Source organism: Lycium barbarum, chromosome 11 (assembly GCF_019175385.1).
Source record: "Lycium barbarum isolate Lr01 chromosome 11, ASM1917538v2, whole genome shotgun sequence".
NCBI classification, from domain to species: Eukaryota; Viridiplantae; Streptophyta; class Magnoliopsida; order Solanales; family Solanaceae; genus Lycium; species Lycium barbarum.
This window is the reverse complement of record NC_083347.1, coordinates 28,289,779-28,361,867: the sequence shown is the minus strand read 5'-3', so window position 1 is coordinate 28,361,867 and position 72,089 is coordinate 28,289,779. Positions and strand designations below refer to the sequence as shown.

At 35.5% G+C, this 72,089-nt stretch overlaps 1 long non-coding RNA gene across 1 annotated transcript in view; it reads left to right on the top strand.

Annotated features, from left to right (window-relative positions):
• Window positions 1–71,338: 71,338 nt before the first annotated feature.
• The window catches only part of LOC132618601 (uncharacterized), a 2,414-nt gene continuing 1,663 nt past the window's right edge, over window positions 71,339–72,089 (top strand). Inside the window, exon 1 of the long non-coding RNA XR_009574207.1 lies at window positions 71,339–71,505. This is a non-coding gene — a long non-coding RNA (uncharacterized LOC132618601). The remainder of the gene's footprint in view (window positions 71,506–72,089) is intronic.

Sequence of the window (72,089 nt, the reverse complement as noted above, 5' to 3'; positions counted from 1 at the left end):
GTACTCAGGCATACCATTGTTAATTTTTATGGTAAGTTAGGTATCATTGAGGAGCAGGTTCGTGATACGCCTACGACTTAAGAGAACTTGCTGCTTTCGAGACTATTTCGTGAGTCCACATGATTGTTCGTGGGACACCATTCTATCTTTACATTTTTTTTCGTATTTTAGTTTCGGGCTGCGTCCCGATATTTTTAGACACTCTTTATTATCTTAGAAGCCCCATAGATAGTATACATTCTTGTGGGTAGTTATCGAGTTGTTTAACTCTTGGGCACGTGATACGTTTGATTTAGTTTTATAAAATTAAAGATATTTGCTAATTTAATACATACCTTATGGTTCGTTTGAATTTATTATTATAAACTGTTGGAGGTGATTGTTGAACCTGGCGGGTTCAAGTGTTATTATTGCATCTTTTAGGTTCTTTCGATGTTGTTCATGACGTCGGATGCCGGTCACGTCTAGGGTGGGTTTTAGGGCGTGACAAGCTTGGTATCAGAGCCTAGGTTTAAATGTGTCCTAGGAGTTGTCTGTGTCTATGGAGCTGTGTCTAGTGGAGGCTTCCTTGTGCAGCCTAATCACCTGCATGATCGAAAGACTACCAGGGCATTTATAGGTGTTTCTCATTCTTCTTTATTCTAGATTGTGCTATAGAGCTTGAACTTCCTTCAGTATCGTTCTGATGTGTTTGTTACTCGTGTCCTGTGGAGATGGCTTTAACTCGTTCTGCAGTTTCACCCCTAGTGAACGATGGTGCTAGGAAGTGCGCGCTGGTTGTGAAGAACACTTTGATGGATGGTACAGAGTCACTTGGAATTTTATAGTAGGTGTTGGTGGTGATTGTAGGGTGTGATTGTTGATGTTGCGAGGTAAGTATTCTAACTATATGTTCACTTAAAGTGCATTTGTTGATCGGTTCGATCTTGACTCTTTCTCATATAACTCAGTATCTGGCCCTTGATTTTGGTGTGGAACTCAAGCGTTTGTTAAAACCCTATACTATGAATACCCCTACTAAGTATTCTCATTATTGCTTCTAAAATCTTTAGAGATTGTGTAGTTGTAGTTAAGGGTCATGAGGCTGTGACTGAGGTGTTTGAATTAGAGAGAGCAAACATTGATATGATTTTTAGGGATAGACTAGCTTTCCGAGTGTTATGAAACTCCAGATTGTCAATCAGAAATAGTTAGGCTTGAATTTACTAATGGACCCGTTATAGAGTGAGAAAGTGATATTGTTAAAACCTCGGGGTAGACTTATGTTGCATCTTAAGACTTGCGAGATGAACTCGAAAGGGGCATAGTTCTATCTAGTTGTTGTAGGGATACTCAAGTCGTGTTACCTTGAATTATTCCCTACTACATATATGTATTGAACCTTTCAGATGTGTTTTCCTGTGAAAGTTTAGAGTGAAGTCTAAATCTCACAATTGCGTTTAGGCTTGAATAATGCATTCGTTATATGGTTAGTCGTATGTTATCTCTGAGGATGTTTCACCTTGCTAGAAGAACTCTTTAAATTCTGAAATTTGAGGTTTAGTAAAGAATCCTGGCCATGACTTTCATTCGGGGACAAATGATCTTAAGGGGGGGATAATGTAACATCCCGTAAATCTGAGTTAGGTGTGAATGTATGAAAACTAGTATTAAGTTAATATATTAGCTATATTAATCCATTCGGGATGAATGTGGGTGATAAGAAGTCATTTTGAAGTCAACCCAAACAATGAATTTCGTAAGAGTTCTCAAACTCATCTAAATTTTAGTAGCTTTGACTTCTAAGCCAGTTTGGTGAAAATAGGTTGGGAATTTGGGAAAAATTCCTCAATCAAAGTTGTAGGTCTTCGAAATACCTTTACAACGGTAGGTTGTCCAGCTCTAACAGAGCTATGTGCTAGGAGTTATGCCCATTTACTGAGCATCATCTGCGCAGTGCGAAAATTAGGCGTGCACGGCGCCCCAAGTAAAATTTCCAGTAAACTCAAAATGTTGACGCTATCGAAATGGATATACTGTGTACGCCGCCCTGGACGATGCACCAGGCCATTTTATGCCTGAAGCGATTTTTCCCGAATTTTTTAAAAGCCTAACTTCGTTATATTCATTCCCACTTCGTTTTGGCCGACTTCCTGAGAGAAAACAACCCTAAAACATCCCCAAAACATATAAGGTATGTTCTTGATCAATTCCCATCATTTCAACATCAATCTAGCATCAAATTAACACTATTTCATCTTCCACAAAACCTAGATTCTGGAAACCCAAGAAAGAGAGGAAGAAAGGGACGTTTGGAGACATTGAGAGTCCTTCAATAAGGTATTATTCTTAACTTTTCAGATGTTATTGAAAGGGCTTGGACTAGTGTAGGTTATCCTATGGGATAAGAATCTATGATTGATTCATGAAGTGTTCAAGAACACATTCTAGACATGAAAACCCTAGTTTTTTTTTCTATAAAGGGGGTATATGAGTAGAATTAGATTAAAGCTCTAACATTTCTCATCTAAAACCATTGTAGTGTGATTATTGAATCTTGGAAAGTGCGTTTGAGCAGGATTTGAGGTATGTCTAGATTTTCCCAAAAATCTTTCTTGAAGTATGTCTATATTTCAAAATTCGTCTTTTCAAGAATATCTACTTTTGAAGTACGTTTATATTGTGAAAGCATGATTTGTATTTGAGAATCCTTCCTTGATTGTTTGTATAAGCTATAACTCTTGTTTGGTGGAAGTTCTTTTGGAATTAAAGATGATTTTTTAGACAAGGTCATGCATCTGTAGGGTCAAGCCCGCATCGAACCTTATACGAACTACACCACTTTGTGAAACTCATTTTTCCCATTATTAGATGATTGAACTCTGTGAAACTCATTTTTCCCATTATTGGATGATTGAACTCATTTTTCTAAAGGTTGGACCTTAAGTTTATTTTGCTGTTGAATGGATTTCTTGAACTTGAAAATTGAATAAGATATTTGAATCAGATTCTAAATCAGTTATAACTTAAAATGCCTCTATTTTGAGATGATGATTTGAGAAGTGAGATTTGGCTCTAAGCCATGATTGATGATTCGGTAATATGCCATGATTTGTATTTTGTTTGTGTTTGGGCCTGTATGGGCAAGCTGTGCTAGTCCAGAGGACGATTAGCCGTGATGGATCCTAACGTATCGATATGAGTATTGCTGTGCCAGTCCAGAGGACGATTGACCTCCGTTGCTTCCTATCCTGGAGTATCTATGGCTGTGCTAGTCCAGAGGACGTTTACCCTCCGTATCTTCCTAGACCGGAGTATCTATAGCTGTGCTAGTCCAGAGGACGATTAGCCTCCGTCGCTTCCTAGCCTGGAGTATCTATTGCTATGCTAGTCTAGAGGACGATTAGCCTCCGTGGTTTCCTAATCCGGAGTATCAATTAATTGATCAGCTTGTGACTGGCTTGTTTCGTACTTTGATTAGTCTGTGAGTGGCTTGTTTCGTATCTTGTTGCCTGTGAGTGGCTTGCTGTGATAATGAATTTGTAAGTGAAATACTCGGACTGGTAAATGGTAAAGAGTTAAGTTAATGTGTCCTTCGTTGTTGAATTCTGTGATGACTCTTCAATGTATCTGACTTACTTTATTCCTGGGTTTGGAACTGCTATTTTCATTGATATCATTTTATAAATTTTATTCATCATATCTTGTTTTGTTAACTATTGCCCCTTAGACACTCATTGTGTACCCAGTACTCAGGCATACCATTGTTGTTTTTTGATGGTATGTTAGGTATCATTGAGGAGCAGGTTCGTGATACGCCTACTACTTAAGAGAACTTGCTGCTTTCGAGACTATTTGGTGAGCCCACATGATTTTTCATGGGGAACCATTCTATCTTTACATTTTTTTTCGTATTTTAGTTTCGGACTGCGTCCCGATATTTTTAGACACTCTTTATTATCTTTGAAGCCCCATAGATAGTATACATTCTTGTGGGTAGTTATCGATTTGTTTAACTCTTGGGCACGTGATACGTTTGATTTAGTTTTATATTATTAAAGACTTCCGCTAATACATAGCTCATGATTCGTTTGAATTTATTTTTATAAACTGTTGGAGGTGATTATTGAACCTGGCGGGTTCAAGTGTTATTATTGCATCTTTTAGGTTCTTCCGATGTTGTTCATGACGTCGGATGCTGGTCACATCTAGGGAGGGTTTTGGGGCGTGACAAGCTTGGTATCAGAGCCTAGGTTTAAATGTGTCCTAGGAGTTGTCTGTTTCTATGGAGCTGTGTCTAGTGGTGTCTTCCTTGTGCAGCCTGATCACCTGTATGATCAAAAGACTACTAGGGAATTTATAGGTGTTTCTCATTCTTCTTTATTCTAGATTGTGCTATAGAGCTTGAACTTCCTTTAGGATTGTTCTGATGTGTTTGTTACTCGTGCCTTGTGTTTGTTACTTCTTCTACTAGCAAAAAGTCGTCAAACGAAGAAAACGTGCCTCTCCTATTTCCTTTCTATTGCTACTAATACGAATAACTTTTTCCAGAGTAAGTTTTACTATATTTTGTGTATGTAATAATTTTGGCACCCCTATTTCTGTGGATTTTTTGTATACAATGATTTTGGCACTCCTATTTCTGTGGATATGAATTTCAGTACTTCTATATTCCATTATCTCGCTTTATTTTGAAAATAATCTTTTACACCACAAGACATGTTAGGATATTACGAGGAGAAAAGCTAGTAATATTACAAAATGCCGTGGAATAATTTGAGCTAATATGATTCTGCTTTTCAACTCATTATTTTGACTGTAAAGTTCTGACACCTTGATGCTTAAGACTCGATTAATTTTATATTCCTTTTACTATTAAATTCACTAAAAGGTGGTGGAATGTCGGAGAAAACAATAGTAATAAAGGTGGAATCTGAAGTAAATTTTTTGGCATCTCTCTTAGCAGTAGGTTAAGTAACTGCAAAACTATGAACTATAACATCTAATACTATTAGTTATTTGAGGCCTCACAACAAAGTGAATCTGAATTTATACTTTGTGTGGCAAATGGGTGGAAAGTAGGGGTAAGGGGGAAACATTTGAAGAAAACAATTCGCTAATAGGGGTTGGCTCGCCCATAACCACAACCACCTTCTCACTGGCCCCCACTCCTCCTCTTCTACTTGAAAAAATAGTCAAACGAAGAAAAGGCGTCTCTCCTATTTCCTTTCTAATGCAACTAATACAAATAGCTTTTTCCAGAATAAGTTTTTATTATATTTTGTGTATATAATAATTTTGCAACTCCAATTTCTGTGGATTTTGTGTATATAATTATTTTAGCACTCCTATTTCTGTGGATATGAATTTCGATATTTCTATATTACATTCTCTCGCTTTATTTGGAAAATAGTCTTTCATACCATAAGACATGTTAGGACGCTACGAGGAGAAAAGCTAGTAATATTACACTATGCCGTGGAATAATTTGGGCTAATATGATTATACTTTTCGACTCATTAGTTTGACTGTAAAATTCTAACACCGTGATGCGTAAGACTTCATTAGTCTTATATTTCTTTTACTATTAAATTCACTAAAAGGTGATGGAAGGTCAAAGAAAACAATAGTAATAAAGGTGGAATCCGAAGTAATTTTTTTTGCACGTCTCTTAGTATTAGGTTAAGTAACTGCAAAGCTATGAACTATAACATCTAATACTATTAGTTATGTGAGGCCTCACAACAAAGTGAATCTGAATTTATACTTTGATTGGCAAATGGGTGGAGAGTAGGGGCAAGGGGGGAACATTTGGGGAAAAAAATTTGCTAATGGGGGGTGGCCCCCCCACAAGCACTGCCACCTCCTCACTGGCCCCCACTCCTCCTCTTCTACTTGCAAAAAATAGTCAAACGAAGAAAAGACGTCTCTCCTATTTCCTTTCTACTACTACTAATACCAATAACTTTTTCCAGAATAAGTTTTTTCTATATTTTGTGTATATAATAATTTTGCCACTCCAATTTCTGTGAATTTTGTGCATATGATAATTTTATCACTCGTATTTTTGTCGATATGAATTTTGGTATTTCAAAACTCAATATTCTCAATTTATTTCGAAAATAATCTTTTATACCATAAGACATGTTAGGACGTTGCGAGGAGAAAAGCTAGTAATATTACACTATGCCGTGGAATAATATGGGCTAATATGATTGTACTTTTCAACTCATTATTTTGATTGTAAATTTCTGACACCGTGATGCTTAAGACTCAATTAGTTTCATATTTCTTTTACTATTAAATTCACTAAAAGATGGTGGAATGTTGAAGAAAACAATAGTAATAAAGGAAGAACCCGAAGTAATTTTTTTGGCACGTCTCTTAGCAATAGGTTAAGTAACTGCAAAGCAATGAACTATAACATCTAATACTATTAGTTATTTGAGGCGTCACAACAAAGTGAATCTGAGTTTATACTTTGAGTGGCAAATGGATGAAAAGCAGGGGTGAGGGGGGCAACATTTGAAGAAAACAATTTTCTAATAAGGGGTGGCCCACCCACAGGCACAACCACCTCCTAACAGACACCACTCCTCCTCTTCTACTAGGAAAAAATAGCCTAATAAAGAAACGACGCCTCTCCTATTTCCTTTCTACTACTACTAATACCAATAAGTGTTTACTATATTGTGTATATTATAATTTTCCACTCCTTTTTCTGTGGATTTTGTGTATATGATAATTTTACCACTCCTATTTCTGTGGATATGAATTTCGGTATTTCTATATTCCATTTTCTCGATTTATTAGGAAAATAATCTTTTATACCCGAAGACATGTTAGGATGTTACGAGGAGAAAAGCTAGTAATATTACTCTATGCCGTGGAATAATTTGAGCAAATCTGATTCTACTTTTCAACTCATTATTTTTATTGTAAATTTCTGACACCGTGATGCTTAAGACTCAATTAGTTTTATGATTCTTTTACTATTAAATTCACTAAAAGGTGGTGGAATGTCGAAGAAAACAATAGTAATAAAGGTGAAGTCCGAATTAAATTTTTTGGCACGTCTCTTAGTAGTAGGTTAAGTAACTGCAAAGCAATGAACTATAATATTTAATTCTACTAGTTATGTGAGGCCTCACAACAAACTGAATCTGAATTTATACTTTGAGTGGCAAATGGGTGTAGAGCAGGGGTAAGGGGGCAACATTTGAGGGAAAAAAATCGCTGAAGGGGGAGTGGCCCCCCCACAAGCACTGCCACCTCCTCACTCGCCCCCACTCCTCCTAATCTTCTGCAAAACATAGCCAAATGAAGAAAAGGCGTCTCCCCTATTTCCTTTCTACTCTTACTAATACCAATAACTTTTTCCAGAATAAGTTTTTTCTATATTTTGTGTATATAATAATTTTACTACTCCTATTTCTGTGAATTTTGTGCATATGATAATTTTACTACTCCTATTTTTGTGGATATGAATTTTGGTATTTCAATATTCCATTTTCTCGTTTTATTTGGAAAATAATCTTTTATACCGTAAGACATGTTAGGACGTTGCGAGGAGAAAAGCTAGTAATATTACACTATGCCGTGGAATAATATGGGCTAATATGATTCTACTTTTCAACTCATTATTTTGATTGTAAATTTCTGACACCGTGATGCTTAACACTCAATTAGTTTTATATTTCTTTTACTATTAAATTCACTAAAAGGTGGTGGAATGTCGAAGAAAACAATAGCAATAAAGGTGGACTCCGATGTAAATGTTTTGGCCCGTCTCTTAGTAGTAGGTTAAATAACTGCAAAGCAATGAACTATAACATATAATTCTACTATTTGTGTGAGGCCTCACCACAAAGTGAATCTGAATTTATACTTTGTATGGCAAATGGGTGTAGAGCAGGGGTAAGGGGGCAACATTTGAGGAAAAAAATTCGCTAATGGGGAGTGGCCCCCCCACAAGCACTGCCACCTCCTCACTGGCCCCTACTCCTCCTGAACTTCTGCAAAACATAGCCAAACGAAGAAAAGGCGTCTCTCCTATTTCCTTTCTACTACTACTAATACCAATAACTTTTTCCAAAATAAGTTTTTTCTATATTTTGTGTATATAATAATTTTGCCACTCCTATTTCTGTGAATTTTGTGCATATGATAATTTTACGTCTCCTATTTTTGTGGATATGAATTTTGGTATTTCAATATTCCATTTTATCGCTTTATTTGGAAAATAATCTTTTATACCGTAAGACATGTTAGGACGTTGCGAGGAGAAAAGCTAGTAATATTACACTACGCCGTGGAATAATATGTGCTAATATGATTATACTTTTCAGCCCATTATTTTGATGGTAAATTTCAAACACCGTGATGCTTAAGACTAAACTAGTTTCATATTTCTTTTACTATTAAATTCACTAAAAGATGGTGGAATGTCGAAGAAAACAATAGTAATAAAGGTGGAATCCGAAGTAAATTTTTTGGCACGTCTCTTAGTAGTAGATTAAGTAACTGCAAAGCAATGAACTATAACATCGAATTCTACAAGTTATGTGAGGCCTCACAACAAAGTGAATCTGAATTTATACTTCGAGTGGCAAATGGGTGGAGAGCAGGGGTAAGGGGGCAACATTTCAAGAAAACAATTTCTAATAGGGGGTTGCCCACCCACGGGCACAACCACCTCCTAACAGTCCTCCACTCCTCCTTTTCTACTAGCAAAAAATAGCCAAATAAAGAAACGACGTCTCTCCTATTTCCTTTCTACTGCTACTAATAACAATAAGTTTTGCCAGAATAAGTTTTTTCTATATTTTGTGTATATAATAATTTTGCCACTCCTATTTGTATGAATTTTATGTATATGATAATTTTACCACTCCTATTTTTGTGGATATGAATTTTAGTATTTCAATATTCAATTTTCTCGCTTTATTTGGAAAATAATCTTTTATACCATAAGACATGTTAGGACGTTGCGAGGAGAAAAGCTAGTAATATTACACTATGTCGTGGAATAATATGGCTAATATGATTCTGCTTTTCAACTCATTATTTTGATTGTAAATTTCTGACACCGTGATGCTTAAGACTCAATTAGTTTTATATTTCTTTACTATTAAATTCACAAAAAGGTGGTGGAATGTCGAAGAAAAAAATAGTAATAAAGGTGGAATCCGATGTAAATTTTTTGGCACGTCTCTTAGTAGTAGGTTAAGTAACTGCAAAGCAATGAACTATAACATCTAATTCTACTAGTTGTATGAGGCCTCACAACAAAGTGAATATGAATTTATACTTTGAATGGCAAATGGGTGGAGAGCAGGGATAAGGGGACAACATTTGAGGAAACAAATTCGCTAATGGGGGGTGGCCCCCCCACAAGAACTGCCACATCCTCACTGGCCCCCACTCCTCATGATCTTCTACATGCAAAAAATAGCCAAATTTAGAACAGGCATCTCTCCCATTTCTTTTCTACTACTACTAATACCAATAACTTTTTCCAGAATAAGTTTTTTCTATATTTTGTGTATATAATAATTTTACTACTCCTATTTCTGTGAATTTTGTGCATATGATAATTTTACTACTCCTATTTTTGTGGATATGAATTTTGGTATTTCAATATTCCATTTTCTCGTTTTATTTGGAAAATAATCTTTTATACCGTAAGACATGTTAGGACGTTGCGAGGAGAAAAGCTAGTAATATTACACTATGCCGTGGAATAATATGGGCTAATATGATTCTACTTTTCAACTCATTATTTTGATTGTAAATTTCTGACACCGTGATGCTTAACACTCAATTAGTTTTATATTTCTTTTACTATTAAATTCACTAAAAGGTGGTGGAATGTCGAAGAAAACAATAGCAATAAAGGTGGACTCCGATGTAAATGTTTTGGCCTGTCTCTTAGTAGTAGGTTAAATAACTGCAAAGCAATGAACTATAACATATAATTCTACTATTTGTGTGAGGCCTCACCACAAAGTGAATCTGAATTTATACTTTGTATGGCAAATGGGTGTAGAGCAGGGGTAAGGGGGCAACATTTGAGGAAAAAAATTCGCTAATGGGGAGTGGCCCCCCCACAAGCACTGCCACCTCCTCACTGGCCCCTACTCCTCCTGAACTTCTGCAAAACATAGCCAAACGAAGAAAAGGCGTCTCTCCTATTTCCTTTCTACTACTACTAATACCAATAACTTTTTCCAAAATAAGTTTTTTCTATATTTTGTGTATATAATAATTTTGCCACTCCTATTTCTGTGAATTTTGTGCGTATGATAATTTTACGTCTCCTATTTTTGTGGATATGAATTTTGGTATTTCAATATTCCATTTTATCGCTTTATTTGGAAAATAATCTTTTATACCGTAAGACATGTTAGGACGTTGCGAGGAGAAAAGCTAGTAATATTACACTACGCCGTGGAATAATATGTGCTAATATGATTATACTTTTCAGCCCATTATTTTGATGGTAAATTTCAAACACCGTGATGCTTAAGACTAAACTAGTTTCATATTTCTTTTACTATTAAATTCACTAAAAGATGGTGGAATGTCGAAGAAAACAATAGTAATAAAGGTGGAATCCGAAGTAAATTTTTTGGCACGTCTCTTAGTAGTAGATTAAGTAACTGCAAAGCAATGAACTATAACATCGAATTCTACAAGTTATGTGAGGCCTCACAACAAAGTGAATCTGAATTTATACTTCGAGTGGCAAATGGGTGGAGAGCAGGGGTAAGGGGGCAACATTTCAAGAAAACAATTTCTAATAGGGGGTTGCCCACCCACGGGCACAACCACCTCCTAACAGTCCTCCACTCCTCCTTTTCTACTAGCAAAAAATAGCCAAATAAAGAAACGACGTCTCTCCTATTTCCTTTCTACTGCTACTAATAACAATAAGTTTTGCCAGAATAAGTTTTTTCTATATTTTGTGTATATAATAATTTTGCCACTCCTATTTGTATGAATTTTATGTATATGATAATTTTACCACTCCTATTTTTGTGGATATGAATTTTAGTATTTCAATATTCAATTTTCTCGCTTTATTTGGAAAATAATCTTTTATACCATAAGACATGTTAGGACGTTGCGAGGAGAAAAGCTAGTAATATTACACTATGCCGTGGAATAATATGGCTAATATGATTCTGCTTTTCAACTCATTATTTTGATTGTAAATTTCTGACACCGTGATGCTTAAGACTCAATTAGTTTTATATTTCTTTACTATTAAATTCACAAAAAGGTGGTGGAATGTCGAAGAAAAAAATAGTAATAAAGGTGGAATCCGATGTAAATTTTTTGGCACGTCTCTTAGTAGTAGGTTAAGTAACTGCAAAGCAATGAACTATAACATCTAATTCTACTAGTTGTATGAGGCCTCACAACAAAGTGAATATGAATTTATACTTTGAATGGCAAATGGGTGGAGAGCAGGGATAAGGGGACAACATTTGAGGAAACAAATTCGCTAATGGGGGGTGGCCCCCCCACAAGAACTGCCACATCCTCACTGGCCCCCACTCCTCATGATCTTCTACATGCAAAAAATAGCCAAATTTAGAACAGGCATCTCTCCCATTTCTTTTCTACTACTACTAATACCAATAACTTTTTCCAGAATAAGTTTTTTCTATATTTTGCGTATATAATAATTTTGCCACTCCTATTTCAGTGAATTTTGTGTATATGATAATTTTACCACTCCTATTTTTGTGGATATGAATTTTGGTATTTCAATATTCAATTTTCTCGCTTTATTTGGAAAATAATCTTTTATACCATAAGACATGTTAGGACGTTGCGAGGAGAAAAGCTAGTAATATTACACTATGCCGTGGAATAATATGGGCTAATATGATTGTACTTTTCAACTCATTATTTTGATTGTAAATTTCTGACACCGTAATGCTTAAGACTCAATTAGTTTCATATTTCTTTTACTATTAAATTCACTAAAAGATGTGGAATGTCGAAGAAAACAATAGTAATAAAGTTGGAATCCGAAGTAAATTTTTTTGCTCGTCTCTTAGCAATAGGTTAAGTAACTGCAAAGCAATGAATTATAACATCTAATACTACTAGTTATGGGTGGTGTCACAACAAAGTGAATCCGAGTTTATACTTTGAGTGGCAAATGGATGGAAAGCAGGGGTGAGGGGGCAACATTTGAAGAATACAATTTTCTAATAAGGGGTGGCCCACCCACAAGCATAACCACCTCGTAACAGTCCCCCACTCCTCTTCTACTAGAAACAAAATAACCAAATAAAGAAACGACGCCTCTCCTATTTCCTTTCTACTGCTACTAATACCAATAAGTTTTTACTATATTGTGTTTATTATCATTTTGCCACTCCTATTTCTTTGGATTTTGTGTATATGATAATTTTACCACTCCTATTTCTGTGGATATGAATTTCGGTATTTCTATATTCCATTTTCTCGCTTTATTTGGAAAATAATCTTTTATACCCGAAGACATGTTAGGACGTTACGAGGAGAAAAGCTTGTAATATTACAATATGCCGTGGAATAATTTGAGCAAATATGATTCTACTTTTCAACTCATTATTTTGATTGTAAATTTCAGACACCGTGATGCTTAAGACTCAATTAGTTTTATATTTCTTTTACTATTAAATTCACTAAAAGGTGGTGGAATGTGGAAGAAAAAAATAGTAATAAAGGTGGAATCCGAAGTAAACTTTTTGGCACATCTCTTAGTAGTAGGTTAAGTAATAGCAAAGCAATGAACTATAATATTTTATTCTACTAGTTATGTGAGGCCTCACAACAAAGTGAATCTGAATTTATACTTTGAGTGGCAAATGTGTGGAGAGTAGGGGTAAGGGGGCTGCATTTGAGGAAATAAATTCGCTAATGGGGGGTGGCCCCGCCCCTACAAGCACTGCCACCTCCTCACGGGCCCCCACTCCTCCTGATCGTCTACTTGCAAAAAATAGCCAAATGAAGAAAAGGCGTCTCTCCTATTTCCTTTCTACTACTACTAATACAAATAACTTTTTCCAAAATAAGTTTTTTCTATATTTTGTGTATATAATAATTTTGCCACTCAAATTTCTCTGAGTTTTTGTATATGATAATTTTACCACTCCAATTTTTGTGGATATGAATTTTTATATTTCAATATTCAATTTTTCGCTTTATTTGTAAAATAATCTTTTATACCGTAAGACATGTTAGGACGTTGCGAGGAGAAAAGCTAGTAATATTACACTATGCCGTTGAATAATATGGGCTAATATGATTATACTTTTCAACTCCTTATTTTGATTGTAAATTTCTGAAACCGTGATTCTTAAGACTCAACTAGTTTCATATTTCTTTTACTACTAAATTCACTAAAAGATGGTGGAATATCGAAGAAAACAATAGTAATAAAGGTGGAATCCGAAGTAAATTTTTTGGCACGTCTCTTAGTAGTAGATTAAGTAACTGCAAAGCAATGAACTATAACATCAAATTCTACAAGTTATGTGAGGCCTCACAACAAAGTGAAACTGAATTTATACTTTGAGTGGCAAATGGGTGGAGAGCAGGGGTAAGGGGGCAACATTTGAAGAAAACAATTTTCTAGTACGGGGTTGCCCACCCACAGGCACAACCACCTCCTAACAGTCCTCCACTCCTCCTTTTCTACTAGCAAAAAATAGCCAAATAAAGAAATGACGCCTCTCCTATTTCCTTTCTACTGCTACTAATACCAATAAGTTTTTACTATATTGTGTTTATTATCATTTTGCCACTCCTATTTCTTTGGATTTTGTGTATATGATAATTTTACCACTCCTATTTCTGTGGATATGAATTTTGGTATTTCTATATTCCATTTTCTCGCTTTATTTGGAGAATAATATTTTATACCCTAAGACATGTTAGGACGTTACGAGGAGAAAAGCTAGTAATATTACACTATACTGTGGAATAATTTGAGCAAATATGATTCTACTTTTCAACTCATTATTTTGATTGTAAATTTCTGACACCGCGATGCTCAAGACTTAATTAGTTTTATAATTCTTTTACTATTAAATTCACTAAAAGGTGGTGGAATGTCGAAGAAAAAAATAGTAATAAAGGTGGAATCCGAAGTAAATTTTTTGGCACGTCTCTTAGTAGTAGGTTAATAACAGCAAAGCAATGAACTATAATATTTAATTCTACTAGTTATGTGAGGCCTCACAACAAAGTGAATCTGAATTTATACTTTGAGTGGCAAATGGGTGGAGAGTAGGGGTAATGGGGCTGCATTTGAGGGGGAAAACTCGCTAATCGGGGGTGGCCCTGCCCCCACAAGCACTGCCACCTCCTCACCGGCCCCCACTCCTTCTGATCTTCTACTTGCAAAAAATAGCCAAATGAAGAAAAGGCGTGTCACCTATTTCCTTTCTACTACTACTAATACCAATAACTTTTTCCAGAATAAGTTTTTTCTATATTTTGTGTATATAATAATTTTGCCACTCCAATTTCTGTGAGTTTTGTGTATATGATAATTTTACCACTCCAATTTTTGTGGATATGAATTTTTATATTTCAATATTCAATTTTTCGCTTTATTTGTAAAATAATCTTTTATACCGTAAGACATGTTAGGACGTTGCGAGGAGAAAAGCTAGTAATATTACACTATGCCGTTGAATAATATGGGCTAATATGATTATACTTTTCAACTCCTTATTTTGATTGTAAATTTCTGAAACCGTGATTCTTAAGACTCAACTAGTTTCATATTTCTTTTACTACTAAATTCACTAAAAGATGGTGGAATATCGAAGAAAACAATAGTAATAAAGGTGGAATCCGAAGTAAATTTTTTGGCACGTCTCTTAGTAGTAGATTAAGTAACTGCAAAGCAATGAACTATAACATAAAATTCTACAAGTTATGTGAGGCCTCACAACAAAGTGAAACTGAATTTATACTTTGAGTGGAAAATGGGTGGAGAGCAGGGGTAAGGGGGCAACATTTGAAGAAAACAATTTTCTAGTACGGGGTTGCCCACCCACAGGCACAACCACCTCCTAACAGTCCTCCACTCCTCCTTTTCTACTAGCACAAAATAGCCAAATAAAGAAATGACGCCTCTCCTATTTCCTTTCTACTGCTACTAATACCAATAAGTTTTTACTATATTGTGTTTATTATCATTTTGCCACTCCTATTTCTTTGGATTTTGTGTATATGATAATTTTACCACTCCTATTTCTGTGGATATGAATTTTGGTATTTCTATATTCCATTTTCTCGCTTTATTTGGAGAATAATATTTTATACCCTAAGACATGTTAGGACGTTACGAGGAGAAAAGCTAGTAATATTACACTATACTGTGGAATAATTTGAGCAAATATGATTCTACTTTTCAACTCATTATTTTGATTGTAAATTTCTGACACCGCGATGCTCAAGACTCAATTAGTTTTATAATTCTTTTACTATTAAATTCACTAAAAGGTGGTGGAATGTCGAAGAAAAAAATAGTAATAAAGGTGGAATCCGAAGTAAATTTTTTGGCACGTCTCTTAGTAGTAGGTTAATAACAGCAAAGCAATGAACTATAATATTTAATTCTACTAGTTATGTGAGGCCTCACAACAAAGTGAATCTGAATTTATACTTTGAGTGGCAAATGGGTGGAGAGTAGGGGTAATGGGGCTGCATTTGAGGGGGAAAACTCGCTAATCGGGGTTGGCCCTGCCCCCACAAGCACTGCCACCTCCTCACCGGCCCCCACTCCTTCTGATCTTCTATTTGCAAAAAATAGCCAAATGAAGAAAAGGCGTGTCTCCTATTTCCTTTCTACTACTACTAATACCAATAACTTTTTCCAGAATAAGTTTTTTCTATATTTTGTGTATATAATAATTTTGCCACTCCAATTTCTGTGAGTTTTGTGTATATGATAATTTTACCACTCCTATTTTTGTGGATATGAATTTTGATATTTCAATATTCAATTTTTCGCTTTATTTGGAAAATAATCTTTTATACCGTAAGACATGTTAGGACGTTGCGAGGAGAAAAGCTAGTAATATTACACTATGCCGTGGAATAATATGGGCTAATATGATTATACTTTTCAACTCATTATTTTGATTGTCAATTTCTGACACCGTGATTCTTAAGACTCAACTAGTTTCATATTTCTTTTACTATTAAATTCACTAAAAGATGATGGAATGTCGAAGAAAACAATTGTAATAAAGGTGGAATCCGAAGTAAATATTTTGGCACGTCTCTTAGTAGTAGATTAAGTAACTGCAAAGCAATGAACTATAACATCAAATTCTACAAGTTATGCGAGGCCTCACAACAAAGTGAAACTGAATTTATACTTTGAGTGGCAAATGGGAGGAGAGCAGGGGTAAGGGGGCAACATTTCAAGAAAACAATTTTCTAGTAGGGGGTTGCCCACCCACAGGCACAACCACCTCCTAACAGTCCTCCACTCCTCCTTTTCTCCTAGCAAAAAATAGCCAAATAAAGAAATGACGCCTCTCCTATTTCCTTTCTACTGCTGCTAATACCAATACGTTTTTACTATATTGTGTTTATTATCATTTTGCCACTCCTATTTCTTTGGATTTTGTGTATATGATAATTTTACCACTCCTATTTCTGTGGATATGAATTTCGGTATTTCTTTATTCCATTTTCTCGCTTTATTTGGAAAATAATATTTTTATACCCTAAGACATGTTAGGACGTTACGAGGAGAAAAGCTAGTAATATTACACTATACTGTGGAATAATTTGAGCAAATATGATTCTAGTTTTCAACTCATTATTTTGATTGTAAATTTCTGACACCGTGATGCTCAAGACTCAATTAGTTTTATAATTCTTTTACTATTAAATTCACTAAAAGGTGGTGGAATGTCGAAGAAAAAAATAGTTATAAAGGTGGAATCCGAAGTAAATTTTTTGGCACGTCTCTTAGTAGTAGGTTAATAACAGCAAATCAATGAACTATAATATTTAATTCTACTAGTTATGTGAGGCCTTACAACAAAGTGAATCTGAATTTATACTTTGAGTGGCAAATGGGTGGAGAGTAGGGGTATTGGGGCAACATTTGAGGGAAAAAATCGCTAATGGGGGGTGGGCCCCCACAAGCACAGTCGCCTCCTCCCTGGCCCCCACTCCTCCTCTTCTACTTGCTTAAAATAGCCAAACGAAGAAAAGACGCCTCTCCTATTTCCTTTCTACTGCTACTAATACCAATAACTTTTTCCAGAATAAGTTTTTACTATATTTTGTGTATATTATAATTTTGCCACTCCAATTTCTGTGGATTTTGTGTATATGATAATTTTACCACTCCTATTTATGAGGATATGAATTTCGGTATTTCAATATTCCATTATCTCGCTTTAATTGGAAAATAATCTTTTATGCCCTAAGACATGGTAGGACATTACGAGGAGAAATGTAAGAAATATTACACTATGCCGTGGAATAATTTGAGCTAATATGATTATACTTTTCAGCTCATTATTTTGATTGTAAATTTTTGACATTGTGATGCTTAAGACTCAATTAGTTTTATATTTATTTTGCACTTAAATTCACTAAAAGGTGATGGAAAGTCAAAGACAACAATAGTAATAAAGGTGGAATCTAAAGCAAATTTTTTGGCAGGTCTCTTAGTAGTAGGTTATGTAACTGCAAAGCAATGGACTATAACATCTAATATGACTAGTTATATGAGGCCTCAGAACAAAGTAAATTTGAATTTATACTTTGAGTGGCATATGGATGGAAAGTTGGGGTAAGGGTGCAACATTTGAAGAAAGAAATTCGCTAATAGGGGGTGACAGGGGGTGGCCCGCACACAAGCACAACCGCCTCCTCCCTGGCCCCCACTCCTCCTCTTCTACTAGCAAAAAATAGCCAAACGGAGAAAAGGCGTTTCTCCTATTTCCTTTCTACTGCTACTAATACCAATAAATTTTGCCAGAATAGGTTTTTACTAAGTTTTGGGTATTTAATAATTTTCCCACTCCTATTTATGTGGATTTTGTGTATATAATAATTTTGCCACTCCTATTTCTGAGGATATGAATTTCGGTATTTCAATATTCCATTTTCTCGCTTTAATTGGAAAATAATCTTTTATGCCCTAAGACATGTTAGGACGTTACAAAGAGAAAAGCTAGTAATATTACACTATGCCGTGGAATAATTTGAGCTAATATGATTATACTTTTCAGCTCATTATTTTGATTGTAAATTTTGACACTGTGATGCTTAAAACTCGATTAGTTTTATATTTATTTTACTATTAAATTCACTAAAAGGTGGTGGAAAGTCAAAGACAACAATAGTAATAAAGGTGGAATGTGAAGTAATAGGTTATGTAACTGCAAAGCATTGGCCTATAACTTTTAATGCTACTAGTTATGTAAGGCCTCACAACAAAGTGAATCTGAATTTATATTTTGAGTGGCATATGGGTAGAAAGTAGGGGTAAGAGGGAAACATTTGAAGAAAGAAATTCGCTAGTAGGGGTTGGCCCTCCCTCATGCACAACCGCCTCCTCCCTAGCCCCCACTGCTCCTCTTCTACTAGCAAATAGACAAACGGAGAAAGGGCGTTTCTCCTACTTCCTTTCTATTGCTACTAATATCAATAAATTTTGCCAGAATAAGTTTTTACTAAGTTTTGTGTATTTAATAATTTTCCCACTCCTATTTATGTGGATTTTGAGTATATAATAATTTACCACTCCTATTTCGATGGATACGAATTTTGGGATTTCAATATTCCATTTTCTCGCTTTAATTGGAAAATAATCTTTTATACCATAAGACACCTTAGGATGTTGTGTGGAGTAAAGCTAGTAATATTACACTATGCCGTGGAATAATTTGAGCTAATATGATTATATTTTTCTACTCATTATGCTTAAGACTCTATTAGTTTTATATTTCTTTTACTATTACATTCACTAAAAGGTGGAGGAATGTTGAAGAAGACAATAGTAATAAATGTGGAATCGGAAGTAATTTTTTTTGGCATGTCTCTTACTAGCAGGTTATGTAACTGAAATGCAATGGCCTATAACATCTAATACTACTAGTTAAGTGAGGTCTCACCACAAAATGAATTTGTATTTATACTTTGAGTGGCAAATGGGTGGAAAGTAGGGCTAAGGGGCAACATTTGCTAAAAATAGCCAACGAATAGCCACCTTCTCACTGCCCCCCACTCCTCCTCTTCTACTTGCTAAAAATAGCCAACGAATAAAAGGCGTCTCTCCTATTTCCTTTTGATTGCTACCAATACCAACAACTTTTTCCAGAATACGTTTTTACTATATTTTGTGTATATAATAATTTTGCCACTCCTATTTCTGTCGATTTTGTGTATATAATAATTTTACCCCTCCTATTTCTGTGGATATGAATTTCGGTATTTCTGTATTCCATTTTTTCCCTTTATTTGGAAATTAATCTTTTATACCATAAGACATGTTTAGACGTTACGAGGAGAAAAGCTAGTATTACTACACTACGCCGTGGAATAATTTGAGCGAATATGATTCTACTATTCACCTCATTATTTTGACTGTAAAGTTCTGACACCGTGATGCTTAAGACCCGATTAGGTTTAAATTTCTTTTACTATTAGATTCACTAAAAGGTAGTGGAATGTCGAAGAAAACACTCGTAATAAAGGTTGAATCCGAAGTAAATTTTTTGGTACTGTCTTAGTAATAGGTTAAGTAAATGCAAAGCAATGGACTATAACATCTAATACTGCTAGCAATGTGAGGCCTCACAACAAAGTGAATCTGAATTTATACTTTGAGTGGAAAATGGGTGGAAAGTAAGGGTAAGGGGGGAACATTTGATGAAAACAATTCGCTAATAGGGTGTGGACTGCCCACAAGCACAACCGCCTCCACATTGGCCCCCACACCTTCGCTTTGACTAGCAAAAAATAGTCAAACGGAGAAAAGGCTTTTCTCCTATTTCCTTTATACTGCTACTAATACCAATAAATTTTGCCAAAATAAGTTTTTACTAAGTTTTGTGTATTTAATAATTTTTACACTCATATTTCTGTGGATTTTGTGTATATAATAATTTTACCATTCCTATTTCTATGGATATGAATTTCGGTATTTCAAAATTCCATTTTCTCGCTTTATTTGGAAAATAATCTTTTATACCATAAGGCATGTTAGGACGTTACAAGGAGAAAATCTTGTAGTATTACACTATGCCGTGGAATAATATGGGCTAATATGATTATAATTTTAAACTCATTATTTTGACCATAAAGTTGTGACACCATGCTGTACCCTATAGTTTAAGAGCAATTAAGTCATACAGATTGCTCTCTTCTCTCTCCTCCCATGCAAACCCTAGCTTGAAACCCTAACAATACTATGGCCACTCCGGCCACTGGCCAGCCGCCGCATCTGGTGGTTGGTCAGGCTTTCTCTTCTCAAGATTTCCCTCCCCTCTCCCTCCTTCCTCCTTCCTCCTCTCACTTCGTCCAGCAATGCTCAATAGTTACAAAAAGCAATCCCTACGTCCACAACACAAAATTATCGTCAAACCTTAATGCATGAAACTGGTAAAGATCCCATGCACACGTGTGAATCCATTCCTATGAAGATGGTTGAGATTATAGATGGTAAACACGTTGTAAGATGGTCCTCGTCTGAAGTACTACGAATGGAAAGGATTGAAAACCTGTAACATGCCATTGTTGGTAAGTTTTCGTATGGATTGCCTGAACTAGAAGAGTTGCGATCTATTATACCTCATCAGTGTGGAGTAAAGGGTAACGTTCGTGTAGGCTTTTTGAGAGATAGGCATGTCTTGATAAGATGTGATCTGAGGGAAGACTTTATTAATCTATCTTCAAAGAGCTTCTTTTGGTTGAAGGCAAAAGATGGGCATTCTTATCAAATGAGGCCATTAATATATGATTCTAAATTCAGTGTGGAAAAGGAAACTTCAATTGCTATGGCTTGGATTTCGTTTCCAAACCTTCTTCCTACTTTTTTTGTCAAGGAATCATTGTTTACATTGGCTTCTACTGTGGGTAAGCCAATCCAGCTAGATGCTGCTACTATCAACAAGACCAGGCCAAACTGTGCAAGAGTGAAAGTGTAGGTTGATTTTCTTACAGATTTTCCTAAGTCTGTGTGGATGGAGATTGAAGATGATGTTACAAAGGATATCAGGTTGATTAAAGTTAATATTCAATATGACTACTTACCAAAGTATTGCACAAAGTGCTGTTTACAAAGTCATTCTAATGATGAATGTTGGGTGCTACATCCAGATCTGTTGGAAAAGGAGGTAATAGATAATGGGGAAGGGTCTCAGAACAAAGGAAAGGCTGCAGTTGTAGTAGATGAGCCTGGAACAAGTAAACAAGGGCAAATCCAACAAGAAAGATATAGAAGAAATAGGGGGTGGAAAAAACATGTGCAACAATATTTACCAAAGGTATTATCCACTGGTACAGTGGTAACTTATCCTGGAAACAAAGGGCAGTTTAAGAACAAAGTGAATCCAACTGGGAGGGATGATGAAAACAAGGAAGTTATGGTATCAAACAAATTTGAGGTATTGAAATAAGGAGTAGAGGATGTTGATATTAGTAGGCTCAGTAATAGTCAAGATGAGCATGTCACTGAAGAAGATATCTCTATAGAACAAGGGGTTGCAGCTGACTGTATAGATGACAAGGAGAAGCATAGCAAGGAGTGTACTGGTGTAGATGCTGCAAACTTGGGTCTGGATGAACATCAGGCTCCAAATGGAACCAAATATCTAGAAAAGGGTGAAGTTGATGAGAATGAAACTGCTAAGGTCCAAAAAAGTGAAGCTGATAATCACAGTGGAGTAGCTATAGATAGTCCACAGCTGGATGGTAAAGCAGATTCTTTGGAGGTTGAAGAGGTTTATGGTTCAAAGAAGTCTGATAACTGTCAGGACCATGAGAATACTGAATTATCTGCAGATGATCAAAAGGTTGAAATGGTGCAGAAAAGAGATGATGAAGATAATCACCAACTAGGAGTTGAAAATAGTGGTAGTAGGGATGCAGATACAGATGCTCAGCAAAGAATTGATAGTAACAGGAGTCACAATGTAAATGAGGCCTCTGAAAGTTCTTTGGAAAATCAGATGTCTGAATGTACTCAAGAAGGTGATCTGTATTTGAATGAGGGTTGTATTGAAAAGATGCAAGATATGAATGTCTCCATGGATCAGGAGGAGTCTACTCAAGCAGTAATTCTGAAGGATATTACTGATGAGGAGGTACATAGCTCTAACTGTAACTTGCAACTGATTGGCTATTATCCTAAGAAAGTTGCTGATGCTGAACAAATGAATTTAGCCTTGGCCATTATTCCTGATATTAGAGATATGCAGCCTCTGAATGTTGCTGTAAGGGTATCACCTAACAAAGCTTTACATGATGTAATCTCTCACAAGTTACAGGAGGAACATGATAAGTTGAATTTGATCACCAATAAGAAGGAAGATGCTGAGGGTGATGCTATTGATATGAAACTACAGCAGATGTGTGTAGAGGCAGGAGTATCTCCAAAATCACAAAGCAAAGGTCCAAAGAAAGGAAGAAAGCAAAACTCAGAGGTTCCTCAAACTGTGAGGTATTCAACAAGGAGTAACTTTAAGAAATCTGCTAAATGATTGTTAAAACTTTATTCTGGAACATAAGATCAGTAAAGTCCCAACAAGCATTTCATAGAGTTCAAATGTTAAACTAGCATCACAAGTTCTTTTTGGTATCTCTGATGGAACCTTTTCAGCATCAGAGGCAAATTCAGAAATATAGAAGGAAACTTGGAATGCCTTATGCTAATTCCAATTGTAATGGAAAAATCTGGTTCTTTGTGCAAGACAATGTTGATGTTGATGTTCTAATGGATACTGAGCAGTCTATTACTGTAAAGCTGCAGTTTCAAGATTTTAATAAAGAAATGGTGGTTACAATGGTGTATGCTAAATGTTCAGAAGTGGAGAGAATGCAGTTGTGGGATAGTTTATACCTCTTGGCTAGTAATATGACAGCTCTTGGCTGGTTGGTGGAGATTTTAATGTTATACTGAATGAAGTAGATAAATAGGAGGTCTACCAGTTTTACCACAAGAATATGAAGACTTTGCCTTTTGTCTGAATTCCTGTGAGTTGCATGAGATGCCTTTCAAAGGGAGTCCTTTCACCTGGTGGAATGGTAGGGCTGCTAATGACTGCATATTTAAGAGATTGGACAGGATTGTACATAATGATACATTTCAGAATTGGTTTGGACACTTAGAAGTGGAACATTTGTCAAGGACTGGTTCTGACCATGCACCATTACTTGTATCATGTGGAGATCAAGTGGAAAAGTTTATCAAACCATTCAGATTTCTCAAATTCTGGGTGGAACATGATACTTTTCTTGATTTTGTTAAGCAGCAATGGGAAACAGCCTTAACTGATGATGTATTCCTGTCATTTAAGCTAAAAATGAAGAAACTGAAAACAGCTTTAAGTACATAGAGTAAGAATACTTTTGGGGACAGTTTTAAACAACTTGTTATCAAAGAGGAAATAGTTAAGATTAAAGAGCAGTTGTTTGAAGAAAGTCCATCAGAAGAAAATAGAATGGTCATGCAAAGGGCACAAGCAGAACTTAAGTTGTATCTTCACTATGAGGAGAAATTCTGGAGGCAAAAAGCCAGGATGGATTGTTTTTCTGAAGGTGATAAGAATACCAGATATTTCCATAGTCTGGTAAAAGGAAGAAGAAAAATAATCCAGATTAGGAGGATTAAAGATGATGCTGGTAATTGGATTGAGGATGTTGATAGTGTTGCTGCTCAAGCTGTCAACTTTTTCCATAAGAAATTTACTCATGAGGGGGTTAGTGAAGATTCTCCAATTTTTAATCATATTCAAGAGATGATCTGAGAGGAGGATAATATACTACTTGCTGCTCAACCTACTATGGAGGAAGTAAAGAGGGTTGTATTTGAATTAAATGGGGACAGTGCTTGTGGCCCTGATGGATTTTCTAGTATATTTTATCAGAAGTGTTAGGAGGTGATAAAGGCTGATGTATATTGTGTTGTTAAAGCTTTGTTTGAAGGACAGACTCTTCCCAAGTCCATCACTCACACTAATCTGGTTTTGTTACCAAAGAAAAATGTTGTTGAGGCATTTTCTGATATGAGACCTATAAGTCTTAGCAACTTTATCAATAGGGTCATATCAAGAGTAGTTCATGACAGACTTGACAAGATACTTACAATGGTGATCTCTCCAAATCAGTCTGGTTTTGTTAAAGGCAGGAACATAATTGAGAATGTGTTGTTGATACAAGAAATTGTAACTGATATAAGGAAGAGAGGAAAACCAGCAAATGTTGTGATCAAGTTAGATATGGCAAAAGCATATGATAGGGTCTCATGGTTGTACCTTTGTAAAGTGATAGGAAATATGGGATTTTCTCCATTTTTCATTGACCTTATATGGAGGCTGTTGGCAAATAATTGGTATTCTGTTCTCCTAAATGGCCAGGCACATGGTTTCTTCCATTCTACAAGGGGAGTCAAGCAAGGGGATCCACTTTCTCCTGCTCTTTTCATTATTGCTGCAGAAGGTCTTTCAAGGGCACTAATTTCTTTGTTTGATCAGCCTGGTTTTGTTGGATATGGGAAGCCAAAATGGAGTGCTGATTTGAATCACCTGGCATATGCAGATGATACAATCATATTTTCTTTAGCAGATAACCAGTCTTTACAGATGATCATGAATACTCTACACGAGTATGAGAAGGTATCTGGATAGCTGATAAACAAGAGCAAAAGTTCATTTTATATGTTCAGCAAAGTATTACATGAGGTTAATCAGCAGGTTGCAACTGTTACAGGATTTGTGAGAGGACAATTTCCATTTACATATCTTGGAGTACCAATTACTCAGGCCAGAAAAAGGAAAGTGGATTATACTGAATTATTGAAGAAAGTCAAAGACAGGTTACAAACTTGGAAAGGCAAGTTATTGTCTTATGGAGGAAAAGCAGTGTTGATTACAAGTGTCCTTCAAAGTATTCCAATTCATGTTTTATCTGCTATAAGGCCTCCTAAATGTGTTATAAAGGAACTACACAGGATCTTAGCCAGGTTCTTTTGGAATAATAAGGAGGAAGGCAGATGCAGACACTGGGCAGCTTGGCTTAACATGTGCATTCCCAAACATGAAGGAGGTTTGGGTTTCAGGTTTATTCATGACACATCCAAAGATTTATGTGCTAAACTATGGTGGAAGTTTAGAACTACTAGTTCTCTCTGGGATAATTTCATGTGGAATAAATACTGCAAAAAACAAATTCCTCAGGTGGTTCAATGGAAGGGAGGGTCACAAGTCTGGAAGATGATGTTGGAAGCAAGGGAAAGTATTGAACAGGAAATCTGGTGGGAACCAAAGATTGGAAGTTCAAACATTTGGTTTGACAATTGGACTAAGCTAGGTACTCTTAGTTATGTGGTTCCCCAGTCCTGGCACATCAATGAGCATGCTGAAGATGTTTCTGAACTTATGACAGATGGAGGATGGAATGTCAACAAACTCATACAGATGTTTCCTGAAGATATTGTGCAACATATATTACAGGAAATTGACATTAAATGTGCATCAAATGAATGGGATAGACCTTGGTGGATGATGACAAGTACAGGCAAGTTTACAGTAAGTAGTGCATGTGCAACACCCCGTATCTTGGAACTAAGGTTAGACTCATATCATTAGAGTTTTAGTGGAAAAAAAACTGAAGATTTGAACGTTTTGCGAAAATGGTTGATAGGCCTACTTCGGGCAGTGATAACTTCTTGATTAGTTGGGAATTTGGGAAAGTACCCTTAATGAAAGTTGTAGTATGTAGAATACCTTTCTAACGATATAAGGACCAAGACAATCAGAGATCGGACCAAGGAGATATGATCGTCTCAATATGGCTAATAGTAAGGCACTTAAAATTCGATAGAATCGGCTAAATTTTCGATACGTCTGTCTTCCAGTCAAATTTGGTGAAAATCCATTGGGAAATTGAGGAAACTTAAAACATGAAAGTTGTATCCATTTGAAATATATTTCCAACGGTATATTGTGGAGCCCAAACAGAGCTCTGTACAAGAAGTTATGTCCATTTTACCGAACACTGTGCAGAACCGACACCCGTAGCTCTTTCAGGCGCGTGGGGCGCGTGCGATGGTCCCGCATCGCGGGCCAATCGCGCAAGTCTGAGTATTTAGCTGCAGAACATTGCGCGATGGTCGCGCATCGCGGACCCATCGCGAATCGGGTCAGATTCGGGTCAAAAAGTCGGGTTACACGTTTTTAGTTATATCTAAGGTTTGGGGTTTATTTCCCCAGCACCCCATTCACGAAAAAATTACCCTAAAGTCAATAAGAACAAGTACCAAGCCTCAAGAACCATACAACGTAAGTGTTATCATGATTCTAGGTTGAATTCAAGTCCCTAATCTCTTTCTAACTTGAGTAAACCCTTCTAATCAATAGATTTGTGAGTGGAACATTATTGTTGGGCATGGAAACCCTAGAACTTGAATTCAAGAGGATTGAACGTCAAAAAGGTAATGTTTCTACACTTTAATCATTCATAATAGTTAATTGATGAGTTCTTGGGAGAATAGTAAATGGGTTTAGTAAAGAGAATTGCATGAACTATAGTAGGGTTTTGAATTGTTGACTTGAGATTGTTATAATGATATGGGTGATGGAGAATGATGGTAATTACATCTAATTGAGATTGTAGAATCACCTAGAAGTAATAGACTGAGAATTGGGTGAAGAAACACCATTAATGGAGATTGTGGAGCTTTATGCCCACTAAGTGTTTGATAAAATGCTTAGATGACCAAAGCATGAATATTATTGCTAATATAGAATCCCTTTGGCTTGTATTGATATAGATCAAAGTTGAAAGGGGTGACGAACATTGTATTATGCTCAAAGGCTGGAATTAAGGTATGTGAGGCTAACTATCTACGTTAGGGAATGTTCATGATTCTCCCTACGCCTCATTCTTCATACTTGTCAGTAATTTGACTCAGAATACAGTTTAGCCCTAGTTTTATGATATGTTGTAGAACTGTTATCTTCTAGGGTTGCTGTTATAGAATTCGTTCATGGTTATCAATTTGAATATCATGAACTCAGCACGTAATCTTTATAGACTTATGTATTGTTACCACATGAGTCTCAGTCTAGAAATTCAGTATGCTCAGAAACAGTCAGTGTTTTCAATTCAGTCCAGCATGTCTATTTCAGTTCAGCATTGGTTTATTGTTGTTATGGTCTCAGTCCTTATTAATTAACCATAATGATACATATGTGATTTTTCCCGAGGGCACAACACAGTCTTGTGTATACGTATACATGGCCGAGGCCATTGACTGACGCACTACTAGGCCGAGGCCATAGCGTGCATTTACTATTGGGCCGAGGCCCCACATATATAAACACAGATAATACAGATAATTCCGATACAGTGCAGGGAGTATTCATATCTCTACTTCCTTGCTATTACAGTTACAGTTATCAGTTTCAGTTTCAGTATTTTATTGCTTCAGTTGCTTTACATACCAATACAATTCAAATGTGCTGATGTCCCTTTTTATTGCTTGGGGGCCTGCATCTCGCGATGCAGGCAACGATATACAGGTTGATGACTCAGCTATTTAGGAGTGCACGTATCAGCTACTGGTGAGCCCCAAATTCCTTCGGGGCGTTGTCAGCTAATTCAGTTTATAGACAATTTTATTATTCAGTACTCTTAGAGGCTTCATAGACACAGTTCAGACAGTCAGATATTTGTTATGTTAGCCTTGTAGACAGTTATACTCAGTCGTTCAGTTGTTTTGGTTTAGCCATGTTGGCTACTTTCAGATATATTTCAGATTGTCTAAGTATTTCCGCATTATGATTTCAGTCAGACCTTTAGTATATCAGCATGTGTTTAATTGTTTCCACATTCAGTTATGTTTTGATATCACATGTTGATTCAGTCAGCCAGTTGGTTCGCTCGGTCACATGCAGTGAGGCATCGGGTGCCGTGTTACGTCCAGGCCCAGGTTCGGGGCGTGACAAAGCTTGGTATCAGAGCCCCAGGTTCAAGTGTCTTAGGGAGTCTATGAAGCCGTGTCCAGTGGGGTCTCTTTTATATGTGTGAGGGCCCTACACATATAAACAGTTGACCACCAAGACATTCAGGATTGTCTCATTTCTTTCTATTCTAGATCGTGCCATGTCTTAGAGTAATAAGTAACATTCTCTTCCAATCAAATTACGTACGTTTCGAATGCGCAGGCGACGAGCAGATAATTCAAGGTCCAAGTAAGTATGTTTACCCATAGGGGGTACAATTGTGCAGTACTTACTGGTAACGAATGAGACTTCAAGTGCTATTGAAAGTAGAATATAATATAAGTTGCCGAGATGGGGTGTAGTAGAATGAATGGTAGGTTGAATGATAATGATGTTCTTGAGAAAGGAGAATGGGATACAATAGGGAGAGGATATCAGAGAAATTAGAAAAGGAGCTAAGTCTACAGGAAACATAAATCATGAAGGATCTCAAGGAGGTGGTGGCAGACAGTTTTCTACCGGAGGTCATCAGGACCCACTTCATCTGCAGCTAGTGCACTTGTCTTGAGGTCTAGATATGATCAAAAAGGTCAGTTTAGCTAGAAATAGATTTTAAGAGCACCAGCCTCTCAGTGACATACCCGTGTGAGCCACAGAAGTTTTTAGAATCTCATGTGTAACAGGTGTTATATGAGACACCAAAGGGGTGTACCGTTTGTGCCTTGATATGTGTTTCGGTGGCCCCTCTTAATTCTCAAGCCCAGTCAGGTTGTAATACAGCTAAGCCTGGTATTTTAGTTCTCAGTGAAGACTGCTTAGATGTTTCAACAGGTAGTCAGAACAAACAGGCATCCCCAGTTATCACCACAGATGAGATTTTCGTACGAACTATGTCTGTTAATAAAAGAGGTATGTATGAAATAAGAACCATGAGCAGATGATATTAAATTTTCGGGAATGATTTTAGTTTGTTTAAGTTAGTCAGATCAGAGTTAGAGAGTACGATGGTTGTAAGTTACCATAAGAAGTAATTATTATTATGAGATAAGAAGATGTGATAGTTCTCGATTAAGCTATATGAGTAAGTGTTTATCCCTGATGTGTATAGTCTGATACGATTTTGAAGTGTATAGAAAGTTTGGGTTTAGTTGTTCCAATCTTTCGTATAAGATAGATGACAGTTTGTTAAGTGTGATCCATAGTTCAGAAAAGATAGTATATAACCATAGAATAGCATCAGATGATGAAGGAGAGTTAGAAATAACTTAGGTTATTCAGAGCAAAATAAGAAAATATGAAGCTAGCAGGTGATTAACAGAAAAATAGTAAGTAAGTTTTGAGTAGATACAATGCATTAGCAATTTCAGCAGAACTAGTAGAAGTATGATTTGATTTCCTTAGTTAGATGAACATCTTAAGTGGGTGACAGTTCGGATACATCTGAATGTGTGTTAGAAACCAAGGGATTAAGTTAAGCTCGGAGTAGAGTGATTAGTGGAAGAAAAAAATCAGCTAAGCTGTAAGAGAGCAAACTACAGAAGAATAACCTTTAAGAGTTGTCAAAAAAGGGTTGTCCTAAGATTTACAGTGTGAGCAGAGTTAAGTCGTTAAGATGGAGTATGCCGGTTATGAATACAGTAGCAACCCGTTCATGTAAGTAATTTAGTTTTTCCCAATGAGAAATTGCTCAGAAAAAAAAAAGAAAAAAAAAATCGTCAGTGTTGTAGAATACAAAGGAATTACAGAAGATAAGAAATGTTAATTGGATCCCATCAAAAGAGAAGAATTTGTAAGTATAAGACGTTAGCCTTAGTCTAAGGGGGAGATGCATAAATCGCCAGTAAGTCCAGTGAGATAATTGAAGTATGAGATATGAAGAACCTCAGTTCAGTTAAGTTGGCATAATGAGATAGTCTCCATAAGGAATATGCCTCAACGTAGAGGAAACCCAAAGTGAGTAGAATGATCGTCGAACGAATCGTGTCAAGTTCAATTACTATCGATTAGGCGATCACATAAAAGCTATAAGATCATGCCCAGTTGTATGTCACAAGGGTAGTGCCATTGCATGAGACTCTAATATTTAGGGTGCTAGTCATAGACTTAGCGCACAACAGTACTATGAGTATTTTAGAAACTATCTCAAAAAAAAAATCAAGTATGGGAAATACAGCTCATGATTTAGGCAGACAAGAGAACTATGGTGAAAGAAGTTCGCCGCTTATCTAAACTAGGAATTTGACTTTCAGACTCCGAAGCGGGTGGAGTTATTGGCCAGAACATGGCATTCCTTCTTAGTCATTAAAGTTAGAGAGAAGCAGTTTGGTGATTCCTACTTGTTACAGATGAAAGAGGGGATTCACGAATATAAAGCCTTAGCTTTTGAACAAATGGGAGATAACGGTACCTTGAGATACCGAGGCAGATTATGCGTTTTAGATGTAAATGGACTCAGAGAGATAATTATGTCAGAAGCTCACCATTCTAGGTCAACCTCGTTCAGACAGGAGGCATGATTTAATTTGGGTGATTGTGGACAGACTTATGAAGGCAGCGCACTTCTTGCCAGTTAAGACCACAGATTGAACAGAAGATTATGCCAAGTCATATGTTTATGAAATTGCCAGATTGTATGGGACCCTAGTGTCCATTATTTCAGATTATGGTGCTCAGTTCACAGCAAACTTCTAGAGATCATTTCAGAAAGGATTGGGTACGAGGGTTAACCTCAGCACAACTTTTCATCCGCAGACCGATGATCAGACAGATACACTATTCAGATCTAATGTTATAATATTCATGTCAGCTTAGTACTCAGATGTCAGTCCAATACTCATGTATCCATGCCAGTCCAGTATTCAGTTAGTGTGCTAGTTCTATATTCAGTTAATCCAGTATTCAGTCAGCTCAGTATTCAGTTAGTTCAGTAGACATTCAGTTTAGTATCTCAGCAATTTAGTAATCTTGTATTCATTCAATTCAGTAAGCTTGTGTCCTTGATTTCAAGGTAATTGGGATGGCACCGTTTGAAACCCTTTTTGAGTGAAGGTGTAGATCACCGATTGATTAGTTTAAAGTTGGGGAAGCAGAGTTGTTAGGGCCAGACTTGGTCTATTAGGCTATGGAGAAAGTCAAGTTGATTTAGAAGCGTTTGAAACGGCTCAGAATTTCCAGAAGTTTTACACAAAATGTGAGACAGAGAGATTTAGAGTTTGAACTTAATGACTGGGTATTTCTTAAGCTCTCACCTAGGAAGAGTGGCATGAGATTTGGTAAGAAGGGGAAGCATAGTCCCGCCATATTGGACCATACAGAATCCAATGAAAGGTTGGTCAATTGGCTTATGAGCTTGAGTTTCCACATGACTTGATTATTATGCATCTAGTGTTTCAAGTGTCCATGTTGAGAAAGTGTGTGGGAGACCCGTCATTGATTGTCCCGATTGATAGCATAACAGTCAATGATAATTTGACTTATGAAAGAGTCCCAGTGAAAATCCTTAATCACCATGTTTGCAAGTTGAGGATTGAGGAGGTATCCTCAGTGAAGGTTTTGTGGCGAAGTCAGAAAGTTGAAGAGGCTACATGGGAAACAGAAGAAGACATAAAGTCCATCTATCCCTATCTCTTTGAAGAATCAGCAGAAACCGGTGAAGGTATTATACCTTCCCCTCTCAGATCTTTCCTTCTACAGTTTCTACATTATCCGTATTCGGCCTGTTAGACAGTCAGCTTAGTAGTTGTTCAGTTCAACAGATAATTCAGTTCAGACCCTTTTCAGTTCAGTTTTCATATGCTCATATCAGTGAGTGTGCACATATCTCGACAGCACTCTTTATCAGAATCCATCATTCGACGACGAATGATCCCAAGGGGGATATAATGTAACACCCCGTATCTTGGAACTAAGGTTAGACTCATATCATTAGAGTTTTAGTGGAAAAAAAACTGAAGATTTGAACGTTTTGCGAAAATGGTTGATAGGCCTACTTCGGGCAGTGATAACTCCTTGATTAGTTGGGAATTTGGGAAAGTACCCTTAATGAAATTTGTAGTATGTAGAAATACCTTTCTAACGATATAAGGACCAAGACAATCAGAGATCGGAGCAAGGAGATATGATCGTCTCAATATGGCTAATAGTAAGACACTTAAAATTCGATAGAATCGGCTAAATTTTCGATACGTCTGTCTTCCAGTACAATTTGGTGAAAATACGTTGGGAAATTGAGGAAACTTAAAACATGAAAGTTGTATCCCTTTGAAATATATTTCCAACGGTATATTGTGGAGCCCAAACAGAGCTCTGTACAAGAAGTTATGTCCATTTTACCGAACACTATGCAAAACCGACACCCGTAGCTCTTTCAGGCGCGTGGGGGCGCATTCGATGGCCCCGCATCACGGGCCAATCGCGCAAGTCTGAGTATTTAGCTGTAGAACATTGTGCGATGGTCGCGCATCGCGGACCCATCGCGAATCGGGTCAGATTCGGGTCAAAAAGTCGGGTTACGCGTTTTTAGTTATATCTAAGGTTTGGGGTTTATTTCCCCAGCACCCCTTTCACGAAAAAATTACCCTAAAGTCAATAAGAACAAGTACCAAGGCTCAAGAACCATACAACGTAAGTGTTATCATGATTCTAGGTTGAATTCAAGTCCCTAATCTCTTTCTAACTTGAGTAAACCCTTCTAATCAATAGATTTGTGAGTGGAACATTATTATTGGGCGTGGAAACCCTAGAACTTGAATTCAAGAGGATTGAACGTCAAAAAGGTAATGTTTCTACACTCTAATCATTCATAATAGTTAATTGATGAGTTCTTGGGAGAATAGTAAATGGGTTTAGTAAAGAGAATTGCATGAACTATAGTAGGGTTTTGAATTGTTGACTTGAGATTGTTATAATGATATGGGTGATGGAGAATGATGTTAATTACATCTAATTGAGATTGTAGAATCACCTAGAAGTAATAGACTGAGAATTGGGTGAAGAAACACCATTAATGGAGATTGTGGAGCTTTATGCCCACTAAGTGTTTGATAAAATGCTTAGATGACCAAAGCATGAATATTATTGCTAATATAGAATCTCTTTGGCTTGTATTGATATAGATCAAAGTTGAAAGGGGTGACGAACATTGTATTATGCTCAAAGGCTGGAATTAAGGTATGTGAGGCTAACTATCTACGTTAGGGAATGTTCATGATTCTCCCTACGCCTCATTCTTCATACTTGTCAGTAATTTGACTCAGAATACAGTTTAGCCCTAGTTTTATGATATGTTGTAGAACTGTTATCTTCTAGGGTTGCAGTTACAGAATTCGTTCATGGTTATCAATTTGAATATCATGAACTCAGCACGTAATCTTTATAGACTTATGTATTGTTACCACATGAGTCTCAGTCTAGAAATTCAGTATGCTCAGAAACAGTCAGTGTTTTCAATTCAGTCCAGCATGTCTATTTCAGTTCAGCATTGGTTTATTGTTGTTATGGTCTCAGTCCTTATTAATTAACCATAATGATACATATGTGATTTTTCCCGAGGGCACAACACAGTCTTGTGTATACGTATACATGGCCGAGGCCATTGACTGACGCACTACTAGGCCGAGGCCATAGCGTGCATTTACTATTGGGCCGAGGCCCCACATATATAAACACAGATAATACAGATAATTCAGATACAGTGCAGGGAGTATTCATATCTCTACTTCCTTGCTATTACAGTTACAGTTATCAGTTTCAGTTTCAGTATTTTATTGCTTCAGTTGCTTTACATACCAATACAATTCAAATGTGCTGATGTCCCTTTTTATTGCTTGGGGGCCTGCATCTCGCGATGCAGGCAATGATATACAGGTTGACGACTCAGCTATTTAGGAGTGCACGTATCAGCTACTGGTGAGCCCCAAATTCCTTCGGGGCGTTGTCAGCTAATTCAGTTTATAGACAATTTTATTATTCAGTACTCTTAGAGGCTTCATAGACACAGTTCAGACAGTCAGATATTTGTTATGTTAGCCTTGTAGACAGTTATACTCAGTCGTTCAGTTGTTTTGGTTTAGCCATGTTGGCTACTTTCAGATATATTTCAGATTGTCTAAGTATTTCCGCATTATGATTTCAGTCAGACCTTTAGTATATCAGCATGTGTTTAATTGTTTCCACATTCAGTTATGTTTTGATATCACATGTTGATTCAGTCAGCCTGTTGGTTCGCTCGGTCACATGCAGTCAGGCACCGGGTGCCGTGTTACGTCCAAGCCCAGGTTCGGGGCGTGACAGCATGGCAGTTGCTGAGACAAAAAGCTAATGTAACAGTGCCATTTCAGAATATATGGATCAAAGGTGTACCTTTTAAGATTTCATTCTTCATATGGAGATTGTGGAAGTTTAAAGTCCCAATTGATGAAGTGGTGGCAAGTATTGACATTCCATTAGTTTCAAAGTGTTGTTGTTGTCATAATGCTCAGATAGAGACTATAAACCATCTGTTCCTGTGTGGAGATTTGGCTGCAAAGGTATGGAGATACTTCAATATGGGGGCTGGATTGAGTATGAATTGTGTTCAGGTCAAACATGCTATAAGGAGTTGGTGGGAGGCAAAATGCCATTTCAAAATGAAGACAATATACAAAGCAGTGCCTGCTTTTATTGTATAGCAAATATGGAAGTGGAGAAACAATAGGCTTCATTATGGTATTATGAATCTGAATAGAGTGCTATATGACATAAATATGAACATTCATATATTATGTAAATTTCAGTTTCCTGGGCTGAATATTCCAACTATATGGCATCAGATTGTTCAGTTCTTTAAAGGATATAAGCCTACTGTTATATGCAAAATTATTACATGGAGAAGACCTACATCTGGAGTTTACAAGTGTAATACAGATGGAGCTGCTAAAGGAAATCCAGGTCCAAGTTCTGCTGCCTTTTGTATAAGAAATGAAGAGGGAGATTTGGTGTATGCAACTTCTAAAATGTTGACAGATGGAACAAATATTGTGGCTGAGGCTGAAGCTATTAGAATGGTACTGAGGCACTGTGTACAAAAGCATCTTTTTCCATTGATCATAGAGACTGATTCCATGACCATGAAGATGATTTTGAATGCTGAATGGAAGGTCCCTTGGAGCATCTCAATGTTGGTGGATGATATAAGGAGGATGATGGATGATCAAATAGTATCTGTGGAGCATATACATAGAGAAGGAAATGGGCTTGCTGATTTTTTAGCTAACTTGGTTTTTGTTTTTGCAGGTTCAGTTCAGTTTCATAACTTTGAGGAATTACCCAGCCAAGCTAAGAGGATTCTGAATATGGAGAAGAGAGAAATTCCAAACTTGAGAATAAGAACCCTTCAAGACAAAGCACCAGATTGACATCAGAGCTGCAGCTATTACTGAGTACATTTTGCCAACTGTTTGTGAGTACTTGCAGCATTTGTATTAGGGTGGTATCAGTGTGCTTGGCATGTTCATTCCTTAGTATAAATGGTGTGATACTCAACATATAAGTAGCAGAATGTACTAATTATGGTTCATATATCATACAAACCTGATTTCATGCAAAAGATTATGCTATGGACAACTTGAACATTGAAAGGAAAAGTACAGATTTTGAAAGATCACCAGGCTAATAAGCAAGATATGCAGTAAAATCATATTCAAATGTTGTATGAACTAGCATGGTCAGATACAGAAGACATATTAAGATGTCCTTGATATGGTTCTACACATATCCAAGCTAGGATTCATGCACTTTGACAATGGTACAAAGTTAGGAGTGGTGCTTTCTCCATACAGATTTTTGTTTGAACAACAAGATCACAGCTATATTTAAGTGGTCTGAAGAATGATTCAACTGATTTGAAATATGCCACCTGTGAGACTTTGAAGGTGTGATAGATGTTATCAAGTCAAGGCCCTTTGATTAATAGTTGTTTAGTCTGTTTAAAACCAAAATTTGTATTTCCATTTTCCACTTGTTCATTTTCTTTCTTTTGCTGTTTTTATTTATTTGATCAATCACTTTTGGATTGATATATACATATTTTCTTTATCAATAAATTTCCACCTTTCTAGTGGCTTTGAAGAAAAACAAATTGTGACACCATGATGCTTAAGACTCGATTAGTTTTATATTTCTTTTACTATTAAATTCACAAAAAAGTGGTGGAATGTCGAAGAAAACAATAGTAATAAAGGTGGAATCCGAAGTAAAATTTTTGGCATGTCTCTTAGCAGTAGGTTAAGTAACGGTACAACAATGAACTATAACATCTAACACTACTAGTTATGTGAGACCTCATAACAAAGTGAATTTGAATTTATACTTTAAGTGGCAAATGGGGAAAAGTAGGGGTGAGGGGGCAACATTTGAAGAAAACAATTTTTTAATAGGGGTGTCCCACCCACAGGCACAACCACCTCCTCACTGGCCCCCACTCACCTCTTCTACTAGAAAATAATAGCCAAACGAAGAAAAGACGCCTCTCCTATTTCCTTTCTACTGCTACTAATACCAATAAGTTTTTACTATATTTTTTGTATATTATAAGTTTGCCACTCCTATTTCTGCGGATTTTGTGTATATGATAATTTTACCACTCATATTTCTGTGGTTATGAATTTCGGTAATTCAATATTCCATTTTCTCGCTTTATTTTGAAAATAATCTTTTATACCCTAAGACCTGTTAGGACGTTACGAGGAGAAAAGCTAGTAATATTACACTATGCCATGTAATAATTTGAGCTAATATGATTATACTTTTCAACTCATTATTTTGATTGTAAATTTCTGACACTGTGACGCATAAGACTCAATTAGTTTCATATTTCTTTTACTATTAAATTCGCTAAAAGGTGGTGGAATGTTGAAGAAAACAATAGTAATAAAGGTGGAATCCGAAGTAAATTTTTTGGCACATCTTTTAGTAGTAGATTAAGTAACTGCAAAGCAATGAATTATAACATCTAATTCTACTCGTTATGTGAGGCCTCACAACAAAGTGAATCTGAATTTATACTTTGAGTGGCAAATGGGTGGAGAGCAGGGGTAAGGGGGCAACATTTGAGGAAAAAAATTTCCTAATGGGGGGTGGCCCCCTCACAGGAACTGCCACCTCCTCACTGGCTCCCAATCCTCCTCTTTTACTTGCAAAAAATAGCCAAACAAAGAAAAGACGTCCCTCCTATTTCCTTTCTACTACTACTAATACCAATAACTTTTTCCAGCATAAGTTTTTACTATATTTTGTGTATATTATAATTTTGCCACTCCTATTTCTGTGGATTTTGTGTATATGATAATTTTACCACTCCTATTTCTGTGGTTATGAATTTCGGTAATTCAATATTCCATTTTCTCGCTTTATTTGGAAAATAATATTTTATACCCTAAGACATGTTAGGACGTTACGAGGAGAAAAGCTAGTAATATTACACTATGCCATGGAATAATTTGAGCTATTATTGTTTACCCTTAAAAGAGCAACAACTGAATTTGTACGTGGTTTAAAGAATATCTGACTGAGCTTATTAACAAATGCAAAATTAAAGAGCAACAATAAAGGATCAACGTAAAATAAATGAGCCTGGGTATGGAACGGTGGGTCCGACGATGAGAAGATCCTTGTTTGGACTGTGCCTCATGGGTCCGGCTGGGAGTAATTCCTTTCTCGGACCGTGAAAACGAACAGCAACGTAATAATAACAAGCTTGAACGAAGATTAAACTTATTATAAAACTGACTTAAAATGAAGATGAGCCTTTCTCTTAGCAAGTGAAATATATCTGATATAAAGAATGTGATGCCTTCTAATGGGGCTGATACATGCGTTTATATAGTGTTATGCCCTACTAAAACTAGGAGACACGAACTCCCACGTGGGTGAAATGTTTTCGATATTGTCGGACACGTCCGTTGATGGCGTGATCTTAGGCGGTGAATCAGTGGAAGATAACCTTCCATTGATTTGGACTTATCCCATTGAACATGTCTCAAGCGCAACTTCACTGACTAACTAATTACCCGGACACATCTAAGGTTATCTTTCAGGAATAGTTACTGAACGGACCTTTACTGAATCGGAGAGAACTTTTCCTAAGTTCTCACTGTACACAGATAGTCCATCCATTTTTCGAAGTAAAGAAATGGAAACGGGAAATGGATTGAAAAGACCCCATTCTCCCCAAAACCATAATCGCATAACCGACTATCCGGAATCTGAATATAATAAATGTTGCATCGTTACATGCTTTGGTAACGTGGATTTTACCAGAATCCTTTGGCCTTCTGAATTCTACCGTTACTAGAAGTTTCTCCAACTTCAACCTCCTCCCTATATAAAGCCATGCATAGCATCACCTCTTCACACATTCTGAAAATCTTGGTCTTGCTTTGCTTTAAGATGTCTTCTCCTACACAATTGTTAACCGACGCTGTCCCTCCCCTAAATTCGCCTATAGCATCTTCCACTGAACCTTTACTGTCTCCCGAACCCCCTTTTATGACAGACCTCAAACTCCAAGCGGCTGAAATTGTCCCGACTTGGTTTAATATTGAGAATGATTACAGGGTCAGTCACTGCTATGACCATGCGAGGAACTTCGAATCTTTTGTTACCGACGACACAATTCATAGGGTACGGAGAGAGTGCAGCTTAAACACGGGAGTTGAGATTTCGCCTGCCGGGCTGGGGGTGCGTATTAACCACCACATCCCTAGTCATTTTCTTGTATACGCTTATCCCTTTGCCATCGTGTTCACGATTCCGAATAAGTTTTTACTATATTTTGTGTATATAATAATATTGCCACTCCTATTTCTGTGGATTTTGTGTATACAAATTTTTTACCACTCCTATTACAGTGGATATGAATTTCGGTATTTCTATATTCCTTTTTCTCGCTTTATTTGGAAAATAATCATTTATAACATAAGATATGCTAGGACGTTACGAGGAGAAAATCTAGTAATATTACACTATGCCGTGGAATAATTTGAGCTAATACGATTCTACTTTTCAACTCATTATTTTGACTGTAAAGTTCTGACACCGTGATGATTAAGACCGGATTAGTTTTAAATTCTTTTACTATTAAATTTACTAAAAGTTGGTGGAATGTCGAAGAAAACAATAGTAATAAAGGTGGAATCCGAAGTAAATTTTTTGGCTCGTCTCTTAGTAGTAGGTTATGTAATAGCAAAGTAATGAAAGATGACATCAAATACTACTAGTTATGTGAGGCCTCACATTAAAGTGAAACTGAATTTATACTTTGAGGGGCAAATGGGTGGAAAGTACGGGGAAAGGGGCAGCATTTGAAGAAACCAATTCTCTAATAGAGGGTGGCCAGCCCACAAGAATAGCTATCTGCTTACTGGCCCCCACTCCTCCTCTTCTACTAGCAAAAAATAGCCAAACGAAGAAAAGGCATCTCTCCTATTTCCTTTCTACGGCTAATAATACCCATAACTTTTTCCAAAATAAGTTTTTATGATATTTTGTGCATATAATAATTTTGCCACTCTTATATCTCGGTATTTTGTGTATATAGTAATATTACCACTCCAATTGCAGTGGATATGAATTTCGATATTTCTATATTCCATTTTCTCGCTTTATTTGGAAAATAATCTTTTATACCATAAGATATGTTAGGATGTTACGAGGAGAAAAGCTAGTAATATTACACTATGCTGTGGATTAATTTGAGCTAATATGATTCTACTTTTCAACTCCTTATTTTGACTGTAAATTTCTGATACCGTGATGCTTAAGACCCGATTAGTTTTATATTTCTTTTACAATTAAATTCACTAAAAGGTGGTGGAATGTCGAAGAAAAATATTGTAATAAAGGAGGAATCCGAAGTAAATTTTTTGGCAGGTCTTTTAGTAGTAGGTTATGTAACTGCAAAGCAATGAACTAATAAATCTAATACTAATAGTTATGCGAGGCCTCACATCAAAATGAATCCGAATTTATTCTTTTAGTGGCAAATGGGTGGAAAATAGTGGTAAGGGGGCAACATTGGAAGAAAGCAATTCCCTAATAGGGGATGACCCCCCCCCCCCCCCCCCCACAAGCACAACCCGCTACTCACTGGCCCCCACTCCTCCTCTTCTACTAGCAAAAAATAGTCAAACGAAGAAAAGGCGTCTCTCCTATTTCCTTTCTACTGCTACTAATACCCATAACTTTTTCCAGCATAAGTTTTGACTATATTTTCACTATATACTAATTTTGCCACTCCTATTTCTATGGATTTTGTGTACATAATAATTTTACCACCCCTATTTCTTTGGATATGAATTCCGGTATTTCTATATTCCATTTTCTCGCTTTATTTGGAAAATAATCTTTTATACCATAAGAAATGTTAGGACGTTACGAGGAGAAAATCTAGTAATATTACACTATGCCGTGGAATAATTTGAGCTAATATGATTCTACTTTTCAACTAATTATTTTGACCATAAAGTTCTGACACTGTGATGGTTAAGATCCGGCTAGTTTTAAATTTCTTTTTGTTTTGAATTCACTAAAAGGTGGCGGAATGTCGAAGAAATAAATAGTAATAAAGGTGGAATCCGAAGTAAATTTTTTGGCACGTCTCTTAGTACTAGGTTAACTAACTACTAAGCAATGAGCTATAACATCTAATACTACTAGTTATGTGTGGCCTCACATCAAAGTGAATCTGAATTTATACTTTTGAGCGGCAAATGGGTGGAAATTAGGGGTAAGGGGGCGAAATTTGAAGAAAACAATTCACTAATAGGGGGTGGCCCACCCACAAGCACAACCACCTCCTCACTAGCCATCACTCCTCTTCTACTAGCAACAAATAGCCAAACGAAGCAAAGGCATCTCCCCTATTTCCTTTCTACAGCTACTATTACCAATAACGTTTTCCAGAATAAGTTTTTACTATATTTTGTGTATATAATAATTTTTCCACTCCTATTTCTGTGGATTTTGTGTATACAAATTTTTTACCAATCCTATTACAGTGGATATGAATTTCGGTATTTCTATATTCCTTTTTCTCGCTTTATTTGGAAAATAATCATTTATAACATAAGACATGCAAGGATGTTACGAGGAGAAAATCTAGTAATATTACACTATGCCGTGGAATAATTTGAGCTAATACGATTCTACTTTTCAACTCATCATTTTGACTGTAAAGTTCTGACACCGTGATTCTTAAGACCGGATTAGTTTTAAATTCTTTTACTATTAAATTTACTAAAAGTTGGTGCAATGTCGAAGAAAACAATAGTCACAAAGGTGGAATCCGAAGTAAAATTTTTCGCTCGTCTCTTAGTAGTAGGTTATGTAACAGCAAAGTAATGAACGATGACATCAAATACTACTAGTTATGTGAGGCCTCACATTAAAATGAATCTGAATTTATACTTTGAGTGGCAAATGGGTGGAAAGTACGAGAATGGAGGCAGGATTTGAAGAAAACAATTCTCTAATAGAGGGTGGCCCGCCCACAAGTATAGCTATCTGCTCACTGGCCCCCACTCCTCCTCTTGTACTAGCAAAAAATAGCCAAACGAAGAAAAGGCATCTCTCCTATTTCCTTTCTACTGCTAATAATACCCATAATTTTTTCCAAAATAAGTTTTTACGATATTTTGTGCATATAATAATTTTGCCACTCCTATATCTAGGTATTTTGTGTATATAGTAAATTTACCACTCCAATTTCAGTGGATATGAATTTCGATATTTCTATATTCCATTTTCTCGCTTTATTTGGAAAATAATCTTTTATACCATAAGATATGTTAGGATGTTCCGAGGAGAAAAGCTAGTAATATTACACTATGCCGTGGATTAATTTGAGCTCATATGATTCTACTTTTCAACTCCTTATTTTGACTGTAAAATTCTGATACCGTGATGCTTAAGACCCGATTAGTTTATATTTCTTTTACAATTAAATTCACTAAAAGGTGGTGGAATGTCGAAGAAAGATATTGTAATAAAGGAGGAATCCGAAGTAAATTTTTTGGCAGGTCTTTTAGTAGTAGGTTATGTAACTGCAAAGCAATGAACTAATAAATCTAATACTACTAGTTATGCGAGACCTCACATCAAAATGAATCCGAATTTATACTTTCAGTGGCAAATGGTTTGAAAGTAGTGGTAAGGGGGCAACATTGGAAGAAAACAATTCTCTAATAGTGGTTGCCCCCCCCCCCCCACCCACAAGCACAACCCGCTACTCACTGGCCCCCACTCCTCCTCTTCTACTAGCAAAAAATAGTCAAACGAAGAAAAGGCGTCTCTCCTATTTCCTTTCTACTGCTACTAATATCCATAACTTTTTCCAACAGAAGTTTTAACTATATTTTGACTATATAATAATTTTGCCACTCCAATTTCTATGGATTTTGTGTATATAATAATTTTACCACTCCTATTTCTTTGGATATGAATTCTGGTATTTCTATATTCCATTTTCTCGCTTTATTTGGAAAATAATCTTTTATACCATAAGAAATGTTAGGACGTTACGAGGAGAAAATCTAGTAATATTACACTATGCCGTGGAATAATTTGAGCTAATATGATTCTACTTTTCAACTAATTATTTTGACCATAAAGTTCTGACACTGTGATGCTTAAGATCCGGCTAGTTTTAAATTTCTTTTTGTTTTGAATTCACTAAAAGGTGGCGGAATGTCGAAGAAAAAAATAGTAATAAAGGTGGAATCCGAAGTAAATTTTTTGGCACGTCTCTTAGTACTAGGTTAACTAACTACTAAGAAATGAGCTATAACATCTAATACTACTAGTTATGTGTGGCCTCACATCAAAGTGAATCTGAATTTATACTTTTGAGCGGCAAATGGGTGGAAATTAGGGGTAAGGGGGCAAACTTTGAAGAAAACAATTCACTAATAGGGGGTGGCCCACCCACAAGCACAACCACCTCCTTACTAGCCATCACTCCTCTTCTACTAGTAAAAAATAGCCAAACGAAGCAAAGGCATCTCCCTTATTTCCTTTCTACAGCTACTATTACCAATAACGTTTTCCAGAATAAGTTTTTACTATATTTTGTGTATATAATAATTTTTCCACTCCTATTTCTGTGGATTTTGTGTATACAAATTTTTTACCACTCCTATTACAGTGGATATGAATTTCGGTATTTCTATATTCCTTTTTCTCGCTTTATTTGGAAAATAATCATTTATAACATAAGACATGCAAGGATGTTACGAGGAGAAAATCTAGTAATATTACACTATGCCGTGGAATAATTTGAGCTAATACGATTCTACTTTTCAACTCATCATTTTGACTGTAAAGTTCTGACACCGTGATTCTTAAGACCGGATTAGTTTTAAATTCTTTTACTATTAAATTTACTAAAAGTTGGTGCAATGTCGAAGAAAACAATAGTAACAAAGGTGGAATCCGAAGTAAATTTTTTCGCTCGTCTCTTAGTAGTAGGTTATGTAACAGCAAAGTAATGAACGATGACATCAAATACTACTAGTTATGTGAGGCCTCACATTAAAATGAATCTGAATTTATACTTTGAGTGGCAAATGGGTGGAAAGTACGAGAATGGAGGCAGGATTTGAAGAAAACAATTCTCTAATAGAGGGTGGCCCGCCCACAAGTATAGCTATCTGCTCACTGGCCCCCACTCCTCCTCTTGTACTAGCAAAAAATAGCCAAACGAGGAAAAGGCATCTCTCCTATTTCCTTTCTACTGCTAATAATACCCATAATTTTTTCCAAAATAAGTTTTTACGATATTTTGTGCATATAATAATTTTGCCACTCCTATATCTAGGTATTTTGTGTATATAGTAAATTTACCACTCCAATTTCAGTGGATATGAATTTCGATATTTCTATATTCCATTTTCTCGCTTTATTTGCAAAATAATCTTTTATACCATAAGATATGTTAGGATGTTCCGAGGAGAAAAGCTAGTAATATTACACTATGCCGTGGATTAATTTGAGCTCATATGATTCTACTTTTCAACTCCTTATTTTGACTGTAAAGTTCTGATGCCGTGATGCTTAAGACCCGATTAGTTTATATTTCTTTTACAATTAAATTCACTAAAAGGTGGTGGAATGTCGAAGAAAGATATTGTAATAAAGGAGGAATCCGAAGTAAATTTTTTGGCAGGTCTTTTAGTAGTAGGTTAAGTAACTGCAAAGCAATGAACTAATAAATCTAATACTACTAGTTATGCGAGGCCTCACATCAAAATGAATCCGAATTTATACTTTCAGTGGCAAATGGGTGGAAAGTAGTGGTAAGGGGGCAACATTTGAAGAAAACAATTCTCTAGTAGGGGGGTGTCCCCCCCCCCCCCCCCCCTCACCCAACTAGAATAGCCCGCTACTCATTGGCCCCCACTCCTTCTTTTCCACTAGCAAAAAATAGCGAAACGAAGAAAAGGCGTCTCTCCTATTTCCTTTCTACTGCTACTAATACCCATACCTTTTTCCAGTATAAGTTTTCACTATATTTTGAGTATATAATAATTTTGCCACTCCTATTTCTATGGATTTTGTGTACATAATAATTTTACCACTCCCATTTCTGTGGATATGAATTTCGGTATTTCTATGTTCCATTTTCTCGCTTTATTTGGAAAATAATCTTTTATACCATAAGAAATGTTAGGATGTTATAAGGAGAAAATCTAGTAATGGTACACTATGCCGTGGAATAATTTGAGCTAATATGATTCTTCTTTTCAAATCATTATTTTGACCGTAAAGTTCTGACACTGTGATGCTTAAGACTCGACTAGTTTTAAAATTCTTTTTGTTTTGAATTCACTAAAAGGTGGTGGAATGTCGAAGAAAACAATAGTACTAAAGGTGGAATTCGAAGTAAATTTTTTGGCACATTTCGTAGCAGTAGGTTGACTAACTACAAAGTAACGAGTTATAACATCTAATACTACAAGTTATGTGTGGCCTCACATCAAAGTGAATCTGAATTTATACTTTTGAGCGGCAAACGGGTTGAAAGTAGGGGTAAGGGGGCAACATTTGAAAAAAACAATTCGCTAATAGGAGGTGGCCCACCCACAAGCACAACCACCTCCTCACTAGCCCCCACTCCTCTTCTACTAGGAAAAAATATCCTAACAAAGAAAAGGCGTCTCTCCTATTTCCTTTGTAGTGCTACTATTACCAATAACTTTTTCCAGAATAAGTTTTTACTATATTTTGTGTATATAATAATTTTGCCAATCCTATTTCTGTGGACTTTGTATATATAAAAATTTTACCCTTCCTATTACAGGGGATATGAATTTCGGTATTTCTATATTCCTTTTTCTCGCTTTTTTTGGAAAATAATCTTTTATACCATAAGACATGCTAGAACGTTACGAGAAAAAAATCTAGTAATATTACACTATGCCGCGGAATAATTTGAGCTAATACGATTATACTTTTCAACTCATTATTTTGACTGTAAAGTTCTGACACCGTGATGCTTTAGTCCGGATTAGTTTTAATTTCTTTTACTATTAAATTTACTAAAAGTTGGTGGAATGTCGAAGAAAACAAAAGTAATAAAGGTGGAATCCGAAGTAAATTTTTCGCTCGTCTCTTAGTAGTAGGTTATGTAACTGCAAAGCAATGAACGATGACATCAAATACTACTAGTTATGTGAGGCCTCACATTAAAGTGAATATGAATTTTTACTTTGAGTGGCAAATGGGTGGAAAGTACAGGGAAAGGGGCTGCATTTGAAGAAAACAATTCTCTAATAGAGGGTGGCCTGCCCACAAGCACAGCTATCTACTCACTGGCCCCCACTCTTCCTCTTCTACTAGAAAATAATAGCCAAAAGAAGAAAAGGCATCTCTCCTATTTCCTTTCTTCTCCTAATAATACCCATAACTTTTTCCAAAATAAGTTTTTACGATATTTTGTGCATATAATAATTTTGCCAAAGTCAATAGTTAATGGTTCCTATTTTCATAAAGTTTAATTTTGGATTTTGCGACTGAAAACACTCCTATATCTGGTTATTTTGTGTATATTGTAATTTTACCACTCCAATTTTAGTGGATATGAAATTCGGTATTTCTATACTCCATTTTCTCGCTTTATTTGGAAAATAATGTTTTATACCATAAGATATGTTAGGATGTTACGAGGAGAAAAGCTAGTAATATTACACTATGCCGTGGATTAATTTGAGCTCATATGATTCTACTTTTCAACTCCTTATTTTGACTATAAAGTTTTGATACCGTGATGCTTAAGACTCGATTATTTTTATATTTCTTTTACTATTAAATTCACTAAAAGAGGGAGGAATGTCGAAGAAAAATATCGTAATAAAGGTGGAATCCGAATTAAATTTTTTGGCAGGTCTTTTAGTAATTGGTTAAGTAACTGTAAAGCAATGAACTATAACATCTAATACTACTAGTTATGCGAGGCCTCACATCAAAATGAATCTGAATTTATACTTTTAGTGCCAAATGGGTGGAAAGTAGGGGTAAGGGGGCAACATTTGAAGAAAACAATTCTCTAATAGGGTCCACCCCCCCCCCCCCAAAGCACATCCCCCTACTCACTGGCCCCCACTCCTCCTCTTCTACTAGTAAAAAATAGCCCAACGAAGAAAAGGCGTCTCTCCTATTTCCTTTTTACAGCTACTAATACCCATAAGTTTTTCCAGAATATGTTTTTTACTGTATTTTGAGTATATAATAATTTTGCCACTCCTATTTCACTGGATTTTGTGTACATAATAATTTTACCGCTCCTATTTTTGTGGTTATGAATTTTGGTATTTCTATATTCCATTTTTTCGCTTTATTTGGAAAATAACCTTTTATACCATAAGAAATGTTAGGATGTTACGAGGAGAAAATCTAGTAATGTTACACTATTCCGTGGAATAATTTGAGCTAATATGATTCTACTTTTCAACTCATTATTTTGACTGTAAAGTTTTGACACGGTGATGCTTAAGAACCGATTAGTTTTAAATTTCTTTTTGTTTTGAATTCAGTAAAAGTTGGTGGAATGTCGAAGAAAATAATAGTAATAAAGGTGGAATGCGAAGTAAAATTTTTGGCACATCTCTTGGTAGTAGGTTAAGTAACTGCAAAGCAATGAACTATAACATCTAATACTACGAGTTATGTGAGGCCTCACATCAAAGTGAATCCGAATTTATACTTTGAGTCGCAAATGGGTGGAAAGTAGGGGTAAGGGGCCAACATTTGAATAAAACAATTCTCAAATAGGGGTGGCCCGCCACAAGCACAACCACCTATTGAGTGGCCCTCACAGCTCCTCTTTTACTAGCAAAAAATAGCCAAACGAAGAAAAGGTGTCTCTCCTATTTCCTTTCTACTGCTACTAATACCCATAACTTTTTCCAGAATACGTTTTACTATATTTCGAGTATATAACAATTTTGCCACTCCGATTTCTATGGATTTTGTGTACATAATAATTATACCACTCCTATTTCTGTGGATATGAATTTCAGTATTTCTATATTCCATTTTCTCGCTTTATTTGGAAAATTATCTTTTATACCATAAGAAATGTTAGGACGTTACGAGGAGAAAATCTAGAAATATTACACTATGCCGTGGAATAATTTTAGCTAATACGATTCTACTTTTCAACTCATTATTTTGACTGTCTGACACCGTGATGCTTAAGACCGGATTAGTTTTAAATTCTTTTACTATTAGATTTACTAAAAGTTGGTGGAATGTCGAAGAAAACAATAGTAATAAAGGTGGAATTCGAAGTAAATTTTTTGGCATGTCTCTTATTAGTAGCAGTGGCGGAGCCAGGAATATAACTATGGGTGTTAAAACTTATAAAGTAAATAATTTTTTTCAATGAGTGCGTGCACCAAAATTTTTAAATCAAGCTATAGAATATTTAGCAACAATTTTTCTTCGTAGTTATTCCTCAAAGTGTTATCCAAGCATTTAATCTGACATGTGTTTTTGAATTTGTGCTGAAAATTTTTGGTTGAGTAAAGAAAATCTCTTAAAGGTGTCCTGTAAAAAAGAATCACCGAGAACTAATAAAGCAAAAGATTGGTAGGTAACAAAAACAAAAATACCCCTAGTGTAATTTCACAAGTGATGTTCGGGAAGGGTAGACTGTACCCAGACCTTACCCCTATATTGAATGATGAGAGCTTATTTTCGATAAACCCTAGGCTCAAGAGAATAAGAAAAAACTCAGGGAGTGAACCAAAAAACCATATTTCGACGTGTCCGATAGGTGGAGACGACATTTTAACTTCTACACAAACTTCTTGAGTAATTAGAAAGCAAGTCAAACGTACTTCCTTTAATAGATCTAGGAGAATTATTTGCGTTTCACGCAGTGTGAACAACATCAATAAATTTAAAATATACTTTTATAAATTTAGTCGAGCACTTTCAAGTATATACATATAAAAATTAATAATATATTAATGAAATCGCGAATATAAACATCTTTTATTAGATTGAAACTTAATTTGAACTGCAATTTTTTTAACACTTTTTATAAAAAGAAAATCACTTATTAATATATGTCCAGTAGGTCTAATACATAACTATATTAGTCTAATTATAAATAATTTATTTATTTATGTATCTTTTTTTCTTCTTCTTTTTCTTTTTCTTTTTTTTCTGGCTTCAGTTTTTATACCTTCAATAATTAAAATTGCTATAATTTGTAATTTTAAAAATACATATGAGTCATTCTAATTTGTTAGTAACATTTAGAGATATTGTTGAACATAAACAAAGGAATTGGCAACATAAAGTTGCCTTTGGGTTGACAACTTAGATACTACCCCAAAGAAATGCAACGCTTCTCGTACAAGCTTTGCTTTTCAATTAAAAAAAAAAAACTACAAACCTGTTTCAGCGAGGAATCGAAACCACAACGCTAATGTAGCTCTGAACACAGTTCACCGCTGAGCTGCAGCTCACAATTGTTCAAGGGTGTTCATTACGTATTAGATATCAAAATATTACAGAGCCTTACCTGTATACCCAAAACAATTTTTCAGTGAAGGGTGTTCGGTTGACCACCCTTGCAATAGTCTAGCTCCGCCCCTGAGTAGTAGGTTAAGTAACTGCAAAGTAATGGACTATAACATCTAATACTACTAGTTATGTGAGGCCTTACAACAAAGTGAATTTGAATTTATACTTTGAGTGGCAAATGAGTGGAAAGTAGGGGTAAGGGGCAACATTTGAAGAAAACAATTCGCTAATAGGGGGTGACCCGCCCACAAGCACAGCAACCGCCTCATTGTCCCCCACTCCTCCTCTTCTACTAGCTAAAAATAGCCAAATGAAGAAAAGGCGTCTCTCCAATTTCCTTTCTACTGCTACTAATACCCATAACTTTTTCCAGAAAACGTTTTTACTATATTTTGTGTATATTATAATTTTGCCACTCCTATTTCTGTGGATTTTGTATATATAATAATTTTACCACTCCTATTTGTGTGGAAATGAATTTCGGTATTTCTATATTCCTTTTTCTCGCTTTATTTGGAAAATAATCTTTTACACCAAAAACATGCTAGGACGTTACGAGGAGAAAATCATGTAATATTACACTATGCCGTGGAATAATTGGAGCTAATACGATTCTACATTTAAACTCATTATTTTGACTGTAAAGGTCTGACACCGTAATGCTTAAGACCGGATTAGTTTTAAATTCTATAACTATTAAATTTAATAAAAGTTGGCGGAATGTCGCAGAAAATAATAGTAATAACGGGGGAATCCGAAGTAAATTTTTTGGCTCGTCTTTTAGTAGTAGGTTAAGCAACTGCAAAGCAATGAACGATGACATCAAATACTACTAGTTATGTGAGGCCTCACATTAAAGTGAATCTAAATTTATACTTTGAGTAGCAAATGGGTGGATAGTAGGGGAAGGGGGCAGCATTACAAGAAAACAATTCTCTAATAGAGGGTGGCCCGCCCACAAGCACAGCTATCTCCTCACTGCCCCCCCCCCCCCCTCTCCTCCTCTTCTACTAGCAAAAAATAGCCAAACGAAGAAAAGGCATCTCTGCTATTTCCTTTCTACTGCAAATAATGCCCGTAACTTTTTCCAAAATAAGTTTTTACGATATTTTGTGTATATAGTAATTTTTCCACTCCTATTTCTGGATATATTTGTTGTATATAGTAATTTTACCACTCCAATTTCTGTGGATATGAATTTCGATATTTCTATATTCCATTCTCTCGCTTTTTTTGGAAAATAATCTTCTATACCATAAGATATGTTAGGACGTTACGAGGAGAAAAGCTAGTATTATTAACCTATGTCGTGGATTAATTTGAGCTAATATGATTCTACCTTTCAACTCCTTATTTTGATTTTAAAGTTCTGATACCGTGATGCTTAAGACTCGATTAGTTTTATAGTTCGTTTACTATTGAATTCACTAAAAGGTGGTGGAATGTCGAAGAAAAATATCGTAATAAAGGTGGAATCCGAAGTAAATTTTTTGGCTGGTCTTTTACTAGTAGGTTAAGTAACTGCAAAGCAATGAACTAATAAATCTAATACTACTAGTTATGCGAGGCCTCACATCAAAATGAATCCGAATTTATTCTTTTAGTGGCAAATGGGTGGAAAATAGTGGTAAGGGGGCAACATTGGAAGAAAACAATTCCCTAATAGGGCATGACCCCCCCCCCCCCCCCACAAGCACAACCCGCTACTCACTGGCCCCCACTCCTCCTCTCTACTAGCAAAAAATAGTCAAACGAAGAAAAGGCGTCTCTCCTATTTCCTTTCTACTGCTACTAATACCCATAACTTTTTCCAGCATAAGTTTTGACTATATTTTCACTATATACTAATTTTGCCACTCCTATTTCTATGGATTTTGTGTACATAATAATTTTACCACCCCTATTTCTTTGGATATGAATTCCGGTATTTCTATATTCCATTTTCTCGCTTTATTTGGAAAATAATCTTTTATACCATAGGAAATGTTAGGACGTTACGAGGAGAAAATCTAATAATGTTACACTGTGTCGTGGAATAATTTGAGCTAATATGATTCTACTTTTCAACTCTTTATTTTGACTGTAAAGTTCGGACACTGTGATGCTTAAGGCCCGATTAGTTTTAAATTTCTTTTTGTTTTGAATTCACCAAAAAGTGGTGGAATGTCGAAGAAAACAATTGTAAAAAAGGTGGAATCCGAAGTAAATTTTTTGGCACGTCTCTTAGTAGTAGGTTAACTAACTACGAAGCAATGAGCTATAACATCTAATACTACTAGTTATGTATGGCCTCACATCAAAGTGAATCTGAATTTATACTTTTGAGAGGCAAATTGGTAGAAAGTAGGGGTAAGGGGGCAACATTTAAAGAAAACAATTCGCTAATAGGGGGTGGCCCACCCACAAGCACAACCACCTCCTCACTAGCCCCCACTCCTCCTCTTCTACTAGCAAAAAATAGACAAATGAAGAAAAGGTGTCTCTCCTATTTCCTTTCTACAGCTACTATTACCAATAACATTTTCCACAATACGTTTTTACTATATTTTTTGTATATAATAATTTTGCCACTCCTATTTCTGTGGATTTTGTGCATATAAAATTTTTAGCATTCCTATTACTGTGGATATGAATTTCGGTATTTCTATATTCCTTTTTCTCGCTTTATTTGGAAAATAATCTTTTATACCATAAGACATGCTAGGACGTTACGAGGAGAAAATCTAGTAATATTACACAATGCCGTGGAATAATTTGAGCTAATACGATTCTACTTTGAACTCATTATTTTGACTGTAAAGTTCTAATACCGTGACGCTTAAGACCAGATTAGTTTTGAATTCTTTTACTGTTAAATTTACTAAAAGTTGGTGGAATGTCGAAGAAAACAATAGTAATAAAGGTGGAATCCGATGTAAATTTTTTGGCTTGTCTCTTAGTATAGGTTAAGTAACTGCAATGCAATGAACGATGACATCAAATGCTACTAGTTATGTGAGGCCTCACATTAACGTGAATCTGAATTTATACTTTGAGTGGCAAATGGGTGGAAAGTAGGGGTAAGAAGACAGCATTTGAAGAAAACAATTCTCTAATAGAGGGTGGCCCTCCCACAAGCACAACCATCTCCTCACTGGTCCCCACTCCTCCTCTTCTACTAGCAAAAAATAGCCAAACAAAGAAAAGACGTCTCTCCAATTCCCTTTCTGATGCTAATAATACCCACAGGTTTTTCCAAAATAAGTTTTTACTATATTTTGAGTAGATAATAATTTTGCCACTCTTATTTCATGGATTTTGTGTACATAATAATTCTACCACTCCTATTTCTATGGATATGAATTTCGGTATTTCTATATTCCATTTTCTCGCTTTATTTTAAAAATAATCTTTTTTACCATAAGAAATGTTAGGACGTTACGAGGAGAAAATCTAGTAATGTTACACTATGCCGTGGAATAATTTGAGCTAATATGATTCTACTTTTCAACTCATTATTTTGACCGTAAGGTTCTGACACTGTGATGCTTAAGACCCGATTAGTTTTAAATTTCTCTTTTGTTTTGCATTCACTAAAAGGTGGTGGAATGTCGAAGAAAACAATAGTAATAAAGGTGGAATCAGAAGTAAATTTTTTGGCATATCTCTTAGTAGTAGGTTAAGTAACTGCAAAGCAATGAACTATAACATCTAATACTACTAGTTATGTGAGGCCTCACATCAAAGTGAATCCGAATTTATACTCTGAGTAGCAAATGGGTGGAAAGTAGGGGTAAGGGGGAAACATTTGAATAAAACCATTCTCAAATAGGGGGTGGCCCACCACAAGCACAACCAGCTACTCAGTAGCCCCCACACCTCCTCTTTTGCTAGCAAGAAATAGCCAAACGAAGAAAAGGCATCTCTCCTATTTCTTTTCTACTGATACTAATACCCATAACTTTTTCCAGAATAAGTTTTTACTATCTTTTGAGTATATAATAATTTTGCCGCTCCTATTTCTATGGATTTTGTGTACATAATAATTTTACCATTCCTGTTTCTGTGGATATGAATTGCGGTAATATTCCATTTTCTCGCTTTATTTGGAAAATAATCTTTTATACCATAAGAAATGTTAGGAAGTTTCGAGGAGAAAATCTAGTAATATTACACTATGCCGTGGAATAATTTGAGCTATTATGATTCTACTTTTCTACTCATTATTTTGACCGTAAAGTTTTTACACTGTGATTCTTAATTAAGACCGGATTGGTTTTAAATTTCTTTTTATTTGACTTCACTAAAAGGTGGTGGAATGTCGAAGAAAACAATAGTAATAAAGGTGGAATCCGAAGTAAATTTTTTGGCACGTCTCTTAGTAGTAGGTTAACAAACTGCAAAGCAATGAGCTATAACATCTAATACTACTAGTTATGTGAGGCCTCACATCAAAGTAAATCTAAATTTATACTTTGACCGGTAAATGGGTGGAAAGTAGGGGCATGGGGGCATCATTTGAAGAAATGGCCCGACCACATGCACAGCCACCTACTCAGTGGCCCCCACACGTCCTCTTTTACTAGCAAAAAATATCCAAACGAAGAAAAGGCATCTTTCCTATTTGTTTCTACTGCTACTAATACCCATAACTTTTTCCACAATAAGTTTTTACTATATTTTGTGTATATAATAATTTTGCCACTCCTATTTATGTGGATTTTGTGTATATAATAATTTTTCCACTCCTATTTATGTGGCTATGAATTTCAATATTTCTATATTCCATTTTCTAGCTTTATTTGGAAAATAATATTTTATACCATAAGACATGTTAGGACGTTAACGAGGAGAAAAGCTGGTAATATTACACTATGCCGTGGAATGAATTGAGCTAATATGATTCTACTTTTCAACTCATTATTTTGACTCTAAAGTTCTGACTCCGTGATGCTTAAGACTTGATTAGTTTTGTATTTCTTTTACTATTAAGTTAACTAAAAGGTGGTGGTATGTTGACGGAAACTATAGTAATAGAGGTGGAATCCGAAGTAAATTTTTTGGCATCTCTCTTAGTAGTAGCAGTGGCGGAGCCAGGAATATAACTATGGGTGTTAAAACTTATAGAGTAAATAATTTTTTTCAATGAGTGCGTGCACAAAAAATTTTAAATCCAACTACAGAATATTTAGCAGCCTGCGTGCACCAAAATTTTTAAATCAAATTACAGAATATTTAGCAGCCATTTTTCCTCAAAGCGTTATCCAAGCATTTAATCTGACATGTGTTTTTGAATTTGTGCTGAAAATTTTGGTTGAGTAAAGAAAATCTCTTAAAGGTGTCCAGTAAAAAAAAAATCACCGAGAACTAATAAAGCAAAAGATTGGTAGGTAACAAAAACAACAATACCCCCAGTGTAATTCCACAAGTGATGTTCGGGGAGGGTAGACTGTACCCAGACCTTACCCCTATATTGAATGATGAGAGCTTATTGTCGATAAACCCTAGGCTCAAGAGAATAAGAAAAAACTAGGGGAGCGAACCAAACAACCATATTTGGACGTGTCCGATAGGTGGAGACGACATTTTAACTTCTACACAAACTTCTTGAGTAATTAGAAAGCAAGTCAAACGTACTTCCTTTAATAGATCTAGGAGAATTATTTGCATTTCACGCAGTGTGAACAACATCAATAAATTTAAAATATACTTTTATAAATTAAGCCGAGCACTTCCAAGTATAGGCATATAAAAATTAATAATATATTAATGAAATCACGAATATAAACACCTTTATTAGATTGAAACTTAATTGGAACTGCAATTTTTATTATCATTTTTTTATGAAAAGAAAATCACTTATTAATATATGTCTAGTAGGTCTAATCCATAACTATATTTGTCTAATTATAATAACTTATTTATTTATGTATCTTTTTTTCTTCCTTTTTTTTTCCTTTCTAGCTTCGGTTTCTATACCTTCAATAATTAAAATTGCTATAATTTGAAATTTTAAAAATACATATGAGTCTTTCTAATTTATTAGTAACATTTAGAGATATTGTTGAACGTAAACAAAGAAATTGGCAACGTTAAGTTGCCTTTGGGTTGACAACTTAGATACTACCCCAAAGAAATGCAACGCTTCTCGTACAACCTTTGCTTTTCAATAAAAAAAGCTACAAACCTGTTTCAGCAAGGAATCGAACCCACAACTCTAATGTAACTCTGAACACACTTCACCGCTGAGCTGCAGCTCACAATTGTTAAAGGGTGTTCATTACGTATTATATATCCAAATATTACAGAGCATTACCTGTATACCCAAAACAATTTTTCAGCGAAGGGTGTTCGGTTGACCACCCTTGCAATAGTCTAGCTCCGCCCCTGAGTAGTAGGTTAAGTAACTGCAAAGCAATGGACTATAACATCTAATACTACTAGTTATGTGAGGCCTTACAACAAAATAAATCTGAATTTATACTTTGAGTGGCAAATGCGTGGAAAGTAGGGGTAAGGGGCATCATTTGAAGAAAACTGAAACAAACCCGAATTCTCAACACAAATATATATATTCACTGATAACTAAATAACAACTGCAACACTCAAACTATTGAATTACAATATGGATTATACTGAAATAGTAAGTAATTAAGGATAGAGATAAGAATGGAAATGAGAAGATAGACTAGGAGAAAGGGGATGAGAGGAACAGACAGTTTTTTCTACAGAATACGCATAAACCGTTCTATCTAACCCTTGGTCCCTTTTAACGAATTACAAATTGGGCCTGGATCCCAAATAAAATTTCCCAACATTTTAGTCGGCCCAATAATCTCAAGTGGATCAGTTCTATTTATTACTTCTAGCCCATAGGCCCTTATGTAGTCAACTTAGTTCATAACAATACTTCGCGCCTCAAGAAGAACCTTGTCCTCAAGGTTCGAGTTAAGCAGAAATAGTAGTAGTATCCGCTCGACATTGTCATCAGCAAGCAACCAATTCAAAGCAACATCTTCACATCTAATTTGAGTCGTAATAATATAGCAACAAGAACCACCATCTGCCATCAACAAGAGCAATCTAGATAAATGTAAATTTGCACCAAGGAGGTTGCTCTGAAGTGAAATCAACTCCATCCAATCCAGGGAATCCTCAACCATATACCCTATATCATACCTCAAAATAACCAAAAGAGCTTCAACAACAAGTTTAATGTATTGATTTATTACTCCTACATCAGTGTAAATAAATGCATAGACAAGTGCAACACAGATTGGTCTAATCTCCATATGTACAGCTACTCTCCCAAATCCTAGTTTTAACAATGAGTAAGGAATTTTGAGGAATTTTATAAGCTTTCTAACTGAGATGATAGCCCTGGAAAATAGATCTTGCCATCTGACACTAGGGATTAAATCATCGAAGGATTGATGCACCCTTTTGTTCATGTAAAGATAATTTGATGTCATCCAACTAATATCTTCAAGGGCCTCGACAATATCCACGACAGGTGCACTTAGTAATTGTGATCGAAATAGCAACTTAACAGAATCATAGGTCCAACCACGACCATTACGTTGTAAAAAGAATAGAACAATATTGGCAGCAACTCCCTTCTTCATAGTTGTCTGTTCCTTGCAAGCTCTAAGCAAAGCTTCCGTAGTGGATGCATTTAATAGAGATGGGACGTCATATATATACCTTCCAGCCTGAACAAATTGACTTGATCAACCGAGCATATCTACAATTATCACATAGTGTGCATTTTCGTCTCCGAACTTAGACTTTCCCATTAAGTTGAGATATTGCAGTCCCTGATCAAGCTTTACGAAATTTGCTTCCACTTTACTCTTCCATCCTTCTATATTAGTTGATAAAGCCAAGCAATTACTAGGTTGATGCCACTTTAGAATTGCAAAACTAGAAACTCCCACCCAAAAAAAAAGCATCATTAAAATCTTGCGGCCTATGTACCTTAGCTGAGCAATCACGTAGTGTTCCTTAAGGTGAGCAATAAGGCTATTAAGAGAAAACCTCAATACACGATACTGCAATAACTTGTAAATCGTACAAGGAGTCTCCAAATTACCATTGCCAGCAAAAACAATTTCAACACCACCTATACGCTCACAATCATACAATTTTTCAAATAAACAGCTCTTTTTTCTAATATCTCCAAACAGTGTAAGTGTCGCCATATTCCCTGTAGGACATGCCAGAGCCGGGAAGTCGGAACTAATTCCTGGATCCCATACACATGAATCCACTACAGTTATGGGAATGGTGACAATAAGGAAATTAGCACCAGGACCAAAGGAAACGCGACTCAAAGTATGGTGATCATTGAGTCCCCTCGTAGATTTCCTTTGATCAACAGTAGGCATCGTTTCATCCGAAGGCATGTCACTTGTTAAAACACCACCCTCATCCTCAATTAAAAAATTATCAAGATATAGATCCTCACTAGTATCAGGCTTCATGAAAAATTCAGCAAGATACATGTCGTCAAGGCCCATAAATTCAATTTTCTGTTTACGACAGCCACAATCAAGAGAACTTGTGGAAATATACATCTCTGACATAGCACTTTGGGGATGTACGTTGAACAGTTGAACTTCGCTGCTTACCGTACCTGTAGCTTCTTCATCGAACATTTTAACTGAGACATCTGATTGCACCTCAGTAAATACTACGGGGCAGCATATATTTAACATTTCGTCGAACATCTTGTGCGCATCCGTTTTGCAGTTGCATTCAGATTGCTCGTCATGGTTTTGAGGCAATGGTGAGTTGGTTATATCGCTCCACTTTAGACGAACAAGTGCAAGGAATGGGGACTGTACATCTGGCTCTTCGAAACCTGACGAAACAGCCTCAAAACGACTTGGGTACTCAGTCACAGAGGGTACCTGCCAGAGATTGGCCAAGCAACCTTCTGGTGATTCGAGATATCGTGTGCGGAAGCGAATCAACACTTTCGCAGTAAAATGATTCCGATCAGCCAATTGTTTGTTCTGGAAAAGCCATCAGTACCACGACAAAGCTGCTCCGTCGAGATAGGACGAGGCGAGGGACAACTTGTTGTTCTCTGCAATATCATAGAATTCGAAGTAGTGTTCGGCTTGAGAAATCCATAACTCTGGATTTTCGCCACAGAATCGTTGGAATTCCAACGGGATAGGTTTACTTGTGGCAAGTTTTCCAACCAACTCCTGTAACAACAAACGAATTTCAAATAACTCCTTCGAAAATGAATCCTTCCCGACGTTAATTGAATCATAGGGAGTTCGAAACCTTTGGTCCTCCATTAAAGACCTCTGGATGAAAGCACTAATGAAACAAACCGGAATTCTCAACACAAATATATATATTCACTGATAACCAAATAACAACTGCAACACTCAAACTATTGAATTACGATATGGATTATACTGAAATAATAAGTAATTAAGGATAGACATAAGAATGGAGATAAGAAGATAGACTAGGAGAAAGGAGATGATAGGAACAGACAATTTTTTCTACAGAATACGCATAAACCGTTCTATCTAACCCCTGGTCCCTTTTAACCAATTACAAATTGGGTCGGGATCCCAAATAAAATTTCCCAACATTTTAGTCGGCCCAATAATCTCAAGTGGATCAGTTCTATTTATTACTTCTAGCGCATAGGCCCTTATGTAGTCAACTTGGTTAATAACAAAAACATTTTGCTAATAGGGGGTGGCCCATCCACAAGCACAGCCACCTCCTAATTGTCCCCCACTCCTCTTCTACTAGCAAAAAATAGTCAAATGAAGAAAAGGAGCCTCTCCAATTTCCTTTCTACTGCTACTAATACCCATAACTTTTTCAGAATAAGTTTTTACTATATTTTGTGCATATAATAAATTTTCCACTCCTATTTCTGTGGATTTTGTATATATAATAATTTTACCACTCCTATTTGTGTGGAAATGAATTTCGATATTTCTATATTCCATTTTCTTGCTTTATTCGGAGAATAATCTTTTATACCATAGACATGGTAGGACGTTATGAAGAGATAATCTAGTAATATTACACTATGCCGTGGAATAATTAGAGCTAATATGGTTCTACTTTTCTACTCATTGTTTAGACTTTAAAGTTTTGACTCCGTGATGCTTAAGACTCGATTAGTTTTAAATTTCTTTTACTATTAAATTCACCAAAAGCTGGTGGAATGTCGAAGAAAACAGTAGTAATAAAGGTGGAATCCAAAGTTAATTTTTTGGCACGTCTCTTAGTAGTAGTTTAAGTAACTGCAAAGCAATGAACTATAACATCAAATACTACTAGTTATGCGAGGCCACACATCAAAGTGGATCTAAATTTATACTTTGGGTGGCAAATGGGTGGAAAGTACGGGGTAAGGGGGCATAATTTGAAGAAAACAATTCTCCAATAGGGGGTGGCCCGCCCACAAGCACAGCCACCACCTCACTGGCCCCCACTCCTTCTCTTCTACTAGCAAAAGATAGACAAACGAAGAAAAGGTGTCGCTCCGAATAGTTTTAAATTTCTTTTTGTTTTGAATTCACTAAAAGGTGGCGGAATATCGAAGAAAAAATAGTAATAAAGGTGGAACCCGAAGTAAATTTTTTGGCACGTCTCTTAGTAGTAGGTTAAGTAACTGCAAAGCAATGGATTATAACATCTAATACTATTAGTTATGTGAGACCTCATAACAAAGTGAATCTGAATTTATACTTTTAGTGGCAAATGGGTGGAAAGTAGGGGCAAGAAGGAAACATTTGAAGAAAACAATTCGCTGATAGGGGGTGATCCGCCCACAAGCACCACCACCTCCTCACTGGCCCCTTCTCCTCCTCTTCTACTAGCAAAAAATAGCCAAACGGAGAAAAGGCGTCTCTCCTATTTCCTTTCTACAGCTACTAATACCAATCATTTTTGCCAGAATAAGTTTTTACTATATTTTGCATATATAATAATTTTTCCACTACACTTTTTGTGGATTTTGTGTAAACATTAATTTGACCCCTTTTATTTTTGTGGATATAATTTCGGTATTTCTATATTCCATTTTCTCACGCTTTATTTGGAAAATAATCTTTTATACCAAAAGACATGTTAGGATGTTACGAGGAGAAAATATAGTAATATTACACTATGTCGTGGAATAATTTGTGCTAATATGGTCCTACTTTTCAACTGATTACTTTGACTGTAAAGTTCTGACACCGTGATGCTTAAAACTCAATTAGTTTTAAATTTCTTTTACTATTAAATTCACTAAAAGGTGGTGGAATGTCGAACAAAACAATAGTAATAAAGGTGTAATCCGAAGTAAATTTTTTGGCAAGTCTCTTATTAGTAGGTTAAGTAATTGCAAAGCAATGGACTATAACATCTAATACAAGTAGTTATATGAGGGCTCACAACAAATTGAATCTGAATTTATACTGTGAGTGACAAATGGGAGGAAAGTAGGGGTACGGGGGCATAATTTGAAGAAAACAATTCCCCAATAGGGGGCGGCCCACCCACAAGTGCAGCCACCACCTCACGGGCCCCCACCCCTCCTCCTCTACTAGCAAAAGTTAGACAAACGAAGAAGAGGCGTCGCTCCTATTACCTTTTTACTTATTCTAATAGCAATAACTTTTTCCAGAACAAGTTTTTTACTATATTTTGTGTATATAATAATTTTGCCACTCCTATCTCTTAGGATTTTGTGTATATAATAATTTTACCAGGTGGAAATGAATTTCGGTATTCTATATTCAATTTTCTCGTTTTAATTGGAAAATAATCTTTTATGCCATAAGACATGTTAGGACGTTACGAGGCGAAAATCGAGTAATATTACACTATGTCGTGGAATAATTCAAGCTAATATGGTTCTACTTTTCAACTCATTATTTTGACTGTAAAGTTTTGACACCGTGATGCTTAAGACTCGATTAGTTTTAAATTTCTTTACAATTAAATTCACTAAAAGGTGATGGAATGTCGAAGAAAACAATAGTAATAAAAGTGGAATCCCAATTAAATTTTTTTGCACGTCTCTTAGTAGTAGGTTAATTAACTCCACAGCAATGGACTATAACATCCAATACTACTAGTTATGTGAGGCCTCATAACAAATTGATTCTGAATTTATACTTTGAGTGGCAAATGGGTGGAAAGTAGGGGTAAGGGGCAACATTTGAAAAAAACCAATTCGCTTATAGGGGGTTGCCCGCCCACTGGCACAGCAACCTGCTCACTGGATCCCACTCCTCCTCTTCTACTAGTAAAAAATAGCCAAATGGAGAAAAGGCAACTCTCCTATTTCCTTTCTACTGCTACTAAGACCAATAATTTTTGCCAGAATAAGTTTTTATGATATTTTGTGTATATAATAATTTTGCCACTCCTATTTATTTGGATTTTGTGCATATAATACTTTTACCTCTCCTATCTCTGTGGATATGAATTTCGGTATTTCTATATTCCATTTTCTATCTTTATTTGGAATATGATCTTTTACACCATATGACATGTTAGGACGTTACGAGGAGAAAATCTATTAATATTACACTATGCCGTGGAATAATTTGAGCTAATATGATTCTCCTTTTCAACTCCTTATTCTAACTGTAAAGTTCTTACACCGTAATGCTTAAGACTCGATTAATTTTATATTTATTTTACCTTAAATTCACAAAAAGGTGGCGGAATGTCGAAGAAAACAATAGTAATAAAGGTGGAATTCCAAAGAAAGTTTTTTGGCACATCTCTTAGTAGTAGGTAAAGTAACTGCAAAGCAATGAACTAGAACATCCAATACTACTAGTTATGAGAGGCCTCACGTTAAAGTGAATCTGAATTTATAATCTGAATTTATGCTTTGAGTGTCAAATTGGTGGAAAGTAGGGGTAAGGGGGCAACATTTGAAGAAAACAATTCTCTAATACAGGGTGGCCCACCCACGTGCACAGTCACCTCCTCACTGGCCCCCACTCCTCCTCTTCTACTAGCAAAAAAAAAAAAGCGAAACGACGAAAAGGCGTCTCTCCTATTTCCTTTCTACTGCTACTAATACAAATGATTTTTGCGAGAATAACTTTTTACTATGTTTTGTGTATATAATAATTTTGCCACTCCTATGTATGTGGATTTTGTCTATTTAATAATTCTTCCACTCCTATTTTTGTGGATATGAATTTCGGTATTTCTATATTCCATTTTCTCGTTTTATTTGGAAAATAATCTTTTATACCATAAGACATGTTAGGATGTTACGAGGAGAAAATCTAGTAATATTACACTATGCCGTGGAATAAATTCACTAAAAGGTGGTGGAATGTGGAAGAAAACAATAGTAATAAAGGTGGAATCCGAAGTAAATTTTTTGGCAAGTCTCTTAGTAATATGTTAAGTAACTGCAAAACAATGGACTATAAAATCTAATACTAGTAGTTATATGAGGCCTCACAACAAAGTGAATTTAAATTTATACTGTGAGTGACAAATGTGTGAAAAGTTGGGGTACGAGGGCAACATTTGCAGAGAACAATTCGCTGCTAGGGGTTGGCCCGCCTACAGGCACAATCACCGCCTCATTGGCCCCCACTCCTCCTCTTCTACTAGCCAAAAATAGCCAAATGGAAAAAAGGCATCTCTCCTAATTCCTTAGTACAGCTACTAATACCAATCATTTTGTCCAGAATAAGTTTTTACTATATTTTGCGTATATAATAATTTTTCCATTCCTCTTTTTGTGTATTTTGTGTGCACATTAATTTTACCACTCCTATTTCTGTGGATATGAATTTCCACATTTCTATATTCCATTTTATCGCTTTATTTGGAAAATAATCTTTTATACCATAAAACGGGTTAGGACGTTACAAGGAGAAAATCTAGTAATATTACACTATGTCGTGGAATAATTTGAGTTAATATGGTTCTACTATTCAACTCGTTATTTTCATTGTATAGTTCTAACACCGTGATGCTTAAGACTTGACTAATTTTAAATTTCTTTTGCTATTAAATTCACAAAAATACGGTGGAATGTCGAAGAAAACAATAGTAATAAAGGTGGAATCCGAAGTAAATTTATGGGCACGTCTCTTAGGGGTTTAAGTGACTGCAAAGCAATGGACTATAACATCTAATACTACTAGTTATGTGAAGCCGCACAATAAAGTGAATCTGAATTTATATTTTGAGTGGCAAATGGGTGGAAAGTTGGGGTAAGGGGGCAACATTTGAAGAAAACAATTCATTGATAGGGGGTGGCCCGCCTACAAGCACAACCACCTCCTCACTGGCCCCCACTCCTCCTTTCCAACTAGCAAAAAATAGCCAAACGAAGAAAAGGCGTCTCTCCTATTTCCTTTCTACTGCTACTAATACAAATAATTTTTGCGAGAATAAGTTTTTACTATATTTTGTGTATACAATAATTTTGCCACTTCTATTTATGTGGATTTTGTGTATTTAATAATTCTTCCACTCCTATTTTTGTGGATATGAATATCGGTATTTCTATATTCCATTTTCTCGCTTTATTTGAAAATAATCTTTCATACCATATGACATGTTAGGACGTTACGAAGAGAAAATCTAGTAATATTACACTATGTCGTGAAATAATGTGAGCTAATATGATTCTACTTTTCAACTCATTATTTTCACTGTAAAGTTCTGACACCATGATGCTTAAGACTCGATTAGTTTTATATTTCTTTTACTATTAAATTCACTAAAAGGTGGTGGAATGTCTAAGAAAACAATAGTAACAAAAGTGGAATCAGAAGTAAATTTTTTGGCGCATCTCTTAGTCGTAGGTTAAGTAACTGCAAAATAATGTACCGTAACATCTAATACTACTAGTTATGTGAGGCCTCACAAGAAAGTGAATCTGAATTTATACTTTGAGTGGCAAATGAGAGGAAAGCAGGGGTAAGGGGGCAGCATTGGAAGAAAACAGTTCGCTGATAAGGGGTGGCCAGCCTACAAGCAGAGCCACCTCCTCACTGCCCCCACTCCTCCTCTTCGACAAGCAAAAAATAGCCAAATGGAGAAAAGGCATCTCTCCTATTTCCTTTCTACCACTACTAACACCAATCATTTTTGCCAGAATAAGTTTTACTATATATTGCATATATAATAATTTTTCCACTCCACTTTTTGTGGATTTTGTGTGTTCAATAATTTTACCACTCCTATTTATGTGGATATGTAATTCGGTATTTCTATAGTCCATTTTCTCGCTTTATTTGGAAAATAATCTTTTCACCCATAAGAGATGTTAGGACGTTATGAGGAGAAAATCATGTAATATTACACCATGCCATGGAATATTTTGAGCTAATATTGTTCTACTTTTCAACTCATTATTTTAAGTGTAAAGTTCTGACACTGTGATGCTTAAAACAAGATTAGTTTTAAATTTCTTTTACTACTAAATTCACTAAAATGTGGTGGAATGTCGAAGGAAACAATAGTAAAAAAGGTGGAATCTGAAGTAAATTTTTTGGCACGTCTCTTAATAGTAGGTTAAGTAACTGCAAAGCAATAGACTATAACATCTAATACTACTAGTTATGTGAGTCCTCACCATAAAGTGAATCTGAATTTATACTTTTAGTGTAAAATGAGTGGAAAGTAGGGGTAAGGGGGCAACATTTGAAGAAAACAATTCGCTGATAGGGGGTGGCTTCCCACAAGCACAGCCACCTCCTCACTGGGCCACACTCCTTCTCTTCTACTAGCAAAAAATAGTCAAACGGAGAAAAGGCGTCTCTCCTATTTCCTTTCTACAGCTACTAATGCCAATCATTTTTTCCATAATATGTTTTTAATATATTTTGTGTGTATAATAATTTTGCCACTCGTCCTTTTGTGGATTTGTGTCTTCAATAATTTTACCACTCCTATTTCTGTGGATATGAATTTCGGTATATCTATATTCCATTTTCTCATTTTATTTGGAAAATAATCTTTGCCATAAGACATGTGAGAACGTTACGAGGAGAAAATCTAGTAATATTACACTACGCCGTGGAATAATTTGAGCTAATGTGGTTCTACTTTTCAACTCATTATTTTGACTGTAAAGTTTTGACAGTGTGATTCTTAAGACTCGATTAGTTTTATATTTCTTTTACTTTAAATTCACAAAAAGGTGGTCGAATATCGAAGAAAACAATAGGTTTAAAGGTGGAATCCAAAGAAAAGTAACTGCAAAGCAATGAACTATAATATCAAATACTGCTAGTTATGTGAGGCCTCACATTAAAGTGAATCTGAATTTATACTTTGAGCGGCAAATGGGTGGAAAGTAGGGGTAAGGGGCAACATTTGAAGAAACCAATTTGCTTATAGGGGGTTGCCCGCCCACTGGCACAGCAACCTCCTCACTGGACCCCACTCCTCCTCTTCTACCAGCAAAAAATAGCCAAATGAAGAAAAGGCGTCTCTCCTATTTCCTTTCTACTGCTACTAATACCAATGATTTTTGCCAGAATAAGTTTTTACTATATTTTGTGTATATAATAATTTTTCCACTCCTATTTATTTGAATTTTGTGTATATAATAATTTTACCTCTCCTATTTCTGTGGATATGAATTTCGGTATTTCTGTAATCCATTTTCTCTCTTTATTTGGAAAATAATCTTTTATACCATATGACATGTTAGGACGTTATGAGGAGAAAATCTATTAATATTACACTATGCCGTGGAATAATTTGAGCTAATATGATTCTAACTTTCAACTCCTTATTCTGACTGTAAAGTTTTGACACCGTGATGCTTAAGACTCGATTAATTTTATGTTTCATTTACTTTAAATTCACAAAAAGGTGGTGGAATGTCGAAGAAAACAATAGTAAAAAAAGTGGAATCAGAAGTAAATTTTTTGGCGCATCTCTTAGTGGTAGGTTAAGTAACTGCAAAATAATGGACCGTAACATCTAATCTATATTATAATAAAAGCATGAACCCTTAAACTTAAAAGTTAAATTACTAAAATACGCTTCTTTAAAAATCATAAGTTTCCTATTTTTTATTTATTTTAAAAAACAATAGTGCATAAACTAGCCCAAAACCTGCTCTAGGATACGAATGAAGTGCCTCTTCGTTGAAAACAAAAACCTGTCTCCTTCAATAAGAAAAAAAAAAAAAAACTGTTTCGTGGTGTTAAAAGGAAAATTGCGTTGACACTAATCCTTGGTTATGAATTGTTCTTTGCCGCTTCAACACTCACTGGTGTGACACTAATCGTTTTGACCAATAGTTGTTAGTCAATTTGCATGTCGGTGAGTTTTCTTTTCGTGTACTCATTCCCACCCTTCATATATTTAGACAGTTTAATTTGCCACATATTTAATTTGTTCTTCAACCCCTATTATCTAAAAGAGATGGTTTATTTAGAAGAAACTAATTTTAATGAATTTAGTTTAGACACAGTCGACCGGTCGCCAGAGCAACAAAAGTGCGAAAGGATTATTGTTACAAGCAAAATTTTAATCCAAATAATTATAGCCATCGAGGAATTTTGTACCATATGGATGCACATCCATTGAAAAAAAATACAATATGAGTTAATTCATTACATCAACACCTTGGCTATAATTGATGATGATTAAAAAAATTAAATTCCAGTATGCAATGTCCGAAGGAATTTCTTATATGGCCAAAGTCTTTCTCATGGATACCATTAGGAGAAATATATATTTGAAAGTTAGAAGTTGTTGTTCCTTCGCTAAAATGTTCAGAGTAGTGAAATGATATAAGTATATTGTTTGGATGAATTATATTTATACTTGAACATAAGCATGTCATTTTGAGAGCAGATGAAACAAAATGTGAGACTTCTATTTAATCATTCTTGTGGCTTTCATTAAAGGTTGAAGACATAACTATTATGATGAGGTAAATAATAATTTTTTAGTTGCTGGATCCATGTTAACAACTGTGATAAATATTCCGATCTTAGATGTTCTTATGTCGTCCTAACATATGCACGTCACGTTGTGAATTACACATTAATACTACATTGTTCCCTTATACTCTTCTGCATGCATATAGTGACATATATTGAAGTTTGTTGATACATAAAATATGGGGTCAACTATATTCTCTGCAAATTATTTAGAAAGTCAAAGTTTTATGATGAAAAAGGAGTAATATTTAAGCTTATAGAGTGTTATTAGTCTTCTATTATAATTTATAATACACACAACCAAGAACTCAATAAACAAAATATTAAGAAAATTTACTTGGGGATAGGATATTTATTATTTATTGTAAGAACATACATGATGGATCATTTTAACGTGAGATGTTCGGCGTTGTTCTTTTAAAGAAATTTAACCTGTTAAGTCGATGTCATGTTAGGTTTTACTCGATATATAGTGGAATTATTGTTTGGCTGAAGTTTCTGTTTGTAAACTTTTGTGTTTGTTTGGAACAAACTTTCAAATTTTGTTGTTCGTTTGAAACGAACTTTCAATTGAAAATTGTTATTCTTTTTCATACAGATTTAGTATCACATCTAATGTAAATTTATTTTATATACTACTCTAACATGATAGTTGAATTATGCGGTCAGACAATTGGTAATACATATACCTTTTACTAATTAGATGTAAAGCTTTAACGAGATTGATACATATTTGTGATTGTATCATTAATCTTATTGAGTTAGGATGGTACTATATAGAGAAGATTCATTTCAAAATCTGATTGTCAGCTTGAGCTCAATTCTGCTTCTAAGTTTTTAAAGCTACTCTTATTTAAGTGCAAATAAGTGAATAACTTGTTTGGAGTTGGAATTGTTTGGAGAAATTTTCATTCATGATCCAAATATACACAAATATGTACACCTCCATCCAAGAAATTTATAATGGTTTTGTATTGTTGAAAGCCTAGAGGCAGAAATTTTAGTGAGAACATTATCTTTGCTAATTTTTTTATAGGTCTTTATGAATTATTTTCGTGCATTTGAATGGTAGTAAATATTGAAACTACTTATTGGAGAAGAAGGGAGCATAAGAAGAGAGATAATAGCTATTACAAATGAAAGGTAAATTAAAATTACATAATTTTTCATGAAAAGTATTCAATTGATTTACTACATAGATAAGTAAATGTTATATATGAAATTTGTAATTTTAAAATGTAGGTAGGATACACTAACTAGGGAACTCTATGACATATCGACTATTCCTGTTAACAATGTGCTAATCAACCCGACAATTCAAAGAGTAGTAGATCGAGCTCCGAAATAAATAATGTATGTTTCAGTCCGCACATAGCAAAACTTTAACTTATGATAATACAATTACATTACAAGTCATGGCTTCCGAAACTTATGGGACTTTTAAAGTTTGTTGCTTTCGAATTCAGAGTTGATGCATTTTTAATGATCTTCTTGGTAACATAATTGTTCCACGGGTAATGATCTTATTGTTTAGGATATTATATATTTATTAGTTGTAAAATTTATATTGATATTAGTTACTTAAATCATATACTATATAACTTGATAAACACGTGCAGCGCACGTGCCGAGAAACTAGTACTACTAGTTATGTGAGGCCTCACAATAAAGTGAATCTGAATTTATACTTTGAGTGGCAAATGGGCGGAAAGCAGGGGTAAGGGGGCAACATTGGAAGAAAACAATTTGTTGATAAGGGGTGGCCAGCCTACAAGCACAGCCACCTCCTCACTGGACCCCACTCCTCCTCTTCGACTAGCAAAAAATAGCCAAATGGAGAAAAGACATCTCTCCTATTTCCTTTCTACAACTACTAATACCAATCATTTTTGCCAGAATAAGTTTTTACTATATATTGCATATATAATAATTTTGCCACTCCTCTTTTTGTGGATTTTGTGTGTACAATAATTTTACCACTCCTATTTCTGTGGATATGTAATTCGGTATTTCTATAGTACATTTTCTCGCTTTATTTGGAAAATAATCTTTTATCCCATAAGACATGTTAGGACGTTATGAGGAGAAAATCATGTAATATTACACTATGCCGTGGAATAATTTGAGCTAATATTGTTCTACTTTTCAACTCATTATTTTAACTGTAAAGCTCTGACACCGTGATGCTTAAGACAAGATTAGTTTTAAATTTCTTTTACTATTAAATTCACTAAAATGTGGTGGAATGTCGAAGAAAATAATAGTAATAAAGGTGGAATCCGAAGTAATTTTTTTGGCACGTCTCTTAATAGTAGGTTAAGTAACTGCAAAGCAATGGATTATAACATCTAATACTACTAGTTATGTGAGTCCTCACAACAAAGTGAATCTGAATTTATACTTTGAGTATAAAATGAGTGGAAAGTAGGGGTAACGGGGCAACATTTGAAGAAAACAATTCGTTGACAGGGGGTGGCCCGCCTACAAGCACAACCACCTCCTCACTGGCCCCCACTCCTCCTTTTCTACTAGCAAAAAATAGCCAAACGAAGAAAAGGTGTCTCTCCTATTTCCTTTCTACAACTACTAATACCAATCCTTTTTTGCCAGAATAAGTTTTTACTATATATTGCATATATAATAATTTTGTCACTTCTATTTATGTGGATTTTATGTATTTAATAATTCTTCCACTCCGATTTTTGTGGATATGAATTTCGGTATTTCTATATTCCATTTTCTCGCTTTATTTGGAAAATAATCTTTTATATCATAAGACATGTTAGGACGTTACGAGGAGAAAATCATGTAATATTACACTATGCCGTGGGATAATTTGAGCTAATATTGTTCTACTTTTCAACTCATTATTTTGACTGTAAAGTTCTGACACCGTGATGCTTAAGACTCGATTAGTTTTAAATTTCTTTTACTATTAAATTCACTAAAATGTGGTGGAATGTCGAAGAAAACAACAGTAATAAAGGTGGAATCCGAAGCAAATTTTTTGGCACATCTCTTAGTAATAGGTTAAGTAACTACAAAGCAATGGACTATAACATCTAATACTACTAGTTATGCGAGTCCTCACAACAAAGTGAATATGAATTTATACTTTGAGTGGAAAATGAGTGGAAAGTGGGGGTAAAGGGGCAACATTTGAAGAAAATAATTCGCTGATAGGGGTGGCTGCCCACAAGCACATCCACCTCCTCACTGGCCCCCACTCCTCCTCTTCTACTAGCAAAAATTAGCCAAACGGAGAAAAGGCGTCTCTCCTATTTCCTTTCTACAGCTATTAATGCCAATCATTTTTTCCATAATAAGTTTTTAATATATTTTGTGTGTATAATAATTTTGCCACTCCTCTTTTTGTGGATTTTGTGTCTACAATAATTTTACCACTTCTATTTCTGTGGATATGAATTTCGGTATTTCTATATTCCACTTTATCATTTTATTTGGAAAATAATCTTTTATGCCATAAGACATGTGAGGACGTTACGAGGAGAAAATCTAGTAATATTACACTATGCCGTGGAATAATTTGAGTTAATGTGGTTCTACTTTTCAACTCATTATTTTGACTGCAAAGTTTTGACAGTGTGATGCTTAAGACTCGATGTTATATCCCGTATTTTATACATTCGGATATTTCGAGGTAGTCATGGTAAGTTAAGGAAATGACCATCTTCCAAAATTATTGTAATATACAAGTGGGTTATGAATATTATTTATGAATATTATTAGTATGGTAATATTGAGAAAGGCTAAGGGCAAAAAGGGAAATTCACAAAATGGCTCATGGTAATATTGTGGAAGGCTAGGGGCAAAATGGGAATTTCACAAAATATTCAAGAAAGTTCATGAAAAAGCCAAGATGGCCGTGTGGCATGTGTGTGGCTTGTGCCCACATTTTTATTTGATGGGGTAAATTATGCATATGGACAAAGCTTGCATGGCAAGACATTAGTCTTCTTTGTTTTGACTTAAGAAAATTCAAGAATGGTGGAGAAGGGACATGTGTCCCTTTGGTATTGAAAGGAGTTATATATAAATATAGAGAGAAATGACCAAATAAGATATATTCATCTTCCAAATTAAGAAGCTTAGAGAGAAGAAAAAAAAAGGGGGGGGGGGGGGGGGGGGGGAAGAGAGGGGGGTTCGGCCATGGTGGCCGAACATGGAGCCATGGAAAGTTGATCCGAAAAAAATTATTTCTTCTAGATTTTCTACCAATTGGAAGGTCCTTTACAACATGGAGTGATTGTTGGAGCAAACAAAACACTTGTTGTGCAATTTGTGAGCCTAGCCGAGCAAGAAGAGATAAAAGAAGAAAGGTAAGGTTAAATCCCCTCCTTCATGTGTTATGGGTGATTTGTATATGTTGTAGTGTGTAGAAATGGATGAAAATCATGAATTTGGTATGTTGGGGTGTTGGCCGAATATAGTAGTATTGTGTAGAACAAATGAATTGATTTTATTTAGTAATTTGATTGTTGTGTTGTGGATTCTATGATGCAAAATGAGGATTTAATGGCTTGAAGTGAAGTTGTAATTGTTGTGGTGTCGTTGTGAAAATTAATGTGACACTAGCATGGATTCTTATATTTGTATGAATGAAGTTGTTAATGTAAAAGGTTGGTGGAATTCATGAATTTGGAAGTGAGACATTTGTTTGAAAGATTGTAAGTTGGGTTGTTGTGATTAAATTTGAAAGTAGGAAATAGGTTGTTATTGTTCTTGTTGAATTTGAAAGGTGTCGGGTGAAGTAGTATGTTGATTGAGTCATTTTGAATGTTATGTGAATTGAATTGAATATAAGTGAAATGTCGTTAAATTGTATGACAAAAGTTGTTAATGTTAGAATGTGTCTTGGATCGATTGTTGATGTTATTGGTATGATTGATGGTATTGTTGATTG